This window comes from Sorex araneus, chromosome 5 (genome assembly GCF_027595985.1).
Source record: "Sorex araneus isolate mSorAra2 chromosome 5, mSorAra2.pri, whole genome shotgun sequence".
NCBI classification, from domain to species: Eukaryota; Metazoa; Chordata; class Mammalia; order Eulipotyphla; family Soricidae; genus Sorex; species Sorex araneus.
Window position 1 is genome coordinate 127,305,599 of NC_073306.1, and position 64,168 is coordinate 127,369,766.

The 64,168-nt window shown below is 53.4% G+C and overlaps 2 protein-coding genes across 3 annotated transcripts; one reads left to right on the forward strand and one right to left on the reverse strand.

Annotated features, from left to right (window-relative positions):
* Nucleotides 1-19,001: 19,001 nt before the first annotated feature.
* TTPAL (alpha tocopherol transfer protein like) lies at nt 19,002-33,720 on the forward strand. Of its 2 annotated transcripts, none has more exons than XM_004612477.2 (5): nt 19,002-19,129; nt 23,316-23,967; nt 26,309-26,502; nt 28,431-28,541; nt 30,238-33,720. In XM_004612477.2, exons 2-5 carry the CDS (start codon nt 23,523-23,525, stop codon nt 30,514-30,516), a joined length of 1,029 nt encoding a protein of 342 aa, XP_004612534.2. In that variant the 5' UTR covers nt 19,002-19,129; nt 23,316-23,522; the 3' UTR covers nt 30,517-33,720. The 2 variants fall into 2 exon arrangements, with proteins under 2 accessions (XP_004612534.2, XP_004612535.2); XM_004612478.2 differs by having other exon boundaries at nt 26,309-26,400.
* Nucleotides 33,721-38,685: 4,965 nt separating this feature from the next.
* On the reverse strand, nt 38,686-59,702 carry SERINC3 (serine incorporator 3). The gene is made up of 10 exons (XM_055140416.1): nt 59,546-59,702; nt 52,836-52,997; nt 50,538-50,728; nt 48,842-48,921; nt 47,342-47,479; nt 44,869-45,038; nt 43,887-43,977; nt 42,722-42,902; nt 40,403-40,630; nt 38,686-39,615 (listed from the first exon to the last, which is right to left on the reverse strand). Exons 1-10 carry the CDS (start codon nt 59,582-59,584, stop codon nt 39,477-39,479), a joined length of 1,419 nt encoding a protein of 472 aa, XP_054996391.1. The 5' UTR covers nt 59,585-59,702; the 3' UTR covers nt 38,686-39,476.
* Nucleotides 59,703-64,168: the final 4,466 nt, after the last annotated feature.

Consider the following 64,168-nt stretch of genomic DNA (forward strand, 5'->3'; position numbering starts at 1 on the left):
GGGGTCTCATGGGGGGGGGGGAAGAGGGTCTCCAGACCCCAAGCCAGCGTGCACCTCATCAGCCTGGCGGTGACTTTGGCTAAACACTTTTCTCTTCTCACACTCACGCCTCCCCTGGAAAGGCAGGACTGACGCTCCAAGCTGCACGGGGCCCGTCAGAACCAACCTGACGCGCCCCACCAAGCCAAATCTCCAAAGCTCGAACAGCTCTGGCGGCCAGAAGACACGCCCGGGCCTGAGCGTGTCCCCAGATGCAAGCCCCGCACCCTCTCACCGACGCAGCAGAGCGGACGGGAGCTGAGTGGTCCCAGGGCCCAGGTCAGGGGTAGGGAAGTCCACTGTGTGTGTGGACACTGGCTCTCCACCCACCCGCTGACGGCCTGGTGGCCTCTGAGCCGCATGAAATGAGACCCCGGCTCCGGCAGCCGGGAGAGGGGCCGTCCAGATTGCACACCTGGGCGCTGTCTGCTGGCCTGGCTTCCTGTTGGTACTTGGGGGTCCCCCTGGGCAGTTCTCAGGGTCCACTCCTGGTGGTGCTGGGGAACCATGTCTGGTGCTGTGGACCCCACTGGGGTCGGCTGCTGGCCAGGGAAGCTCCTTAGCCCCTGTACTTTCTCCAGCCTCTCACTTGAAAGGGCTGAGTGTGTTTGGGGGAGGGGGGAGAGGCAGGGCAGGTGGGGAGTGTTTGGGTCACGTCCTACGGTGCTCGGGGCTTACTCCTGGCTCTGTCCTCAGGGTTCACTCTCGGCAGTGCCAGGGAGACCCTACTGCAGAGCCAGGGGTAGGGCTGGATATTAGCCGCATGCAAGGCCAACACCTTACCCACCCACTCTGCTCTCTCTAGCTCCGGCCTGGGGCTCTGGTTTGTTTGTTTTAGGGGCGTGCTCAGTGCTGCTCCCTGCCTCTGCACTCAGGGCTCACCCCTGGTGGTGCTCAGGGAACCGTGTTGGGGTGCTGAGGGCCGAACCGGGGTTGGCCACATGCAAGGCAAGTGTTGACCCGCTGTCCTATCACTCTGGTCCCTGACCTGGGCTTCAAATACACTCCAGAAGATACCCCAGGCACCTCCCATATCTGTAGGCCCACGCTTACAAGAAAGGTTTGAACCACTTCCGCATCCGGGAGTCCCCTCCTCGTTCGAGGTCCAGGCCAGTGCTCCCCCGAGTGCCCACGTCACTCGGTGTTAGCCCAGACAGCTGTTTGCAGATGCCCAAGGCAACCTATAGCCTCCAGCCACCGTGGAAAGTCGGGCGCCCAGGCCACGCACACAAAGCTGGGCCTCGGGCCTCCGACACCCAGAACCCGGAGACGGAGCTAGATCTCCGGGGGGATTCCACCTTCCACTCGGGCTGAGGCATGTGGGGTCAGGTCGATGCGACTCTGAGGTCCTCCTCGCTGCTCCCTGCGGGACCAGCCCCTGCCGCCTCCAGCTGGGGTTTTCTCAGCACAAGCTGCCTGCGCATGGCCTGGTTCCTGCCCAGGGCGCTGAGAAAGATGCTTGTCAGACGAGATTCTGTGCAAGTGGCGGCAACACGGCACGCAGCGACGCACCTCCCTAAGACTCGAGCTTCCAGGGGCCAGGCGCTTGGGGCTTCGCTCATAGTGTCCCTTTGAGACCCAACTAGGCCTGGCACACAGCGATGCTGAAATAATAACTGGCCCCAAACTTGTCGGTGGCCTCATACGCTTGCGGTGTAATTCTGGTTGGGTGGTTTTCATTTTGGTGGCTGCTGCTTTGAAACAACTTCATTCATCTGTGCTCCGGGGTCTACTTCTGGTGGTGCTCCAGAATCAAGTCCCTCTCGGAGAGCCCGGAAAGCTACCGAGAGTTTCCCACCCGCACGGCAGAGCCAGGCAAGCTATCCGTGGTGTATTCGATATGTCAAACACAGTAACAACAAGTCTCACAACGGAGACGTTACTGGTGCCCACTCGAGCAAATCAATGAACAACGGGACGACAGTGCTACAGTGCTACGTGGTGTTCTGGTATCTAAAAAACAGTTCGGGGGGGGCAGAGAGACAGCCAGAGAGGTAGCTGATTTGGGGGCACTGCTGTTTCCAGGTATGGCCCTAAAATGAAATAATAACTGAGGGGCCAGAGAGGATACTCAGCAGGAGGGCATCAGCCTTGCCCCCAGCCTACCTGCACTCAATCCCTGGCATCACACAGGGTCCCCTAAGCACGGCCAGGGGTGATCCTGAGCACAGAGCCAGAAGTTAGCCCATAGCGCCGCTGGTGTGGCACCCCCTTGCCCCCCCCCAAAAAAAAACACCTGAGTGAATGACTGACTCTGATTTAGCCCACATCAATGCAATTTTTGCTCAGGAGAGACTGGGCTCATCTCTTAACACTCTGAACTTCCCCTTCCTTAACAGCCCTAAGGAACTGCTGACATTTATTGAACCCTAACTCTACTAGGCTGTCACTGTCACTGTCATCCTGTTGCTCATCGATTTGCTCGTGCGGGCACCAGTAACGTCTCCATTGTGAGACTTGTTGTTACTGTGTTTGGCATATTGAATACACCATGGGGAGCTTGCCAGGCTCTGCCGTGCGGGTGAAATACTCTTGGTAGCTTGCCAGGCTCTCCGAGAGGGGCGGAGGAATCGAACCCGGGTCTGCCGCCGTGTGCAAGGGTCTACCCGCTGTGCTATCGCTCCAGCCCCTATACTAGGCTATATTTTTAAATCATATTTTTTAAATAATTTTTTAAAAGTTCCCCCCACTGGGGCTGGAGTGATAGCACAGCGGGTAGGGTGTTTACCTTGCACTCGGCTGACCTGGGTTCGAATTCCAGCATCCCATATGGTCCCCTGAGCGCTGCCAGGGGTGATTCCTGAGCGCAGAGCCAGGAGTAACCCCTGTGCATTGCCAGGTGTGACCCAAAAAGCAAAAATAAAAAAAAGTTCCCCCCACTTTGTTTAAACTCTGTTTCACAAAGCTGTTCGTGGTGATTTGGTCCAGGCATTCACACTCCAGCCCCAGTGCCCCTGCCATGTCACCTTCCTTCCACCCTCCCAGCCACCCCTTCAAGCCTGTCTCCGTAGCAGGCCCACAATCATTTACTTTCATTGCTTGTTGCTGCTAACTAGTGAATGGAGTGGCTAGCAAATATTTCCGTAGAAGAATATTTGTGAAAGTTGTTGTATCTCAACATGAAGCTGAGGACATTAAGCCTGGGCCCTATTTTGAAGTGACTCATGGTCACAATCTCTGAGAAACCTCCCAACACCCTTTGCGGTCCTGCAGGGAATCGTCCTAAAGCGAAACTGAGCACAGGGCTAAGTTCTCTCCAGCAGAAAGAAAGCAGCGCTCGGATTCCCGTTTCCCAGGCGTCAGCAGAGATCACGTGCCCTATTCCTACTGCCGTAGGTCACCAGGGTTATTGCCCTTCCGGGCCAACAGTACAGAGAGTCAAGAGACAGGGACTTTTCCACTTGGAATAGCACATAGTAATGAAAAAGGCTGATTGGGGCTGAAGAGATAGTCCAGTGGGGAGGGCGCTTGCCTCACATGCAACTAACCTGGGTTTAATCCCGGCACCACGAATGGTCCCTTGAGCCCCACTAAGAGTGATCCCCAGATGCAAGCCAGGAGTAAGCCCTGGGTGCCACCAGGTGTGGCCCAAAACCAAAGAGGAAAGAAAGATGAAAACTAAAAGGGCGTGTCACCAGTGACCCCCATCTCATGGGTGAAGCTCAGCAGAAGGAGATGCCCAGTGGCTGGACATTTGAACATTTGGCACATTCAACTTTGGAACCACCTGTATGCCAATGCGAGGTGTGTCATTCCTTTCTTTTACTTTATGGGGCTCCTGCTTCTCCCACTCTCCCTCAGACTTTCTACAGAAAACCACCCTACTTCACTGAGAAATTCAAGAAAGCATTAAATTCCGGATAAACAAGATTTTTTTAAATGTATAAATAGGTCCAAGGGGAAAATTAACTGGTGTTCTGGATTTTTTTGCGCTAAGCCTGACAACTAAATATCAAGTATGCAGGATTCTGTATAAATTTTGAAATCAAGTAAAATGAATAAACAGTGAAGGGAGTCATTAGAAGATAGTAGTGACTTTGAAATGAGATGGATGGAGGGAAAAGAGCTAGAAAAGATTTATATCTTGGGGCTGGAAGAATAGTATAGAGGCGAGGGTACTGCCTTGCACACAGCCGACCTGGGTTCAATCCCCAGGATCCCAAATAGTCCCCCAAGCACCGCCAGGAATGATTCTTGAGTGCAGAGCCAGGAGTAAACCCCAAGCACAAAGAAATAAAGAAGGAAAGAAAGAAAGAAAGAAAGAAAGAAAGAAAGAAAGAAAGAAAGAAAGAAAGAAAGAAAGAAAGAAAGAAAGAAAGAAAGAAAGAAAGAAAGAAAGAAAGAAAGAAAGAAAGAAGGGAAGGAAGGAAGGAAGGAAGGAAGGAAGGAAGGAAGGAAGGAAGGAAGGAAGGAAGGAAGGAAGGAAGGAAGGAAGGAAGGAAGGAAGGAAGGAAGAGAGGGAGGGAGGGAGGGAGGGAGGGAGGAAGGAAGAAAAGGAGGAAAGAAGGAAGGAAAGAAGGAAGGAAGGAGGGAAAGAAGGAAGGAAGGAAGGAAGGAAGGAAGGAAGGAAGGAAGGAAGGAAGGAAGGAAGGAAGGAAGGGAGGAAGGGAGGGAGGGAGGGAGGGAGGAGGGAGGGAGGGAAGGAAGGAAGGAAGGAAGGAAGGAAGGAAGGAAGGAAGGGAGGAAGGGAGGGAGGGAGGGAGGGAGGGAGGGAGGGAGGGGAGGGGAGGGAAGGAAGGAAGAAGGAAGGAAGGAAGGAAGGAAGGATAGGAAGGAAGGGAAGGGAAGGAGAAGGAAGGAAGGAAGGAAGGAAGGAAGAGGAACGGAAGGAAGGAACGGGAAGGAAGGAAGGAAGGAAGGAAGGAAGGAAGGAAGGGTCTATATCTTGGGTTTGAAGAAATGGCTCAAGGGTGATGAGCACTTGCTTGCACGCACCAAGGAATCACGTTTGATGCCAGAGAGCACCACCCGGGTGCCCCTGCCCCCTGGCCGAGTCAGTGCCCCCTCACCAGGCCAAGCACTGAGCGCCAGGAGGCCACCTGGGCTCCTGACGACAGGTTCTGGAGCCCCACGGTTAAAAAGGAAAGGTTCGACATTTTTCTTTAAAATATTTTGTTTTATTTGGGGGGCTACACCCAGTGGTACTCATCGACTATCCCTGGCTCTGCTCTCAGGGGTCATTCCTGGGCTTGGGGGACCAGACAGGGCTCCCGGGATTGAACCCGGGTTAGCCGTGTGCTGGGCAAATGCCCTACCGGCTGCACCATCATTTGGGACTCAAATTTGACATTTTGATCTGGGTGGGAGTTACCGTGTTTACATGTCGTCACAAGTCACAGAGGCTACACACTCGGTGTCGGTACATTTCGCAAGATTTATGACTTGCTACTTTATTCCCCAAAACATGTTTTAAAATTCAAAAAACACAGCCCTCTACCTCTGACATATTTAATCATCGTATCAAATAGGTGGGGGGCTTGGAAGGATGAAATAAGATCAAAGTTTGTGAGTCTCAGCACACTTCAGGAGCACTTGGTAAGAAGTCAGCAAAAGGACAGAACTGCAACACACAACACTATCACCGCCGCGCTCTGGAAGGTTTCCCTAATGCGCCTACTGGAGCGCCCTCAGGTGTCTGTATTGTTATCCACTACGGTCCGTCCAAACCCGTTGTCCATCCACTCTTGGGGTCTCCGTCCCCGAGGACAAAGCTTGGCTTCGCTTTTGCTCTGGGAGCACATAAGAAAGTTTCAGAATTCAAATCAGAACAGTGGGCCTGAAACGCAGCGCCAGCCCTGGCCAGAGTTGTCCCCATGAGTGTCAAAGGCAGCCCCGAGGGCATGTGCAGGCATGCCTCCCTTCGACTCACTGCCCCACACAGTGACTCATGTGGTCTTGCTCCACGGCCACTCACGGGATAGCTGAAAATAGCACGAAGCAGACATTCCCGCCAATAGTCATCTTTTTTTTCCTTCTGGGTCACACCCCCGGCGACGCTCAGGGGTTACTCCTGGCTCTGCACTCAGGAATCACTCCTGGCAGTGCTCGGGGGGCCCTATGGGATGCTGGGAATCGAACCCGGGTCGGCCGCGTGCAAGGCAAACGCCCTCCCCGCTGTGCTATCGCTCCCAGCCCCCCGCCCCCAATAGTCATCTTGATGGACTCCAGTGAGCACTTCCTATGGACCAGCCTCCTCGTTCAGAAGACCTGGATCCATTTTTCCTCATTTTTATCCTTAGAACAACCCAGGAGGCACACATTGTTTTGATTCCTGCTAACCCCTCCCCAGGAGGGTTTGGGCATCTTTCCATGTCAATAATATAACCGGGGCGGTAAGTGCTTGATTCAAAGGCTGAGAAATCTAAACAGTCAACAGCCGCTGCCCAGGTGAAGATCAATAATAGTTAACATTTATTGAGTGCTTCATTACACACCAGGCCTCGTGCTAATTGTTGGATGGGGTCATCTCACCGCCAGCCTTGTAGCAGCCTCTGGGGGCTTCCACAGAGGTGGAGGAGCTGAAGGCCAGAGAGAAGCGTCAGACAGCTGGAATAGGCCAAGGAGCTGGGATCCAAACGGAGGTTGCTTTGATTCAGGGGCAGGGGGTGCCTGGAGAAGGGATAAGAGATTCTCCAGGGTCATGTCCTAAAGGAAGACAGGAGCCAGAGTGGGCCTGAGGAGGTTCTGGTAAGATCCAGTTCTCTAGGGACTCATGAGAAGGTTTCTGGACGTGGAACCCTTGTCCTCAGCCAAGAAAGAAGGGCTTGTATTTTCTTACCCACCTCCGCTGCCCCAAAGGGAAAGGAGCGTGTGCACGCACATGTGCACACACATGTGTACACACACACACACACACACACACACACACACACACACACACACTGAATGGTTCTCCTGAACGGCTTCTTGTCAGACACATGTAGGTTCACATCCTAACCATGCTTCTCTCTGGGGTTTTAAAGTGCTTTTGAGGCATGGCTCGTGTTCACCAACTCCAACTAAGAATTGAGCTTCTCTTTGATTGTGCAGTCCCACTTCTGCACTTCTGGGCCTCTCTCTCAAGGTCCCCAAACTTCCCCCAAAAAAGGAATTTGCACTCCTATGTTCATAGCGGCACTATTCATAGTAGCCAAAATCTGGGGAAAAAAAAAAAAAACCAAGTGGCCAACAACAGCTAAGTGGATAAAGAAACTATGGTATGTATACACAGCGGGCTATAAAAAAAGATGAAGTCATGCGATCTGCTTGCTGTGTGGACGGAGCTGAAGAGAATCATGCTGAGAAGCCAGCCGGAGGGAGAGGGGCAGAGACGAGCGATCTCTTTCCTACGTGGGATATAAAGGAGCATCGTAAGGGAATAAGAAATGACCCAGAGCAATGGAATCTGTGAACTGTCCACAGAAGTGAGCTTGCCGTGACAAGGAGATGGCTGGGGGAGAGGGTACGGGGTTGGGGGAGAAAGTGTAGGGAACAACCCTGAGACGATGGTGGAAGGGAATGAACACTTGGGTGGAGGGTGGCGGGCTGGAACACTGTAGGCCTGAAACCCTGATATTAACAGTATTGTAAATCACGGTGACTAAAATTTTTAAAAATTAAGGGTCCAGAGCAATAACACAATGGGCGGGGTACTTGCCTTACATGTGGCAACCCGGGGGCAAATCCTGGCACCCAGCAGGGGCCCCTGAGTCTGTCAGGAGTGATCTCCGAGTTAAGATCCCGAAGTAAACCTCCAAGCACTGCCAGGCATGGCCCCAAATAAAAAAGAAATAAATGAAAATAAACACCTAGTTTAATCGCCCAATTTGGTGAGCTTTGGCATACACACATCCGTGAGCCCATCCGTGACCATAATCATGGGATGAACTTTTCCAGCCCCGCCAAATTCTTCATGTGCTTCTCCCTAAGTCACCCCTCTGTCATCCGACCCAATTCCCGCCGTGCCTTGCCACCCCAGCTGACCTGCTTTCACGGCAGGTTCTCTTACGTTTTCTGGAATGATACAGAAATGGAATCACTCATCATGGGCCTCTTTGGTCTGGCTCGTGTCACTCATATTATCTGGAGGTTCATACATGTTGTTGCGTGTTTGCTCCTTTTTATCGCATCTGGATCACCCCTTCCCGGTGATCTAGGAGACTTACGTGACACGCGAGGTTCCCCTCATTTGGAGCTGCTAGAGCCACTCTGAGGGGCTGGAGCGATAGCACAGCAGGTAGGGCGTTTGCCTTGCACGCGCCCAACCCAGGTTCGATTCCCAGCATCCCATAGGGTTCCCCGAGCACCACCAGGGGTAATTCCTGAGTGCAGAGGCAGGAGTAACTGCTGTGTGTCGCTGGGTGTGACCCAAAAAAGCAAAAAAAAAAAAATTTTTTTCTCCGAACCGAGAAATGCTTCCATCACTCTTGGGTGGGTCATATAAGTGGATGTTTAACTTTTATGAAACTGCAGCCAAGTCTTTTCCAAAGGAATCGGACGAGCTCGTATCGCCCCAGCCTGAGTCTGAGTGTTCTCGTCACGAGAGCGAGTCAGCCGTCTCCACCATTCTGGGCGCCGACGTGCCCCAGCCTCTCCCCACCCCGCCCCCAGCCAGGGCCTCTGAGTCTTTCTGTTTCCTTTATTGCACGGAGGAGATAACCGTATCGGCTGAGAGAGGCTGGGGAACCGGCCCCTGAGCGACACAGGTACAGCAATCCGCACGCACGGTTTCATTAGAACTGAATCCCAGCTGAGCCTTAGACCGGAGAAGGCCACTTTGCCCAGCTGTCCGCCTGCAGTGGGGAGAGAGCGGCTGGCAGCCCCTGGGTGCTGCCCAAGCTGGAACCGCCCTAAGCCACCAGGGGTACAGAGGGTAGATTTTTCTTCCTTTTTGCAGATGAGAAAGCAGAGGTACCAGGGTGACACGTCAGGTAGACGACAAAGCCAGGTTTATCAGTCTGATGGGGGGTCCAGAAGCCTTGCTGATGAACTAACTACCTGCCTCAGACCCTGCAACGTGGTGCAGTCAGAAATGCACTTGGACAATGATGGGTGGAGGGATCAGTCGGGATGGGAGACGTGTGCTGGAAGCATAAAGGACCAAACGTGATGGCCTCTCAGTATCTGTGTTGCAAACCATAATGCCCAAAAGTAGAGAGAGAGTATGGGGGAAATTGTCTGCCATGGAGGCAGGGGGAGGGTTGGGAAAGGGGCGGGGGTATACTGGGGACACTGGTGGTGGAGGATGTGCACTGGCGGAGGGATTCGATCATTGTATGACTGAAACTCAAACATGAAAGCTTGTAACTGTATCTCATGGTGATTCAATAAGAAATGAATTAATTAAATAAATGCACTTTCTTGGGCCAGAGTGAGAGTACAGAGGGGAGGGCGTTTGCCTTGCACACGACCAACCTGGGTTGATTCCTGGCAGGAATATAGTCCCCTTAGCCAGGAGTAACTCCTGTGCATCGCCGGGTGTGACGGAAATAAATAAATAAATAAATAAATAAATAAATAAATAAATAAATAAAATCTTGGGGCTGAAGTGATAGCACAGCGGGCAGGGCGTTTGCCTTGCACACAGCTGACCCAGGTTCGATTCCCAGCATCCCATAGGGTCCCCTGAGCACCACTAGGAGTAATTCCTGAGTGCAGAGCCAGGAGTGACCCCTGTGCATCGCCAGGTGTGGCCCAAAAAGCAAAAATAAATAAAATAAAATAAATCTTTTCCCAAGCTGCAAGGACTGGAAAGCATGGCAGGCTGCCTGGTGGCAGGGAGATGGCCTAAGGCAGCTTCTGGTTCCCCTCAGGTGGAAGGAAGAGGCTGGATTCAGAGGGGAGGGAAGAGGAGGCCCCCACATGGTCCGCCGTTATCCTGCTTCATCTCCACAGATGCCTCCAGAGGTCCCGTCTGTCAGGGCAGGCGGCGGTGGACTCCCAGCCCTGCCACAGCTGCCTCTCTGTCAGCCCCTCTCGTCCATGACCTCGGTGGTGCGTAGCTCTTCCTGCGGCTTCTTCCTCAGGCCTCTAGCCATGGGCAGCCGCCGACTCCCCCGCGCGCCCAGAGTTGACCCCCCTCACCTGGCGGCTGCTCAGAAAACTCACAAGCCCTCAGCCCAGGGCGGCCCCTGTGGGGGTGACGTTATTCTCCCCAGTCAGTGCCCAGAGCCCCCACTCTCCCCCCTCCCAGGATTCCTCTCCTCCTCTTCCTTCTTCGGGGGTTGGAGCCAGCACATGTTGGGGCGCGGGGCGGGCAGTCAGAGCCAGCGTTGCGCAGCTGTGCGTTCTGGAAGGTTCCTTCTGCTCGAAGCACGGGCTGTGACACGGGACGTCCGACGATCTCAGCGTGTCACGGGCAGCTCTGCTCCCGCTGTCCCACGACACCTCCCTGTGGCGGGCGTCGGCGGGGGGCTGGGATCCCACAGAGATGGGACATGACCCTGGACAGCGGGGCCCTCCCTGCGCGACCCTGAACACAGTGATTTTATTAGTGAATCACGGTGAGGTGCAGTTATAGACTTACAAACTTTCGTGCTTGCATTTCATTCATACAATGGCCGAGTGCCCATCCCTCCACCAGTGACCATTCTCCACCACCAGTGGTCCCTGCATCCCTCCCACCACCCCCACCCCAACCTCCCCCCACCCCACCCCGCCTCTGTGGCAGGGCATTCCCTTTTGCTCTCTCTCTCCTTTGGGGTGTTGTAGAGGTATTAAGCGGCCATCGTGTTCGGTCTATAGTCTACTTTCAGCCTGCCTCTCCCCTCCCGAGTGGGCCCTCCTAGCGCCCTTCACTTGGTGGTCCCTTCTCTCTCTGAGCTGCCTTTCCCCCCAGCATGCGAGGCCGGCTTCCAAGCTGTGGAGTAATCCTCCTGGTATGGCCAGGTGGTTTTTGCCTTTCTGAATCTGTCTTCTCGCCTATGGGCTGGGGTCTCTGCAGGGTGGCGTGGGGAAATCCCCGCACTCAGCACCCTACATCTGATAAGGGCACAGCCCTGCAGGGTGTTTCTCATCTGTGGTCAGGGGCGGGCTTTCAGGCTGGTCACTGGGGTGGGGGAGGACCGCGGTGGAGGGTGCGTGCATGTGTGTGTGTGTGTGTGTGTGTGTGTGTGTGTGTGTGTGTGTGGTGTCCCCGCCCCTCCTTGGCCCCTACTCTTCTCAGGAATGTTTTGGAAGTGCAGCAGCCTGGCTGGGACCTCGGGCTCTGGGGACAGAGAGGACAGGCTGTGCCTCCAAGCAGCGGTGCTGACTCAGGTTAAAAAAATCAATGTGTGACCAGAACAACTCAGAGCGTCTCTCGCCTCTTCCGGGAAGCGCAGAGCCAGTCCTGGGCACAGCCCCATCCCGCGCCCCAGCGGGTGACCCGCTGTCTTCCGGCTGCCCCATGGCCGGCCCCAGAGAAACTGGCGTCTCCAACTCCCGGGGCAGCCGGCCCACGGGTCAGCAGCTTTACACGCCCCCCGGAGGGGGCTCGGGCGAGCCTGGCGCTTGCCAAGGCCCGGACTACTTCCAACCCACCTCTGGAAGCTTCTGGAGCCAAGTCAGGCTCTGGACGGCTGGTTGGGCAACCTGTGACCTCAGCCTGGGTCAGTCCCCTCAGACGAGCATCCGCTGAAGAGCATGGGACATTGTGTTCTTCAGAACCCCGAGGGCTGCACTGACCCCTTCCCCGCCGCCACTCAAGCCCCTCCCGCCAGCCCCCTTCCTCCCCGCGAGCCTCTCTGGGTATTTCTCGGGGCAAGTGCCAGGTGTTGCAGAGTCGGGTGAGAGGGCCGGGCCCCTGCCAGGGCTGCTGGACCCCTCGGGACAAGATCCAGGTTCGGGACAGGGTCCACGAGTAGGAACTGGGAAGTCGGGCTCCCGTGGGGCCAGCTGCTGCCTCTGGGTGATCAGGGATGAGCTCTGTGAGCCTCCGTTTCCTTCTCTCTTAAACGTGACTAAGAATAAAAGAGGCATGTGGAATCTGCCAGGCTAGACACTGGGAACAGTGTCTGGCATCTAAAATAACTTACACACATATCAATACTAAAACCATACAATTTAGGGTATTTGACACGATCCTCAAGGAGAGCAATGGATTTAGTGAGCACCTACTATGTATATACACGCTACTCCCAGAAGTCAGGCAAGCTTATGTGTGTGTGTGTGTGTTTGGGGTGTGTGTTTGTGTGTGTCTGTGTGTCTCTGTGTGTTTATGTGTGTTTTGTGTGTGTTTGTGTGTGTTTTGTGTTTGTATGTGTGTGTTTGTGTGTTTGTATGTGTGTATTTGTGTGTGTTTTGTATGTGTTTGTGTGTGTTTTGTGTTTGTATGTGTGTGTTTGTGTGTTTGTATGTGTGTATTTGTGTGTGTTTTGTATGTGTTTGTGTGTGTTTTGTGTTTGTATGTGTGTGTTTGTGTGTTTGTATGTGTGTATTTGTGTGTGTTTTATGTGTGTGTTTTGTGTGTTTGTATGTGTGTTTTGTGTGTGTTTGTGTGTTTGTATGTGTTTTATGTGTGTTTGCATGTGTTTTGTATGTGTGGGAGTGTATGTGTGTGTTTGTGTGTATATGTGTTTATGGGTACATATGTGTGTTTGTGTTTGTGTGTGTTTTGTATATGTGTTTGTATATATTTTGTGTGTGTGTTTTGTGTGTGTTTATGTGTGTGTGTGTGTGTGTGTGTGTGTGTGTGTGTGTGTGTGTGTGTATGGAGAGCCAAGTCTTCTGTTTTCATTTTCTAAAACCTTCACAGTGCAAACCAACCACCACAGGTTCGGGGAAGTACGTTGTGGCTTGGGGAAGTAGTTCCAGGCAAACACCCTTTCACCATGGCCTGGATCAAAAAATAAAACTTTGGCCCGGGGTGGGGGAGTGAGTGGTAGGGCACCTGCCTTGCCCGTGTGCGGCCCCGGGGTTCTGGCCCCAGCACTGCAAACATAAACAGAATTTTGTTTATCAGGAGGCCCAGGAGGCCCTCCTGATGCCCACCTCAGCTGAGGCGCCACTGAGGCACCGTGGCACAGACTTCCTGGCACTCTGTCGGATCCACTCACCAGTGTACATGTCGCTAGTCATTGTTGCTTTGTCCTTTTAAAAAGAATCAGGTACGTCCTTTTTTGGGGGGGTTGGGGGGCCACAGTCCGGTGGGGTTCAGGGCCTCCTCTAGCTCAGAGGCTGGGGCAGGGCCACTGCTGCCGGTCTCAGAGGGCCAGCCTTGTGTGGGGACGGACACGGGCCTCTGTCCTTCACATTCTCTCTCCGGCCTCTGAGGGTCTTCAGAGCGTTTTCAGCTGTAGGTTCCTCCGGTCCCACCTCCTTTGCCGTTTCTCTGTTGCTGGTGAATCCTCTTGACCCGTAGAAAACCTCAGAACAAAATACCGCAGGATCGGGACTGGAGAGGGAGTACGTGGAGGGGGGGGCGGGTGACTTGCATGTGACCGGCCCGGTTCCATCTCCAGCATCCCTTACTGTCCCCCGAGCACTGCCCGCAGTGATTTCTAAGCGCAGAGCCGGAGGAAGCCCTGAGCATCACCAGCTGGGCCCCCCGAACAAATCAAACACGAACAAGATGCTACAGGCTCATCTTACCAATTTCTTACTGCTGATTTAGACTCAGTATTTTCTCTACGAGGTCCCTTTACTTGTCTGTTTAGTGCTGGATTGAAACCCAGAGCCTCACACATGACACAAACGTGTATCACAGAGCTATCCTCAGGACTGCTAACATTGTTTTCGTTTGTTTTTTGGGTTGTGTGGCTGGTTTTATTATTTTTTATTTTATTTTATTTTATTTTATTTTTTGGCTACACCCAGCGGTGCTCAAGAGCAACCCCAGCTCTTTGCAAAGCACCCAGGGGCCAGAGTTAATCAAGCAACATCTAGCTGTGCCCTATCAGGGACCATGCACTACTGGGAATCAGACCCAGGTCTCCTGCATACAAACAAGTGCTCCGCCCATTGGGCTATCTTTCTGGCCCTCAAAGTCTTTTGTGTCATTTGATTCTATTTTTCTGAAGGGTGGGGGCTTGGTCCACACCTGACAGTGCTCAGTGGCAGGGGTTACTCCTGGCTCTGTGCTCAGGTACCACTCCTGACGAAGCTCAGAGGAACATATATGGTGCCAGGGATTCAACCAGGGTCGGCTGCAGACAAGGCCTGTAACCCCGGCACCCCCATACTCCCTCTCCAGCCTCATTTTCAATTTTTTTTTTAAATTTAAAATATATTCCTGGGGGCTGGAGCGATAGCACAGCGGGTAAGGCGTTTGCCTTGCACGCGGCCGACCCGAGTTCAAACCCCAGCATCCCATATGGTCCCCTGAGCACCGCCAGGGGTAATTCCTGAGTGCATGAGCCAGGAGTGACCCCTGTGCATTGCTGGGTGTGACCCAAAAAGCAATAAAAAAAATAAATAAATAAATAAATAAATAAAATAAGATATATTCCTTTTCTCTCTAGCACACTGCCATGGGTTGTCACCTCATTTCTGAATTTTCATAATTCTGATTCATATTGATCTTTTTATCTTATATTCTTCTTAATGAAGTTTTTTTTTTCAGCATATTATACTTTTCAAAGTCTTTCCAGAGTGCTTTTCCCACCATAGGAATGTCGGTCTGTCTGTCTGCCAGGCTGGCTGTGTTTCTAGCCTCACCGGGATCTGCACTGTTCCTCTGTCATCAAATAAAAGATGGTTTCTTCAGGTCTAGAGCGATAGCACAGCGGGTAGGGCGTTTGCCTTGCACGTGGCCGACCTGGGTTCAATCCCAGCATCCCATATGGTCCCCTGAGCACTGCCAGGAGTAATTCCTGAGTGCAGAGCCAGGAATAACCCCTGTGCATCGCCAAGTGTGACCCAAAAAGAAAAAAAAAAAAAAAAAAAAGATGGTTTCTTCTCTGACAGCTTCTGTCCTGCTCCTCAACCAGAAAACCTTTCTCTTTGCTTGGCTTTCCATTTCCTGTTTAATTCTTTTTTTTTTTTTTTAATTTTGCTTTTTGGTTCACACCCAGGGATGCTCAGGGGTTATTCCTGGCTCTTCACTCAGGAATTACACCTGCAGTGCCTGGGGTACCAAATGGGATGCCGGGGATCGAACCCAGGTCGGCCGCATGCAAGGCAAACACTCTTCCCAGTGTACTGTCACTCTGGCCCCTAATTCTCATTTTCTTCCCAGCAGTTTCTCCTCAGCCCAGAGCCTGTTCTGGAAGGAACTTGGTCCTTTCAGAATCCTCAAGTGCTGGAGAGACCCAGTGGCCAGGAACTCGGACTCTGGCACCAGGACCCGAGTTCGGTCCTTACAGAGTGACCCAGGACGGCAGCACGCTCAATTGGGGCCAGTTACGGTGCTCAGGGCACAGGTGACATTTTGTTTGTTTGTTTGTTTTGACACTGTGTGTGTGTGTGTGTGTGGGGTTCTACTGTCATCTAGTGGGTGGTGGCAGGGGATGCCAGGAGCACCCGGCCACATGCAGAACTGCCTCACCTCCCCCCACAAAGACTGGTGCAACCCTGAATGTCTTCAGTGCCGGCTGGAGAAACCGTGCCCCCCAGCGCAGTGCTCCTGAGTGAGCCTGCCTTGGCGTCAGCACCAGAGCTGGTGCTAAGCCTTCCCCGAGCTCAGCACCACGGGCCCTGAACACAGTTCCAGGGTGCCCTCCCACACAGACCCAAAGCCCAGGTTTCTCTCCTCGGAGACCGGATGGGGGATGTTTGGAATCCTCCAAAGCAGGGTAAGAGCCCCTCTTCCCCGTGCCCTTTCGGCTCCCAAGGGTGGTGTCGTACCTAGTTGGCAGATATTGCATGAAGCCGAGTACCTGGGTACTACCCAGGCCGTGTGACTAGGAATCCCCGAGGCAAGAGACACTGTCCCTCGAACACGCAAGGAAACGGGTCCTGATGAAGGTAGTTCAGAATGTGGTACTTTCTCTCTTTCTTTCTCTTCCTTCCTTCCTTCCTTCCTTCCTTCCTTCCTTCCTTCCTTCCTTCCTTCCTTCCTTCCTTTCTTTCTTTCTTTCTTTCTTTCTTTCTTTCTTTCTTTCTTTCTTTCTTTCTTTCTTTCTTTCTTTCTTTCTTTCTTTCTTCCTTTCTTTCTTTCTTTCTTCCGTCCTTTCTTCCTTTCTTTCTTTCATTGAAACACCCTGAGAGCAGTTACAAAGTAACACCAGACCCTTCGCTAAGTGCACATTTTCCAAGAATGTGGTACTTTTGTTGTTGTTGTTGTTGTTATTGAATTTTTTGTTAATGAATTTTTTAATTGAGTCACCGTGAGATACAGTTACAAAGTTGTTCATGATTGGGTTTTAGCCCTACAATGTTCCAATACCCATCCCTTTACTGCTGTATGTTTCCCACCACCACTGTCCCCAGTTACCCTCCCACTCTCATGCCTCTATATAACAGACCTTCCCCTTCTCTCTGTCTGTCTGTCTGTCTGTCTGTCTGTCTGTCTGTCTCTCTCTCTCTCTGTCTCTCTCTCTCTCTCTCTCTCGCTCAGCACTCAGTTCTTGTCCAGAGTGACCACTTCCGACAATTATCACCATAGTGGTTCCTCTATCCCAACTGCCCTTTGCCCCCCACCGACTTGTGGCAAGTTTCCAACATGGGCCAGCCCTCCAGGCTCCTGTATATCCTGTCCTTTGACGTTAGCTGAGATTACGCTTTTATATCCCCCAGGCGAGTGGTCATTCGAGGTCCGTCCCTCTCCTGACTCATGTCACTCCGCAGGATACTCTCCGCGTCCATCCACTTAGAAGTGAACCTCAGAATGCGGGACTTCGGAGCGTCCAAACAAACAAGCAGAAGAAAGAGAACTTCAAGTTCAAGTGCACCAGCGGGGGTCACTGTGTGAACAATTTCTTCTTCTCTGACCTAGTTTCCCAGCCTATAAAAACCAGGGGCAGGCCACTGAGCCCAGCGTTTCCCGGCACCACCAGGAGTGAGCCCCCAACACAGAGCTGGGAGGGAGCCTTGAGCACTGCGGAGTGCGGCCCCCCACCCGAACAAACAAAACACGAAACAAAGAGGCAGGTCTACATGACCTCTCAGGCTAAGGAAAGAGTGACAAGAGCTCAAATCCCGCACTGTCACCCACTCCCTGGAGCGGTGAATTTCCCTCCTGGACTTCCAATTCTGCACCTGTAAATGGGAACATTCTGCCTTGCACATAAGACCATACTAGGGTACTCAGAGCAATGGGATTATATATATATAATTTATATATATTATATATATAATATATATATTATATATGTTGTTTTGGCTCTATTTTCCACCTAGTGTTATGATGGTGGTTTATTTGAGACTTTTCCAATGCTAAGATAATTTAGTTCTAGGAAATTTAACATTCAGGAGGAACTTAAAAATAATGGCCCTTGATTACAGGATGGATCTGGACCTCTCTGAGTCTCCCTTGCCCCGCCCCCCAACCCACCCCTGCACTTGAACCAGGTTCTGATGTGGGGATGCAACCTGGAGTCGGGGCCCAGGGTCTGGGCTGATGACGGGGGGGGGGGGGGGGAGGCCGGGAGGGGTTACCGCAGAGCCCCCTGCAGCGTGATTCTGATGGGATCCTCTCTCTTACCATCTGCCATTCTGTCTGACACGTGGGGAACCCGTGTCAAGGGCTTCCTCTCATGAGTCCACTTCATAAGCTTTTTGTATCAGGAGAACTAGCGACTCTGGAAGTCCGACTGGCCCAACCAAGGTCTCATAGCAGGGTTTAGCGTGACCAGATTGTGGAGAGTTGAATAATGGCACTCCAAAGATGTTCCCATTCTAATCTATGGAACCTATGAATATTGTATAATATGGCAAAAGGAACTTTGCAACTGTGATTAATAATTCTGAGATAGGATTTTATTCTAGGTCCTCCAGGGATCTCACACACGCTCCATTGCAAGAAATAAGTAGCCGTTGATTCGAATTTAGGGCTCTGAGTTCAGGAATCAATCTGGGAGAATCTCAGTGGATCTGGGGAAACTGGAATTGAACCCTGTTCGACTTGGTGCAAGCCAAATGCCCTACCCGCTGTACTATCCCCTTTGTCCCTCAAACCATTGATTTTTGGTTTTGGGGGCTCACACCCGACGGTGGACCCCTGGTTCTGCACTCTGCTGGAAATAAACCAGGGTCGATCACAAGGCAAGTGCCCTCTGCACTGTACTATCCATCCGGCTCTCAAACCACCGCATTCTGAAGGGGAATTCATGGACCCCAAAGCTGGAACCACTAATTGACTCCAGGTTCTAGATCCTCAGAAAGCTCTTGATGGAAGAAGGGAGACTTGGTCTAGGCAACTCCGCTAAAGCTAGGTCAGTGTGCCCGGACCCCTGGAATCTCAGGGTGCCCTGAACCCCCAACCCCCGGAATCTCAGGGAGGAGCACCCACCCACTACACACACACATACTTGCATACAGACACATAAAGACACACACAGAGATGTGCTCCCCCTGCCCCCCAGATCTCAGGGAGAAGCACCCACACACACAAACACACAGACAGACACACACAGACACACAAAGACACACAGACACACAGATACACAGACACACAGACACATACACACATAAAGACACACAAAGACACACACAGATATGCTCCCCCTGCCCCCCAGATCTCAGGGAGAAGCACCCACACACACAGAGACACACACAGACAGACACACACAGACACAGACACACAAAGACACACAGACACACACAGACACACCACACACACACATACAGACACACAAAGACACACACAGATGTGCTCCCCCGACCCCTCAGATCTCAGGGAGAAGCACCCAAACACACAGACAGGCACACACACACACACACACACACACACACACACACACACACACACACACACACACACACACACACACACACATACACACACAGGACCCAGGAACGCGGCTGCGGCCCTGCGCGTGGAGCCCGGGCCGCCAGGTGGCGCCAGAGGCCGCTCGGAGGCGCCGGGAGCCACACATGCGCAGCCACCCGCGCGCCCCGCCCCGGGCCCGCGACGTCATTTCCGGCGCGAGGGCCCGGACCGGCCGGGCGGGGGTGCGGGTCGCTGGTGCGCGCGTTGCCGCCGAGGCTCCCGCCGCCGCCGAGTGACCCGCGCTCCGCCCCGTAGCCGGGGCCGGTGAGTGCCCGCGAGCCCGTCCGGCGGCCCGGGGCCCCGGGGGAGGGGCGGGGTGACCGGAAGCGGGAGACGTCGGGGGCTGTCGGGGCCGGGGGTCACCGCGGGCGGACGCGCGGCGCCCCCCAGGTGATGGGCTGCAGCCGGGGGCGCCCACGCCGGGCCTCGGGGCGCTGGGCCCGGGCGGCTCCGCGCGTGTGCCCGAGCCTTCCCGGGGAGGGCCGGTCCCCGCGCGTGCAGCTGGCCGGCAGCTGTGGGGCGGGCGGGGGTCGGCCCCGGCCCGCGGGGTTTCCCGTCCGCAGCCCCGCGGCCGGGGAGAGCCACCCCGGGCCCTGGGGGCGGGGGGCTTCCCCGGGAGCGTGGGGAGCAAACGGGGTCCCGGACGGCCTCAGACACGGAGGGGGCGGCTGGTCAGTGGGGGCCACTTGTCGGGGCTGGGGAGGCAGGAGGGGTGAGAGGACCCCAACACGCAACCCAGGAAGGGACCCTGAGCCCCACGCAGCGTGGCTGGGAACCGTCGCAGAGGCAGCAGCCCGGGGGGCCTGGGGCGGGGGCGATGCCATGCCTTGGGGCGACATGCCTCCCCATCCCATTCCCAGGCGGGTGCGGCTCGTCCCACAGAGAGTCCTGGCATGCCCGCAGCACGCGTGACGCCCGCTGGGTGCTGGCTCTCGGGTGATGAGTATTGGACAAGAATGCGGGCCCACGAGCGACAAGGTGGGGGAGGTGCCTGACCAGAGCCCCCCCCACCCCGGGTCCTAGAACCTGGCTGGCAGCCGCAGAGCAGACACCCCCAGGGCTGTGACCGCCGTCTGGAAGTGGTGCCTGGGTCATGCTCACCCCCTCCCCTCCCCACGCCAGCTCAGTGCCCCTTTGCAGCAGTGGAGAGGCAGCTGGGCCGTGGGGCGGGGCCCCCCTCGTGCGTGCAGGGCCCCGGGTTCCATCCCTGGCCCCGAAAGATAATTACGTAAAAAGTCACACCATGTCCTCAAAACCCTCCGTCCGTCCCGGCTTCCAAACCCAGAGCGGGATTCGGAATCCCTGCTGTGCCCATGAAACTGCATAATGTGAGACTGGGGTGTTGCGAGGGGGTGAGGGGGGTCATCTCAGAACCAGGGAGGTGGCGCGGGCGCATGTCAGCATGTGGAAGACCCAGGTTCAGTCCCCAGCACCACCTCATCCTCCAAGCCCCGTGCCAGGAAAGGCCCCTGAGCACCATTGGGTGTGCCCCCACCCCTGCCCCAAAAAGTGTGTGTGTGGGGGGAAAGGTGTATATTCACCTCCCGATAGTGTCCGCCTTAGGCATTTGCCCCAGAGCCTCCTGCAGACTCCGCCTCATACACTGCACGCCCTTCCGGCAGCTTCTCCGCCTGCGCCCTCGGCACAGCCTGACCACGGGGCCTCGCCACCCCGCTGTCGGTGCAGTGCCCAGGGCCCAGGGTCCCACGCTTATTCTCACGCCTTTAGCGGTGTTGTTGGCGTGCACACACGTGCTCTCTCTGGTCCTAGCGGAGCCCCTGGCCAGAGTGCCTGCCCGTCTTCCGCAGTGCTGCCGGGCGAGGTTGCACCCTGTATCTGTGCCCACACGCACCTACCTGGCCGCGGTCAGGCGGGAAATCGCTTATGGTGCCAGGATGGCAAGACGACGGCAGGGGCGGCGTCACAGACGGGCTGATGGGCTCGTGCCCGGCGCATGTGGTGGCACCAGGGGTTGAGCTCGAGGTCTCGCGTTGAGCAGGGGCTTTAGACCATCTCCCAGCCCCCGTGACCACCCTGTTTCAGATGTCAGCACCCGGACTGCAGGGGAGATGCTGGCTTCATGTGTGTGAGGACCGGGTGCCACAGCGCGCACATGCACGCGCACACACACGCACACACACACACACACTCTGTCATGCCCCACTCCCTGCCCGCTTTCTCCCCACCACGTTTCCCTTCCAGTAGATTCTGTGCTGTTTTGCTTTGGGTCAGTGTCGAGCCCAAACGTAGGTTCTGTGAAGCGGGAGTTCCCGGGCTCGCTCTGCAGCTCCTGTCCCGAGGGGCCTGGCACGTGGCTGGGCTCGGTATTCCTGGACTCAGTCAGGTGGCATCCAGTGACTTCTGGGTGGGGTCTGGAGGCCCGGCACGCCAGGGGAGGGGACACCCTGGGCAGGGAGGGAGGGGAGACGGGGACGGCTGGAGCAGAGGGGCAGACCCGACCCAGCTGTTTGAAGGAGAGACCCTGGGGGTCCCTGGCTCTGTGGCGCCCCCTGCCCCCAGACGGCCCCTGCTGGGCAAGGGAGGCAGAGGGGTGAGGCCAGGGGCTTGCCTTGGACCGTCCCTCCACCCTGGTCTTTTTCCTTGTGCCGGCGCATGTCAATCTTTCAGGAAGCAGATTGCCAGGCTGAGGTCAGGCGGCAGGAGGTCTGCTGGGAGGGGGGCCGGGGGTCTGCTGGGGGAAGGTGGGCAGGGGGTCTGCTGGGGAAGGGGGGGGCTTTCAGACAGGCCTGCCTGCCAGGCTTGCAGGTGCCTCCGTTCCAGAAAGGGCCAAAGGGCCACAGCCCTGTCATCTGACAGTCTGAAGGTGGAGGTGGGTGCGCTGGACTGCTCCCTCCCCCTAGCACAGGAAGAGGCCTCCTCCCTCCCCTTCCTCCCTCGCCTCCAGGTGTTTGTCACAGTCACAAAGGCTGTTTCAGAAACATAGTTGCCATTGCCTCTATGCTTGGGGGGCACCCGTTTCCTCCGCTTCCTGCTCGTCTGCCTCTTTCCTTTGAGTGACCGCCAGGCAGCCCCTTTCTCGGCTGACTTCAAGGCACGCCGCTGGCACGCGGTTAAAGTGGCACGCGGTTAAAGTGCTCCCGCTCGCCGTTCTCGCCAGTGCTTTGTAACCAGTGCTCGCTCCCGTCATCTCTGCATGTGCCAGTATATGTCTTCGAGGTGGCAAGTGGCGCCCAGGAGCACGTGGCTCTAGTTTGGGTGGACGCCGCTGACCAGCTGCCCCCAGCGGGGCTGTGGCAGGTGCCCCACCAGCACCTCCCAAGTACCCAGTTCTGCGTTTCTGCCCATCGGAATGTTTTCAGTTGGTTTTTTAAATTTTTTTACTTTTATAAAGTAGTTCACAATATTTGCTTACGTTTAATATGCAAACACCAGTCCCACCACCATGACACCTGCCCACCACCTTATTTTGGGTGTTTCCATCCTGAACCCCAATCCCTGTCCCAAAGCAGAACCGAAATGATAATAATCTTTCCCTCTGGGGTTGGTTGCCTCCTACTTCGAACCCCATCGAACGTGGCGCGGTGCTCCTGGAGTCCGGGTAGGGTGTGTCCTGTGCAATGCCTCGCGGTCGGGGGGAAGCTTGGCCCGAGCGTGTGGGAGCGGCCGTGCGCAGGGCAGCCGTTGGGTTCTGGAGGTTTTCGGCTGCCAGGGCCGGGTCCCTCGGGGCAGGGAAGGGTCTCACCTGCCCCCCTCTGGGGTGCCCCGGGTGGAGCAGCCTGGCGCTGGGTCCGGGTCAGAGCCCACTGCTGGCGCTCTGCTCAGTTATCACTCCTTGTGGTGCTCAGGGTACTCGTGGGTTACTCGGTATTGGAGCCGTGTGGGCCGTGGGCCGTGGGCCGGGCCGGCGCCGTGTCCACCGTACCGTCCCTTTGGCCCACAGCACAGCTGGCCAGCTCGCTTCCAGCTTGTTTCACGCTTCCACCCCCCACCCCTCCCTCTTGCCTTTGGTGTTCCCATGGCTGATGTTGCCGTGACGGGGTGGGGCTGGGGGGGCCCACACCACACGGCCTGGCTGAGCAGCCCCGGGGACGCAGAGCTGCACAGGGGGGCACGGGGAGCTCAGGACGGCGTGCGGGCAGGCACTCTCGGCCTCGCTGCCGTTCTGTGTTACTCCTCGCTCCCCCCCCCCAAGTTTTTATATAAACAACTGTGTATATATTGGGCCTGGGGGCCACGCCTGGCAGTGCTTGGGGGACCATACGGGGCGCTGGGCATTGCTGTCATGTCAGCCGTGTTGCGAGGCAAATACCCTGCCACTGTGCTGTCACTCTGGCCCCTTGAAGTTGTTTTTACTCACCTTTTTGGGGTGTCTTCTGGGGCTTGGGGTCCCCAGCAGTGTTGTGGGGGTGCAGGGGCAACCCACGGAGCCGGGGGTCAAAGCCCGGCCTCGTTGAGCTGTCTCTCCCGTCCCTCCTTTTTCTTTTTGCAGTGAGTGCAGAGACTCGAACTCGGGCCCTCCTGCATGCCGGCACGCGCCGCGCCACCGAGCTGCACCCCCGTCCTTGATGAGTTAGTGGCGCTCCCCGGGCCTGGGGCTGGGCTGGACCCGCGCCACTTCCGATCCGACTCGTTCCCCTGCCGCCAGCCACGGGGCGCGGGGTGACCGGCTCGGCGCCCCCAGGGCCCCCGGGAGCCCATGTCCGAGGAAAGCGACTCCCTGCGCACCAGCCCGTCGGCCGCGTCCCTCTCGGACCATGAGCTGCCGCCGCGCCCCGCGCCGCCGGGCTACGTGTGCTCGCTGAGCGAGGAGCTGGTGGCGCGGGCCCGCGAGGAGCTGCAGGAGAAGCCGGAGTGGCGGCTCCGGGACGCGCAGGCCCTGCGGGACATGGTGCGCAAGGAGCACCCGCACCTGGGCACCGCGCTGGACGACGCCTTCCTGCTGCGCTTCCTCCGCGCCCGCAAGTTCGACTACGACCGCGCGCTGCAGCTGCTGCTCAACTACCACGGCTGCCGGCGCAGCTGGCCCGAGGTCTTCACCGACCTGCGGCCCTCGGCCCTGCGCCACGTGCTGGCGTCCGGCTTCCTCACCGTGCTGCCCCGCGCCGACCCCCGCGGCTGCCCCGTGCTCTGCCTGCGCCCAGGTACGCGCGGCACCTGGCTCGGGTGTGTGGGGTGTGTGTGTGTGTGTGTGTGTCTGCCTCTGCCCAGGTATACGCGGCACCTGGCCTGGGTGTGTGGTGTGTGTGTGTGTACCTGTCCCAGGTGTGGCTCGGGTGTGTGTGTGTGTGTGTGTGTGTGTGTGTGTGTGTGTGTGTGTGTGTGTCTGCCTCTGCCCAGGTATACGCGGCACCTGGCCTGGGTGTGTGGTGTGTGTGTGTGTACCTGTCCCAGGTGTGTTTGTGTCCATGCACCCGTCCCAGGTGTGTTTGTGTCCGTGCACCCGTCCCAGGTGTGTTTGTGTGTGTGCACCTGTCCCAGGTGTGTTTGTGTGTGTGCACCTGTCTCAGGTGTGTGTGTGTGTGCACCTGTCTCAGGTGTGTGTTCGTGCACCTGTCCCAGGTGTGTTTGTGTCCGTGCACCTGTCCCATCCCGGTCGTGGCCTGTATCGCTGCTGACCCACGTTTCTCCTCTCACTTCCCTGGGGTTCATCTTGCTGCCTCGGTGCACAGGGCTAGATCTGCACCCCGTATCTTTCACTGGCCGCCTTACCCCGGCTTTACGTGGCCCCCGAGCTCAGCCTTGCCAACCCCCCGGCCCCCGCCTCGACCCCTGGATTCTGCATTTCTATCGTTGAGCGTCAGTGGGGCCGGAGCATCTGGCCAGGGCTCGAGCAGGGCTGGCAGTGTCCCCAGAGCCAGGCTCCAGGGCCGGGGAGGGCGGGCCCCACACACACCTCTCCTCCGGACACTTGCCACATCCTCTTTGGAAACTTCTGCTGGGCCTTTCCACGGCCCGGACCCCTGTGTGCGCCTCCCTGCTGTTTAGGCACTTTCCAATTTAGGGAGTTTTGTTCCATTTTATTTTGTCTCATTTATTTAGTTTGGGGCTTGGGGCCCACCCGGCAGTGCTCAGGGCTTACCCCTGGCTCCGCACTCCGGGATTGCTCCTGGCTCACATAAGGGGCCTGGGATGAAGCCCGGGGCTGCCACGTGCAAGGCAGACAGATGCCTTCCCCGCTGTGCTGTCGCTGTGGCCCCTCAGAATAAGTGACGCCGTGGAGGTGTCTGGGCCAGGAGCCCTAGAAACCGGCCAGTGGGGTTCCTGCTGCCCCCCGCCCCCCCCCCCCGCCCCCCCCCCCCCGCCCCTGGTGTGTAACTCGGAAGTATTGCAGAACGGACATGGCCACACCGATTTCTCCTCTTGGCCCGTGTGGTTTCTGCTGCTGATTGGGCTCGTTGTCCCCATCTGTTGAGCAACTCTGGCCCCCTGGCCACCAACTCATCGTGTCCCGAGAGCCAGAGTGGGGGGGTGGGTATCAGCCCTGCCCCTTGGCACGCTCTCCTGAGGCGCGGGGGCATCGGGTGCGAGGCTGGGGGTCTGCACAGCCTGCGTCCCGCGGGGGCAGCCGCAGTATTTTCTCTTTCTAAGAAAGCGGCAGGTCTCAGTGGGGTTTGAGGCTCGAGAACAGCTGAAAAGTGTCAGCCTTGAAGACGGTGAAGAAGAAGCTGTCGTCTCCCTCCCCGAGAGGAGAGGGGCCCTCGCAGTGGCGGAGGGCGCGCCGGCCGGGAGGGAGAGTTTGCTCGCACAGCCTCGGCCAGCTGTCTCCTCCTGGCCCGTGTGTGTGTGTGTGTGTGTGTGTGTGTGTGTGTGTGTGTGTGTGTGTGACAGGATTGCATCGAGCTTCCATTCCAGAAGGTGCGGCTGTGTTTATAGTTAAAAAACACCTGCGGGGCTGGAGCAGTAGCACAGCAGGGAGGGCGTTTGCCTTGCACGCGGCCGACCCAGGTTCGATTCCCAGCATCCCATATGGTCCCCTGATCACCATCAGGAGTAATTCCTGAGTGCAGAGCCAGGAGTCATCCTGTGCAACACCGGGTGTGACCCAAAAGGCAAAAAAGTAAAGAAATAAACACCCACGGCTGTGTAGGAATCCTTCTTCAAACCCACAGGTCCCCCGGCTCACATCCTTTTCCATTTTATATGACTTTGAACAAGGAGATGCTCGGCCTGTCTGATCACTTGGTTTTGCTTTTTGGGGGGCCCACAGCCGGCAGTGCTCAGGACTGAGTCCTGGCTCAGGGATGCGGGGATCGAACCCGGGTTGGCAGTGTGTACAGCAAGCTCCTTACCTGCTGTGCTATTGCTCTGGCCCCATGACTTGCTTATACCGGTTTCTTTCTACTGGGACGGGCACAGCCAGCCGTGCTCAGGGAGACCATATGTGGTACCGGGGATTGGGCCCGGGCCGGCTGCATGTGAGGCCAGCGCCCCTTTCTCCCACTGGCACTCCGCCCACTAACGTTCCGTCCCTTCTGACCTCAGACCGGTGGGTGCCCAGCAGCTACCCCATCACCGAGAACATCCGAGCCATCTACCTGACGCTGGAGAAGCTCATTCAGTCTGAAGAGACCCAGGTGAATGGGATTGTCATTCTGGCCGACTACAAAGGAGTGAGCTTGTCCAAAGCGTCTCATTTCGGCCCTTTCATAGCCAAAAGGGTGATTGGCATCCTCCAGGTATGGCCCTTGTTTCTCGTGTGCCTCTGCTGCTGGGTGGCGTAGCTTTCCCAGGCGCCCGCGTGCCCGCTGCCCCTCCTGCCCCCCAGTGGCTTCTGGGAGACGTTAGGGCTCACCTGTGACTCGCGCTTCAGGAGTTCCGGAGGAGGCTGCAGACTGGGCCAGACCAGTGGGACACCGGGGAGAAATCACACACACACACACACACACACACACACACACGGTGCTTTGCCAGGAGAGAAATCACACACACACAGACACACACACAGTGCTTTGCCAGGAGAGAAATCACACACACACACACACACACACAGTGCTTTGCCTTGTCAGTGGGACACCAGGGAGAAATCTCACACACACACACACACACACACACACGCACACGCACACGCACGGTGCTTTGCCTTGCCTGAGGTCACAGGGCCGTGCTGTGGGCTGTCTCTCTGGTCCCCGCACAGCCCCTTGGGGTTGGGGCTGGGGGCAGCTGGACAGTCCAGTCCCTTCTCCAGTCCGCCTGGGCTCACCCGCCATCAGGACCGGGAACTGCCTTCCCAGGGGCTCCCGGCCCGCACAGTGCCTCTGGGGACCTCAGTCCTCCCGGCAGTCCTCAGAGCGGACAGGGCCGAGACTGGTCTGAGGCGGGGCGGGGGGCTCGGCGACCCCCGAGGCTGGTGGGTGCTGCTCACACCTGGAGAGCCACGGGTGCTCGCTCCTGCTCGCCCCGCGTGGGGTCGGGTGCTGAATCAGGCATACTGGGGTCCCGGAGCTGCAGCGTTTCTCCCTCTCGGTTTGTTTGGGGGCCATCCCCAGGGGTGCTCAGGGCTCACTCCTGGCTCTGTGCTCAGGGAGCAAAGTCAAGAACCCCACCCACCGTGCTGTCTCTCTGGTCCCCGCTCAGCACTTCCTGTGGGATTCCAGTGTCTCGGGGCCCATGCCGGGCTGACTTCGGGGCCCCACACCTGGGGGTGTCGGCTTATTAGCTGTGCTCAGGGGTCACTCCGAGAGGGCTTAGGGGAGCCAGTGCCGGGGTCTGGACCTGGGTTGACTGTGCAAGGCGAGGGCCTTACCCACTGTACTACCCAGTCCCCTAGGACTTCCTTCTTCCACCCATTTGTTTTTGACTGGGAAGGGGCTACATACCTGGTGGTGCCCGGGGGCTGCCCCCAGCCTGGTGCTTGGTGGTCGTTCCTGGTGTTGCTCTGAGACCCTGTGACACCGGGGGTCAAACCTGGGGCCTCCTGCGTGCTCGACCTGTTGACCTGTCCCTGCCCCCAGCCGACTCTTCAAGCCTCAGTGGCCAGGGCGAGGGCGGGCAGGCACGCCTGACCCATGAGCCCGCCCACCCCCGGGACCCTCCCCCGTACAGAATCCCACCAGCGTCACTCCCAGATGCGACTGTGCTCTGAGCCAACGCGCTGGCCGTCCTGCGCTCCCTCTGCGTGTCCCCGGGAGGGAGTGGCTGGCGCGTTGGTCTCAGGAGAAGCGGCTTTGCATCGGGCTTGATCCTAGTCCTGCGAGATGGCCCAGGGGGCTGGGGGACCGTTCTGGGGTCAGACTCGGGAGTTTCCCATGAAGACTTCTGACCAGTCCTGGGGTTAAGGCCGTCCTCAGGGCCCTAGGACTCCTTCTAAGAAGCATGTGGGCGGCCCCGGGCCGGAAGGTCTGAAGTTTGCCGAGTCCCGCCCTAGGTCAGGCTGCTGTGTTGCCTCCGAGGGGTACTCCCCACTCGCTGGCCAGACTCGCCCCTACCGCAGCTCGGGGTCCCCCTCCCCGGGCTCCTCCCTGGCTTTAGCCCGTTTGGGCTGTTAGCGAGGGAGCCCACCCGAGCCGAGGGCCTCAGCGAAGCAAGCCGGGAGGAGCTGCACGGGGTGGGGCGGGGGCCCCCTACACGCTAACTGCCCCCTGACTGCCCCCTCCCCCCTCCCCAGGATGGCTTCCCTATTCGGATCAAGGCCGTCCACGTCGTGAACGAACCTCGGATCTTTAAGGGCATCTTTGCCATCATCAAACCGTTTCTGAAGGAGAAAATAGCGAGCAGAGTAAGTTACGAGCCCCTTGACTGCGGATGGCTTGAAACTTCGTCCATTTTCTCCCTTATTTTGTGACACCTGAACATTTATTGTGGCATTAGGAAACTCACTTGACAAACTGCTTTGGAAGGGTCCCTGGTGGAATAAACGGAACAGTCCTTCCTTGGAGATGAAGTTAGCAGTAGATCCTTGGGCAGGAGAGCGAGCAGAGTCAGGACGTTTGTCCTAAAGACGGCTCTGCTCCGCACCGGAGAGACGGCACTGCGGCTCAGGCAACTGCCTTGCACGCGTCTCGCCCGGATTCAGTCCCCAGGACCCCATACGGTCCCCGATCCCTGTCAGGAGTCAGCCCTGAGCACTGCAGGATGCGGCCCCCAAACAGAAAGACCCCCTCTGCTCAGGAAATCACTTGAATTTTGATCTAATTAAATCCTGACCTGAGAAGGGTGGAATTTCACTGTTTTTGTGAGGTGCTGGGGAGTGACCCCAGGACCCCAAACAAGTGAACATGTGCTCACCCACCAAGCTGCACCCTGGGCACAGAGAGGCCACGTCGGATTTTACGGGTATGAGAATACAGGAGAGGTATTTGGTGGGCAGATAGCTAAGAACTGTGGTGGTTTCCTTATTGCCGTTCCTTGCAGAGACTTAGTTTTAGTTCATCCTTTCCAGTCGCCTAATTTTTTTTTTTCTTTTTGGGTCACACCTGGTGATGCACAGGGGTTACTCCTGGCTCTTCACTCAGAAATTACCCCTGGCGGTGCTCAGGGGACCCTATGGGATGCTGGGATTAGAACCCAGGTCGGCCGCGTGCAAGGCAAACGCCCTACCCGCTGTGCTATCGCTCCAGCCCACCAGTCGCCTAATTTTTCTCTCACTGTGTAGTTTATAAAGTCACGAAAGGTTGATGAGACGCCCGGGGGCCAGGATGACGGCACAGGCTCTCAGGTGCTTCCCTGCACGCGGCCAGCCTGGGCCCGGCCCCTGGCATCCCTTATGTCCCCCCAAGCACCCCCAGGGGTCATTCCCGAGTGCAGAGCCAGGAGTAACCCCCGAGCACTGCTGGGTATGGCCCCCCAGCCCCCAGACAAATAAGATTAGTGAGATGTGTGCATTTTCATTTGATTGATGGGAAGTACTAGCGCAGTCAGACTGGCGGGGCCAGGAGGGGTGTGAAGGGGCCTGGGTGGGCGCCGGGGGCCACTCGGGAGGCCACTGTGGGAATCCGGGTGGGAAAAGGTGGTCCATTGGCAGGGGGGGGGGAGATGGGGAGGATTCGGTCACGCCTCGTGGCCCAGTGAGCTTCGTCCCAGCTCTGCTCTGGGGTCTCCGGCAGTGCCAAGGGTCACAGCAGTGCCGGCTGCATGCGAGACCAGCCCCTACCCGAGTTCTGTTTTTGTTTTTTTTTTCTTTTTGGGTCACACCCGGCGATGCACAGGGGTTACTCCTGGCTCTGCACTCAGGAATCACTCCTGGCGGTGCTCAGGGGACCCTATGGGATGCTGGGAATCGAACCTGGGTCGGCCGAGTGCAAGGCAAACGCCCTACCCGCTGTGCTACCGCTCCAGGCCCCACCCCTGAGTTCTGGAAGAGATTTTCACAGCCCAGCCCGCAGCACCCAGCGGGAAAGGCCAAGGGTTCAGGGGCAGCAGGGCGGCGGGGCGGCCATGTTCACTCCGTGCGTCTTTCCATTCCCCTCCCTTAGTTCTTCCTCCACGGGTCCGACCTGAGCTCCCTGCACGCCAGCCTGCCCCGGAGCATCCTCCCCGACGAGTACGGGGGCACGGCCGGGGAGCTCGACATCTCCTCCTGGAGCGAGGTGCTGCTGGCGGCCGAGGACGACTTCGTGCGGGAGTTCTGCCAGGCCTCGCCCGCAGAAGACAGCGTGCCGGGCCAGGCCGGGCCGCCCGAGGGGCTGGCCGCGGGGGCGCAGTGCGACGACTCCCTGCGGGCGGTGAAGGCCCAGCTGTACGCCTGCTACTAGGCGGGCCGGGCCGAGGGGTCCGGAGTCAGTCCTGCGCCTTGCAACACGGCGGGGGGCAGGGGGCGGTCTGCCCTTAGGTCCTCGAATGGCTCCGCAGGGAGCGTCCCCAGTGATTATTCCGGAACATTCCAGAACATCCCAGTTATCAGTCTGGAAACCGCCTTTGGTTCTTCATCACTTCGGAGCAAAGAACAGCGAGGACTGAAGTCTCGCCAGGGCCACAGCCCAGGGCCACCACGATCCTCAGGAACAGTCCGGCCGGGCCCTCGAGGGCCACCCGCGATACTGGGGTCTCGGCGTCTTCCGCACGAACCTTACCGCAGACGTCTGCCGCCCAGGCGCCGCCCATGTGAGGCCCGGGACTGGAGAGCGGGTGTGTGACTAGGCCCCGCACCGAGTCTGGAGCGCGCAGTAGACCCCGATGTTTCCCCGACCCAGGAGGTCTTGGCCCCGGTTCTCAGCAGACCCGCACCCCACCTCAAGGACCGGGGGTCAGGCCTGGGCTCTGGCCCTCGTGTCAAGGCCCAGAGCGGGCGTGTGGCTCCTGGCCGCCCCTTCCGGGTGAGACTGGAGGACATCGGGGCCGAGCAGGCGGGCAGTCACCGTGCGCTGGGCTCCTGCCCGCGAGGAGACTCCGGGCCTTCCCGAGAATGACGGGGACACTCCTGGGGCTGGGCAGCGCTGTCCCACCTGCCGTGGGGCATGGGGAGGCTCCAGGGTGAGAGTCCGTCCCGACGGGCCGCCCCCACGGGGCACGCTGCCCTCCGGTCCCCGCACACGCCTGCAAGGACACGCTGGTCTGGTGCCGCTGCCCGAGTCCTCTCGGCGTAGACAGGCCGGTCTGGATGCTCGCGCTGGGCCGAGTATCAGTTCTGCATCTGAGCACTTTAGACGCCAGGCAGGAGTCCCGCCCGAGCCCGGCCCGGCGAGTCGGTCACCGGGCTGGCTTTCCTCTGGCCTGTTCCCTTCCACGCCGGGGAGCCTCCGCCAAGCGTTTGTCACACGCGCCGGGCCGGGTGGACGGCGGTTCGGGAGGGCCACCGGACTCGGAAATCCAGGGGCTGCTCTGCCGTGAGCGGCTGGCCCTCCCGTGGCACTTTACCAACCGGAGAAGCCGGTGGCCCCGTGGTGCTCATTCCAGCGGGTCGCTCTCCGGGTGCTTGAGACGATGGATGTGACCGGGCAGTGCTGAGAGATCCAGATAGCACAAGGGCCACCGGCGCTCAGAACCCGGGTGGGGGTGGGGGGGGGACCCTGAGGTGCCACGAGGCTGGGACAACAGGGAGCACAGGAACTAGACAGACGGAATCGTCAGCGCCCCACTCCACTCCCCACGGGTTTGCAGACTAAACAAGGGCCTTCCTGGCTCTCCGTGCCAGGCTTAGCGTGGAGAGAGGCTGGTTGAGAGAAACGACCCCCTTCCTGTGGGGCCAGGGAGGCGGTTGCTTCCGCTCCTGACAGGTGGCGGCACCCGGCTGGCACCTCCCGGCCGGACTGGCGCTCTGCTGGGCACAGCAGATGGTTGGCACAGCTGTCAGGGCTGGACCCGCCCCGCTGTCAGCAAGGCCTCCTCGGGCGATGATCAAGGGGCTCCCAAGGCAGTTGCCCCCGCTGGGCTGAGAGGAGGGCGCGGGGGGTAGGCGGCATCCCCAGTGGGCAGCAGGTGGGGAGCCAGGGGTGGCTCTGGCCTAGTTTGCCGCCCCCCAGGGCCCTCCACCCCTCTTCCTGGCCTCTGCCTGGCAGGAGCTTCTGGAGGCTTCTTTCTTCTCCCCTGAGGGGTTGGTTAGGAAATTCAGGTTTGAATGACTTGGCCCCGTGAGCACCCAAGCCTGTCAGCTGGGGTTCCGGGGTGCCCGGCGCCCCCTCCCCACCCGCACTGCTGTGTCTCTCCCGGCCCTGTTCTCCTTCACAGGGAGGGGCTGGAGGAAACCGCGAGGACCAAGCGCGTCCCAGACCCCTGGCTGCCGGGCTTCTGCTCCCCCAGGCCTTCTGCCTTCGCGGGAGCCGCGCGCCTCAGATGCGAGGCTCCTGCTGGAAGAAATGGGGGGGTGGAAGAGGCTTGCTCCTGCCATCCTGAGAGACGGAGGACCCTCCGGAATCACCGCAAGTGGACAAGTGTGCGCCATAGCCACCAGTTCTCAGACCAGCCATGGGGACACGGTTTCATCGGGGTGGGAACATGTAAGCCACCATCGGCATTGTTACAACTCATTTTTCAGCCATTTTAGGTTTTTCCCCCTTTTCTGTTTGTTTTTGTGTTTTGGGGTCACACCCAGCAATGCTCAGGGGTTACTCCTGGCTCTGCACTCAGTAATTACTCCTGGCAGTGCTCGGGGGACCACATGGGATGATGGGGATTGAACCCGGGTCGGCCCCATGCAAGGCAAAGCGCCCTCCCCCACTCCCCACTGTACTATCTCTCCGGCCCCCTAGGTTTTTCCCCAGAAAATGATTTTTTTTTTTAATCCGGGAAGAGAAACGTTAGCCAGGGCCGTGGGGGTGCCTGAGGGGTAGACACCTGCCGGAGGGCCACGGCAGCAGTCCAGCCGAGCTGTCACTGCAGGGAGCCCCTGGTCAGCGTGTGGCAGACCTGGAGTCGGTTCCCTCCTGCTCTCTGCTTGGCCCGGGGAAGCATTTCCGCCGTGGGGCACTTGCCGTGCGGGCACGAGACCTGGGGCCTGTCCCCAGCTCCGAAACGCGTGGTTTGTTCCGAGTGCAAGTGGCCGAGCCCAGGGCCCTTCCCCAGGGAGGCCCACGGGAGCTGGCGCGAGGTGGCACTGATGGAGATCTTCCGATTGCCAGTTTGCTGCGTGGCCCTTCTGGCCCCCGGGCAGCCTCGTCTGTAGGGGACTCAGCGTGTCGGGGGTTCTTGGGGCTCGGCCCTGGCAGATGGGGTGAGAACCTGTCACAAGTGAGATTCCCGAGGTTTCCCCCTGGGGCCCAGAGCCCCTGACACCAGGCTGCAGAGGGGACAGAGGGACCCGTCTCTGGCCGGCTGGGGCACCATCTCAGCCACGGGTCACCTTCCTTCCAGCTGAAGCCCAGTTTGGCCCGGGGTGTAGGGACAAAAGGTGGTGAATTCCTCGACGTCAGTGTTTTGACCAAAAGTTTTATTTTTCTAGTGCGTTTTCTAAGTCACCGTGGTGGAGACTTGTCCCTTGAGTATGCATGACTGGGTCTGAAATAAAAACTCCTGTCAGATGACGCGTGTGGGACTCCTGTGGCAATGCCGACTTGGAGTGAGGTTCTGAGGCGTCAACGCCACCTGGTGCAAGAGGGCGTGGCGGGGCTGCGGCCCTTGGGCTGATGGGCCCTGGAGATCTGCTGCCGCGAGGGACACCACATGGAGATGGTCCCAGGTGCACATACATGTCCGGGTACAAACTTCCCGGCCTGGCCTTGAGCCTTTGCAGCGTCAGGTGCCCGCCACACTCGTGTAAGCGAGTCACATCCCTGGACTCGTTCGCTCTCCGAGCAGTGGAGGACAAGAATGGCCCCTGTGAGGAAGGGGCTCGGGAAAGGAGCAGCTTGCCCAGGGCCACCCGGTGCGTCCCGCAGGAAGACAGAGAGAGTCGCCATCGCCTCCGAGGCTGCAGGCGCGGCTGTGCAGCCTCAGGTCAGCATTAGCCCCAGCAGAACACGAGGGAAAGAAAGGAGAAACTTTGAGAGGAAAACGCTGCCCGGCCAGGGCTGGGGGCCTGGCTCCGAGGGCGGGCGGGAGCACACGCTTCGCAGCTCGGAGGCCCAGGTTTGATCGCCGGCATGCACGGCCCCCTGAGCACTGCTGAGTGGGCCCCTGCCTCCAACCATGGCAATTAAACATTTTATTCCACAAATACTCTTGGTAGCTTACTGGGCTCTCCAAGAGGGGCGGGGGAATTGAACCTGGGTCGGCCGCGTGCAAGGCGAACTCCCTACCCACTATGCAGAGCCTGGCAAGTTCCCCGTGGTATTTCATATGCCAAAACAGTTCCATATGCCAAAAACAGTTACAACAAGTCTCACGATGGAGACGTTACTGGTGCCCGCTCGAGCAAATCGATGAGTAACGGGATGATAGTGGTGACAGTGACGGTGAATCCACAAATACCCGGGAAGACCAGACTCCTGGTGGGGCCTGGCTGGGATGTGGCGTGGTCAACTCTGGCCCATGCGTGCGTAGCAATTTCTACAGGGGGAAGACAAAGGCTAACTCCCACTCAGGCGATGGGCCCGATAAGAAGCCGTCTTGGGGCTGGAGCGATAGCACAGCGGGGAGGGCGTTTGCCTTGCACGCAGCCGACCCAGGTTCGATTCCCAGCATCCCATATGGTCCCCTGAGCACAGCCAGGAGTAATTCCTGAGCACAGAGCCAGGAGTAACCCGAGCACTGCCGGGTGTGACAACCTCCCCTCCTCCAAAAAAAAAGGGAAACTGTCTTAGGCAAGAGGGCCTCATATCTGTGGCTTCGGTGAGGTGACATACCCGCACTTCAGGGCAGTCTCTGAGGAAGCTGCAGAGAAGCCCGTTCTGTTCCTCACACGAAGGAAAGGAGCTGATTGGTTCAGCCCTCTGAGCCTCAGCTTATGGGAAGGATAAGCCATGGGAATTCTTTTTCAGGTTGATTCTCCGCTGTCGTCTGTCGTAAGCCTTGGTTCCCTGCAGTCTCATTCCCCACACAGGTCTGATGTGTTCCTGTCACCAGTAATTAGGACAGCAGGCGGCCCTGTGGGAGGTACAGGTGGCTACCGGGTGGCAGGCCCAGCCAGAGGAGTGCGTCAGCAGCTCCCGTGAATAAGCACGCTTGCTGGCTGTTCATCTGCAACGACTGTGTGTCACTATGCTTCAAGCTGGTGAGCAAAAACAAAAAACTCCTGTAGGAAAATGATGTACCAAATGCTCACCCGCTTACCTGCTAAGACGCCCATCATTGGGGGCAGTCAGGTGGCTTTCTCAGCACTCTCGAGTCTATACCGTCTCCTTGCAAGACAACTTTATAACAGAACTATAAAGTTCATTGCTGGGGGCTGGAGCCATAGCACAGCGGGTAGGGCATTTGCCTTGCACACAGTCGACCCGGGTTCTATTCCCAGCATCCCATAGGGTCCTCTGAGCACTGCCAGGGGTGATTCCCGAGTGCAGAGACAGGAGTAACCCCTGTGCATCGCCGGGTGTAACCCAAAAAGCAAAAAAAAATAAAAAATAAAAAATATATATAAAGTTCATTGCTGGTACCGGGACTAGTCACAACTGCTCAAAGCCTCACTCTGGCCTGTTAAAGGAGAACCATCACTACTTTTGGTTTGGGCCGCACCAGACGGTGCTCAGGAGCTTTTCCCGGCTGCAGGCTAGGTTCACTCCTGACGGTGTTCTTGGGGGATCCTGGGTATCGGGGCTGGCCGCATGCACACCGATGAGCTCTCTCGCCTTCCGTGGGCGTCAATACTGTCTGTGGGGGCTGCTGCTACTTCCCGAGGATGCAGGTCACCCGCAGGAACAGGGACATGCCTGGTGGCTGCCTAACGGGCTCCCAGATAAGAGCATGGACACGGCGACACAGCGGGAGACACAGAGCCTGGTCTCTGCCCTCCACCTGCAGGTACAGAGAGGCCTCGAGGAGCTCGTTCTCGCTCTCTCCCCCACTCTCCTTCTGTTCCGGACTCACGCTCACAGCCTAACTCGGTGAAGAAAGACCGAGTCCTCTCCTGTCCTGTTTCCGTCGTGAAACCACTTCATTTCGTAAAAGAAAACCTCAGTTGGGGGCTGGAGCAGTAGCACAGCGGGTAGAGCGCTTGCCTCGCACGCCGCCAGCCCGGGCTCAATCCTCGGAATCCCTTATGGTCCCCTGAGCTCCACCAGGAGTAATTCTTGAGTGCAGAGCCAAGAAGAACAACCCCTGAGCATCACCAGATGTGGCCCCAAAACAAGACCAAAAAAAAAAACAAACTTCAATCAAGGGCTTGTAATGAATAAAACGTTCCTTGTTCTAATTATATCTGAGCTATGGTTTGGTTCAGAATGTACAAAACACTGGGAAAAAAAAGACTGATAGCCATTCTCTGGCTGGAATTTTGTGGAGAATTTTCTCTTCTAACCCAACATGTATCTTACAAGACCAACTCAGGAAGTGAACATTCCATCCAGCTGGGGCCTCCAAACGCGTTCTCCCACTGATTGGGCCACAGGGCCATCACGGCTACTACCTCTGATGTATTTCCAGAGCAAGCAGATGACCTCAGACACAGGGCCCTCGGTCTACAGTCCTGGGGGACACACACGCTTGTTCTTGGGAATGGAACATCAGGTGACTTCTCTGGAATGAAATGACACCCGGAGATCTGATGATTCAAATCCTCCCCTGCACTGGGGTGACGCACCCCTGCTGACAAGCTGCCACTATGTATGCGGAGTGTCATCCGGCACGTGCGAAGAAGTTCGGCTTTCAGAGCCAACAGGCCAACCATTCTTAGGGTTCAGCCCAGTGAATAATGAGCACTCGCCACCCCGCCCCCGAATTTTAAAGATATCGTTATTTAACATTCATAGCCAAATGATGTCATCATGAGAAGAAAAATAAACACTTCATTGAGCTTTTGTTCCATGGGCTTTACAGTTTAATGTCGCTTTTCTCTCGTATCACGCAGGGGAGGGGACAGTGAGTGGCACACCATGGTTTTGAAAACGAGGCTCCTTAATGGTCTTGGTCTGGAGGGTCCTGCTGGTGAGCAAGGTGGGCGCCGCCTGCCTTACATCGGGGAAATAGAGGGTGAAAGCTCCCCGTCTGCTCTCCTGACCCTTTGCGGCTCCATCTCCGTATCCTGACATCCGCCAGTAACTGTGCTGACTCAGGTCCCAACATCTGCCACCAACCCCTTTCCCTGCCGCTGCCGGTGAGACGGTCCCCTCTGTCCCATCTGCTCCCTTCGGCAGCCATCTCAGACGTCGCCTCTGCCAGATCTGACTCAACATCTCTTTCCTATAAATATTTAGCCTTATTTTAGCTCCCGAGCAGATCTCATCTGAGTGCTCCCCTCCCTCTTCCCCCCACCACCATCCCCGCCCCAGCGGTTAAACAGCAGCATCCGGGAACCCACCTCCCCCCACACCTCTCCAGTAAGGAGCCCTCGGTAGCAGGCAGCTGCCCATCTCTGCCCATCTTCACTTTTCATGCCCGAGTTCCAAGTTTTGTGTCACCTACCAGGCGCAGTGACCGAGGACCCGGCTATTTCGCCAGAACGAGCCGGTGTTGCTCCGGCAGCTCACGCAGCCGTTCCTCAGCAGCTCTGCCCTGCTCCCCACGCCAGCCCTGTTTCTCTAATAAGCCTTGAACAGTTCTGTCTACCCGTCGGCAGTGCCGTCCTGGCTGCCCGTTCCCTCCCGGCCGAGCCCCAACTTCCCTTGGCTGAGACAGGCCATTTTCAGGGAGCCTAGGACGCCCCCCCACATGCCCGTTTCTCCTGCGTTTCCTCTCGTTCTGAGGCAGCACCATACTCGTCCCACCCTCCTCTCAGCAGCAGCTCCAAGGCGGCAGGGCCAGCGTCGGTGCGTTTAAATGTACATCCCGGAACGCTGACAGGCAAAGGACAGACACTCAGTAAATCTGCTGGAAAATCGGGCTGGAGACGGGGCTCAGGGGTCAGCGCGGGCCTTGCACGCGGGAGGCCTGGCTTCAATCCCGCACAGCAAAACGGAAAGCAAAGAGAAAGGGCAGGAGAGAGAGTCCAGAGGTGCAGGAAACCGCCTGCCATGGAGTGGACCCGATTCAATCCCCCACATCACACATGGCCCCGAGCACGGCCAGGAATGACCCCCGAGCAGAGCCAGGAGTAAGTCCTGAGAACCACGGTGTGGGAACCCCTGGGTGTCCCTTTCCCTGTAAGGAAACAAACTATTCTATTTTGTTTCTTTGTAAAGAAACAAACTAGTCTATTCTCGGGGCATGTTTTCTCGTCTTTTAGAGCTTCCTGATCGTTCCTGCCGTGTTTCTCACCTAACCAAAGTGGCTTATTCAGAGGAGATATTTGGTACAATTTTTGATGAAACTTCATCCAGAGTGAGACCTTAAGCTTTATGAAAACAGCTGCATTCTGCAGAATGCTTAATAAACCCGACTGCTCAGGTACTTCTAAAAAAAAAAAAAACGAGAGCGGATGCTAACTCACAAAAACTGTTCAAGAAAAGCAAGCGTGGTCATACTTAAGTCTTTCAATTTTAATCAAATACCTTCATAGTGCAAATATAATGATTCACATGCATTTTGTGTGTACATACTTATAACAAGATAACTACACAGACCAAAGGTGCACTGCTTGCCCAAGTGAATCATTTTAACCAAACCTATAAAGCATGTATTGATATAACATTTCTGGCAAAGCCATAGACCTGAATCTAGTGGTATCGCTGCCATAGTAGAAAGATGTAAAATAGACCCTCCGGATGTACAAGCCATCAGCCATCTCTACAGCACCCTTCCACGGAAGGACCCACGCACATACTCTGTCCCCAAGTACTGACCTCAAGCACTGAAGGGATAAACAGAGTTACATCACACAGCAGAGAAAGACTTCCACAAGGAAACTGTCATAGAAATGCTTTTTCTTTTTTTTCCTTTTTTTACCTCTTAAGGATACTGCAATAGAAATATATTAATGATGGCCTCAAATATCCAACATTTTTATATCTTACATTTTTAAATCAAAGTTGTAGGAACCTATAGATCTGAATAAAGAACTCTCATCACAGCACAGCTGTAGATCACTTTAAAATGCAAAAATGTTCTCTCTGCACTAAATCCTTACAAATGAACATCATATACATATAAATGACAATGTCAGTTCCTGCATCAAGCATTACTCACTCCTGCCCTCTGATAGGAAGTTGGATACAGTCAAGTTTGCTAAGCGCTCGCTGAGTATTTTAGTTGAAGCAAACATGAAAGGGAGAAGGGCTCTCGGCAGAGGCGCCTCGGGGAAGCCTGAGGTTCAGCTGAAGTCCCGGTTGGTGAAGAGGAGGGGGGCCACCAGGGTCCAGGCGTACAAGGCGAGGCAGACCCAGCTGGAGCTGATCTTGACCCACACTGCTGGCCACTTGCTGGTCATGCTCTGGAACTGTGCGTCCGGGCTGAGGAAACAGGAGTCAGCCAACGAGCCACACAGCCAGCAGCCCCTCACGCTAAAGCCGCAGCACCTGCCACTGAAACGTGGCTGACACCAGGTCAGGTTCGAGAAGGGGCGTGAAGTAAGCGGTGAGCCGGACCCCTGCCCTCTCCAAGCAGCTAGTAACAGCAGCAAGTTAACTCCCCGCAGGCAGAACCCCGACTGCTCCGGGCCGCTTCTTTAGCAACCCCTTGCCATTTTTGGAATTGGGCAAAGTCGAGACTGACGTATCGTCCCCGAAACTTTCCTTTCCCGCCACAATCACTCCTCTGATTAGTTATTTCAAGTCAGCTCTAAACACGGGAAAAAACATCCGTGCACAAAGACACAGACTATTTCATGTCAGAATTTTCTCTCTCAGGTAACTCAAGCGTACCCCCATGGAGGCACTGCAAGAATCCCAACTCGATTTTAAACTCACGACTAGATAAACTTCTGAAGTATTTCAGGGACAAGTCAGCACTGAGGGCCGGAGCACTAGCAAAGCGGGTAGGGCGCTTGCCTTCCATGTGGCTGAGCTGGGCTCGATCCCTGGCCTCCCATACAGTCCCCCAAGCACTGTCAAGCGTGAGTCCCGAGCACAGAGCCTGGAGTAACCCCTAAGCATTGCTGAGTGTGCCCTTCCCCCACTGAAATAAAAGTCAGCACTGAACACAGCTCAGTCCCATTGCTCAGAGGAGGGGCTTGGAGGCCGGGATGAGGGACGGAGACTCTGGGGGCAGCCCCCGGAAGCCGAGCACTCTCCCACCTACCTGTACCAGTTGGTCAAGGTCAACATGATGTACAGGGAGGCCAGGCTGAGCATGAGGTGGAAGACGGAGTAGCTGTACTGCACCCCGTCCTTCTCGTTGTCCACGGCCCGCCGCGGCTGGCCCTCCTCTTCGTCCCCGGCGCCCGTGAGTGGCGTGTCGTTGAGGATGACGCTGTCGCTGCCTGACAGGGTCAGCTTGGTCACTTGGCTGTTGCTAGAATTACGGAAGCTGGAAAGAGATCCCGAAGACAACAAGTTAGAGAGGGGCCATCGGGGTGGCCTGTGCCACCAGCCATCTGGCACCAGAATGGCTCCTACTCTGGGGAGAAGGACCGCGGGATGGCCCTAGTCCTAGCTCTGAGCTAGTGCTGGTCATCGCAAGCAAAACGCTCAGCGGGGACCACCTGGTGACCTGGTAACTGCCTAGGTGCCTCTGAAACACTCCATGTTCTCAAGGCCTGTCTCCAGACGTCACACAATGGAGCATTAGACCCAAAGAGCAAGAACAGAGTACTGATACAGGCAGCAACAGGACTGGACTTCAGAAAGCTGTGCCAAATGGAAAAGGCCATTCACAAAAGGCCACAGACTACAGGCCTCCACGAACAGGAAATATTTGAGTAAACCTACAGAGACAAAAAGAAACTGTGTTCTACTGAACTGTACTCTGCATAGAAATGAATTTTAGCGTGAGTTCTACATACAAAGAAAAGGTGCAGGGCCAGGAGACAGGGCTGAGAGCTGAGAACCTCACCAAGCCAGGTTCAATCCTGGGCACCCGGAATGGTCCTCCAAGTCCCAAAGCAAAGCCAGAGGGAATCTCCCGTATTACACGGCACCTGGGCACCACCTGGAGGGCCCTGGAGGCCCCAAACATCGACGGGCACAGTCCCACAGGTTCCAGCACAGCATGGCTGGAGGTGCCCCCCAGGAACTGTTGAGGAGGGGTCCACAGAAATCTAAAATTAAGCCAGCCCAGCTGCTGTGCCGTGGAACCTTATTTTCAAAATTCGAACCCAGACCAAGGTCTAACTTGCCAGTCCCCCACACCTTTTCCAGGGGGGTGAGGCGGGGGGAGTGGAGTCACATCTGGGAGTGCTCAGGGCCGACTCCCGGCAGGCTCGAGGAAGCGTATATGGTTCCCGGGATGGAACCCAGGTCGGCGGTGAGCACACAAGCACCTACCTACTGTACTAGTGCTCCGGCCCCAACAAATTCACGTGTCAAAAAAATTTGTGGGGGCTGAGACTGGAGAGATTAGCACTGTGAGTAATCAACTATAACTGTAATTATAAAGAAGTACAAAAGTAATCACACCAAGCCAGGTTCAATCCTGGGCACCGGGAATGGTCCTCCAAGTCCCATCAAAAGATGATTCCTGAGTGGAACATCAGGAATAAGCCTGAGCACTGCTGGGTGTGGCTCAAAAACTAAAAAAAAAAAAAAAAAAAAAACTAAAGGGGCTGGAGCGATAGCACAGCGGGGAGGGCGTTTGCCTTGCACTCGGCCGACCTGGGTTCGAGTCCCAGCATCCCATATGGTTCCCTGAGCACCGCCAGGAGTGATTCCTGAGTGCAGAGCCAGGAATAACCCCTGTGCATTGCCGGGTGTGACCCAAAAAGAAAAAAAAAAACCACTAGAAACCAACAAGAAAAAAGTGTTCGTTTTTTCACTTCTCAAGGCCATACTTAGCAGTGCTCAAGTGCTACTTCTAGCAAAGTGCTCAGAAGTGACCCCCAGGAGTGCTCAGGGGACCATCTGTGGTGCTGGGTGCATGCAAGGCAAGCAACTTAACTCTAGCACTACCTCCCCAGTTCAAGAACAGGTGTATTTATAGTCCACGTTCCTAATTTTTTTTAAAAAAACAAAGTCCTTTACTTGTTCTCTAGTTTTAAGAATTATGTAATAAGGGCTGAGGAGGTAATTCCCAGGGCAAGAGAGATGCTTGCAGGTGAGACTGAGTTTGAGTCCAAGCACCGCACAGCTGCTGAGTGTCACGGGAGCGACCTCCAACTCCCGAGTCAGAGGCGGCCCCTGAGCAGTGTTGGGCGGGCGGCCCCACGCCACACCCCGCCCCACATGAGCGATTTAGTTATAAACTATGATCAAATGAAATATAATGGCATAGAAAATTCCATCTACACACAGACATCCAGGTAGGCTGAGAGTAAGCGTTCGGAAGTAGATGGGTCTAGTAACGAAGGTGAGACAGAAACCTCGAGCGCGAGCTCAGTCTCGTTCCTGCGTCCCTCCCACACCTGTGGAAGAAGCTAGCACCTGCACGGTTCTGGGAACCCTGCCTGCGTGCTTTTTAACTTACCTCGAATACAAGAGGCAGAAAACAAAGACGAACAGCCCAACAAAGCTCTCAGTGTCCAGGGAATGCCCAGTGCTGGCGGAGGGAGCGTCGGTCGGGACAGGAGTGGTGGAATTCCCGGGCGCCAGGCTTGGTGCAGTGATATGTGTGATTATGTTCAACAGGCCGGGGTTGCAGTGATGATCTGAAACGGAAAATGCTTGACTGTCCCAAGTCCTAACTCTCTTACTCAAGAGAGGATCTGAGGGCTGTGCTTCGTGGGACGGGAAGGACATGTGCTTCAAAGGACATGAAACCTAGCGGTCAGCCTCCTGCATGTGGCCGCCACGGAGAAGCCAAGGCAAAGACTACCAAGCACCCATCACACTTGAGAAACGCTGATCAGGACTTGCGTGGCTCTTGGAATTGAACTGGCAAATCCTTCTGGTAATATCGCTGTGCAAAGACTTCACTTCCAGTTTTGGGCTTTACAATTTAGTAAGTGTAAGCTGAATGAATCCTCCCTGGAGGGCCTGCGACGCTTCCCTCTCCAAGGAGTTCTGCAATATCCTACCGAGAAGTAACCCTGTGACAACCATGAGGAGAGATCTCCTCCAGCTATCTCTTTTAGAGTTGGGAAAACCAGTCAGAGTCAATGAACACAACCCCATGAGGGGACAGAGTGATACTGCCTTGTCCAGCTCTGAACTGGTTTGTCGGCGTCAAGGGAGAAGCCTGGAGCTGCTGAAGAAGCGCTCTCGGCCGCCAGGCCCCAGACACCTCCTGCTGCTCCAGGACAGGTGACCATGCCTCAGTACGTGGCCTGCCTGGGTCACATGGTGGTACCATTATAAATACTGCCGTATCAATTCTCATTATAAATCATCCCTTTGTCCCTGCCTTGGCAGTATACAGAACAGATCTCCTAGTTTCACTGGGCTGCAGGTGTACAAGGTCACACGTCACTGAGCTAAAGGACTCTGTTCTCTTGGGCTACAAGCCTCGGAGGGCTGTGGGAAGCAAAACCAGAAAGGGCAGTATCTGCCGGCATGCTGCAAACACGGCAGGGCTGAGTTTGTGTCTGAGTAGTCTGTTTCCATCTTCTCTAGTTTCTGCTCCCCCCCACCCAGGAGACACTTCCCACTTGCTCTCCATCAAGCGAAGGCGTTGCTGACACTGCCTTACTTACCAGGCTCGTTGGATATGGCCGACAACGTCAGGTACATGGTGTAGAGTGTGATGATGGAGGACTGCAGCAGACCAGAGCGCGGCTGGTGCTCCTACGGGACCAGAGGAAACCATATCACAGGAGCTGCGGGAGCTGGTTCGCTAAAGCCAGTCTATGTCCCGGGGACACACTGAGAAAGGTCCCTTTTGCTTGAGAGCTGGAAGATGACCAGCTGCTTTTCAGCCGAGTCAGCTTGCAAAAGAGCTTATGAAAGAAAGAGGTGCTCACGGCATATCAGAATCCTGAAGTTCTCCAGCCCTTGCCTGGTTTCTTTTTTTTTTTTTTGTTTTGCTTTTTGGGTCATACCCGGCGATGCACAGGGGTTCCTCCTGACTCTGCACTCAGGAATTACTCCTGGCAGTGCTCAGGGGACCATATGGGATGCTGGGAATCAAACCCAGGTCGGCTGTGTGCAAGGCAAACGCCCTACCCACTGTGCTATTACTCTAGCCCCACCTGTTTTTTTTTTTAATAGTTTCATTTAATTATGATGCAAGCACTAAATGGTGCATTTCATAGTTACTAAGTTGTAATAATAAAAACTTTGCCATAAGTAGATAAACTGAGATATAAATTCATATGCAGGATTACACAGGTTTCAACTCAGCATTAAAAAAATGTTCACATGGAGGGGCAGAGCTATAGTCCAGTGAGTAGGGCATTTGGGCATTTGCCTGTACCCGGCTGACCTGAGTTTGATCCCTGAGCACTGGTAGGTATTATCCCTGCGTACAGAGCCAGGAGTAGGCCTGAGCACTGCAGAGCGTGGGTCAAAATTTTAAAAACAAATATATAAATAAAATGTACAGGGCTGGAAAGATAGTACCATGAGTAAGGCACTTGCCTTGCATGTGACTGACCTGGGTTCTATCTGTGGCAAAAAGTTTTTTAAATTCTATATCCCCTTCTTTTCACTGAAGGAAAAAGAAAAAACCCACCATACCTGGATTTTGGGAAGGATTGATAGAACAGAAACCACAACGCAGAGGATCAGATTGATGCTAATGAAGAACTTATTTTCCGTGCAACCATCCGGCTTGGTGTACATCGTGTAGAGCACTGAGACCAAGGCGATCGACAGGATGTAAAACAAGCTCGTGAAAGACAGTAAGGCTAGGACAAAGGAGACAAGTATGAATGCTCGCACCCCGACAGACACCTGACTCTTCTCACTTCAGAGACATCACTGTACTTGAACTGTGCTCCACCATTTAAAAATTCCTTGGTTTTTGGCCAACACAGAGCAATAATGAAGGGCTACTCCCGACACATGCTCCGAGGACCATGCAGGGCACCCGTGTATGCTCAGCCCTCGGAGTCACCTCCCCAGAGCTGCACTCTAAGCTTGCTTAGAAACTGCACTCATAGACTTCTGGGTCCTAAAGTGGCTTCGCTCACTCTAAGCTAAATGTCATGGCCAGGGGCTGGAGCGATAGCAAAGTGGGTAGGGTTCGATTCCCAGCATCCCATATGCTCCCCTGAGCACCGCCAGGAGTAATTCCTGAGTGCAGAGCCAGGAATAACCCCTGTGCATCATCGCCAGGTGTGACCCAAAAAGCAAAAAAAACCAAATAAATGTCATGGCCAGTATTTAGTGGGAAATACCTTTGTAATGGCACTTTTTAATTCTGTAGCTGCTGGCTACAAAGCCCCATTTGAGGCTGCTGAAATCTCAGGGCTGGAGGAATAGAGACATTATTGGTGCCCACTCGAGTAAATCGACGAACAACGGGATAACAGTGATACAGTGATAGAGTTTTGGGGAACACACCAAGCAGTGCTCAGGGGCTACTCCTGGCTCAGGAATAATCCCTGGCAGCACTCAGGGTGAATAATCCCTGGTGTACTCAGACAGTACACAGGATCTGATTGTGGGTTGGCCACATGCAAGGTAAACAAACACCTTAAGCCCTGCACTATCTCTCTGGTCCCTCACAAGTTATTTTTAATATTTTTATCAAAATAATGGAGTGCAATCATTATATAAAGTTCTTTCTCTGGTGCTGGTTTGTTTTGTTTTTTAACTGAAAAATGCATGGCTCTAATTATACAGTGAAATACGGTTAAGAGGCATCTTTAAATGTGGCAGGGAGATAGCTCCAAGGGTGAGAGCAGAGGCTTTGCACGCAGAAGCCCCAGATCACTGCCTGGACAAACCCCAGCAGAAGCTGGGTGCGGCCCCATACACCAAACAAATCCAACACAAAGATAGCACACATTTCTTCTACGCAGAGAAGACACATATGTTCTTTTATTTAGAAAACAGACAGGGAAGACTATCTATCAATATGTTCTCACTGAGTGGTAATTACGGAGGAGAGTTCAGTTACAGAGGGATTTATTTTCTTTTGTGATTTTTGGTTTTTGAATTTCTTGACCCAGAGCAGGTACTACTCTTATAACAGAGAAAGAGGGTAGAGCAAGAAGCTTCAGTAGCTGGGACTTCTTAAATTAGGTATCACTGGGTCATTGACACAGAATTTCAAAGTAAACACGGATTTTTAAAGTCCCTTTCTATCACTACAGGTTTTAAGTTTTAGTCTCAGTCTGGAAAACTCAATTCATTTCCCATCAGGAAACTTTTGCAGCGCCGGGGTCACAGTGTGAACAGTGCAGTCAGGACAGGCTGTTCACCCCCGGGGTGCATGGACAGACGTTCCATCAGCAGAACCCATCTGTCCACAGAAATAAGGTTAGCAGAGCCAGAACGGAGTCACGAAGCAGAAAGGTTTTCCTCGATCTAAACACATGTAATTACGTGTCAAACCTCAAAATAAATCAACTGGAAGAATCCCAATGATTCAAAGTATCTGTGATACTCCCAGCAATGCATGTAATTTGGGACTAACTGGGAAATTATATTTTATAAAACCAGCTCTACTACATAATTCAGGATAAACTAGGAAATTATATTTTGTAAAACCAGTTCCACTCTTGAAGAGTTTAATTATATCATTTTTTTTGTTTTTTATTTTAGGCCCCACCAGGTGCTCAGGGCTTACTCCTGGCTCTGCCTTCAGGGGTCACTCTTGGTGAGGCTCAGGGGCAGAGGGGGTCTGGGGATTAAACCTGCGCAGCCACGTGCAAGGCAAATGCCCTACCCACTAAACTAGTGCTCTAACCCCAAGAGTTTAAATATTTTAAATGATGGGTATTTTTACTGGACACCTTGTTGTTTGTGCGTTGTTTTATTTTGGGGCCACACCTGGAGGTATTCAGGGATTGCCCCCAGACTCAGGGTTGAGGGGTTATCCCTGGTGGTGCTTGGGGACCATATGCAGTGCCAGGGATGGAATCTTGTGTTGGCAGCATGCAAGGAGAGTGACTTAACCCCAGTACTGTCTCTCCAGCGCTGCACAGCCTATTTGATGTAGCTTGATGTACTAAGAGCCACCATGGTGAGTTTAGATACCTACCGGCATACCAACATCTGTGGTTTCCTTCTTCCATTCGATTTACCCACGATTCATTCCAAGAGTGAGCAAAGTCTATCAACAGTATCAGCTGGATGAGAATGAAGAAGAAGGCCCCGATTATACCAATAACAAACCAGGCTACAAACCGGGAAAAAAAAAAAAGTTTGTTTACTATAGGAATAGCATTTCACAACGTTACTGTCCAATAATCTAAAAACAACTGAATTCAAAGAAGAGAGCTGGTAAAGACATTAATGTCTCCACAGTAATAGAGCAAGTTTACAGTTACAAATGCAAATGCACGCACTAAGAAGTGTCATTTTCAAACTCGTTCTAGCTTGTTCCCAGGGCAGCTCAGGGCCTGACATTCCCAAAGATACAATAAACCTTCGCTTCTGTGTGAGGAAAATCACGGTGTGTAGGATAACATTGGGTGTGTCCCTTTAGCCTTGCCGCAGGGAACTTAGTTTACTGTAAAGCAATGGCCTTTTTGTATGGACACAGGAAGACAATTAATATTATGCTTTGTAACTTGGGAGCTGATTGACTCCAATAATATTTACTCCTGGGCATCTGCTTTCTCAACTCAGTTGCCCTTAGTTCCTAGCACCCCAAAATCAGGGTCCCAACGAGGGATGGGATGGACCCAGGGCAAGCTGTTCACTACCCTGCCATCGATATGGGCCAGGCCAAACAAAGCTTCACAATTCTCAACTATAAGTTGAGAGCATGGTCATAGACAAATGCTGTCATGATCCAAAAGTAACGACAAGATTAGGACCCTGCTGGGGAGTGAGGAAGACTAACCTGGCCTGAACATACAGTGTGATGTCCTCAGAAAGAACCAAACTTTAAGTTCGATATATCTATTCCTGTGTCCACACTGAAAGGACATTGCTTTAAGGTAAACTTAAGTTCCCTGCGGCAAGGCTAAGAGGACGAACCCAATGTTATCCTACAACGGTACAAAGTCACCAATCTCACTTGGTGCCGTAACAGGGAAAGAGGTTAATGACAAGACAGTGAAGTACATGGGTTCCAGGGCTTTTCATGGCCAAGTTCGCCAATTAGTATTGCCAAGTGAGAAAGTCAACTATTGATTAATGGGGCCAGAGGGATAGTACAGGGGGTAGGGCGTTTGCCTTGCACCTGGCCAACCCAGGTTTAATCCCCAGAATCCTATATGTCACCCAAGCATCACCAGGAGTAATTCTTACTGTAGAGCCAGGAGAAACTCCTGACCATCACTGGGCGTGACCACCCCCCCCCTGAAAAAGTCAAAAAATAAAAAATTAACTTGATTAACGCGGTTCCAAAATATTTGAAAGGGGCACTGAATGCCTCCTGGCTTTAATCAATCAGAATCTTAATGTTAGGACCAAGTGATATCACTGAATACATTTCATTTAATTATCAGTTCTGCAAAAATCAGTTATAAAAATGTAACTTTATGATTTGTAATATTTGTATATAATGAATTTTCTCAAGAATTAGTCATACCTGTGGTAAAATGACCCCCAGGAATGTAGAAAGAACCAACCATGATACCAATGATAGCAGCAATTTTGAAGAACCAAAACCTATTAAAATTAAAAAGTACATTTATTAAATTCTCATTTTTACCCTTACATTAAGAAAAAGAAATCTATGGTAATTCAGTGGCAAAATACATGCTTTTCATGTATGAGGTCCTAGGTTTATTGCCAGCACATGCATACATGTACCACACACACAAAGGGAAAAATGGAAAATAAGTTCCTAAAGCCAGAAACAAAGCCTTAATGTTATTTCCAAAATGATTGTCTGGGTTTAAATTTTTCATTTGCCCCAAACCTGTTTCACTCAATATTTCACACAATTTGGGCTGGAGCAATAGCACAGCAGGTAAGGCGCTTGCCTTGCACGCGGCTGACCTGGGAGCCATCCTGGGCATCCCATATGGTCTCCGGAGCCACACCAGGAGTGATCCCCGAGTGTAGAGCCAGGAGGAAGCATTAAGCATTGCTGGGTGTGGCCCCCCAAAAACCAAAATATTCCATGCAATTTAAGGACAAACAAGACAAATAGTAACAGAGAACAACTAATTCACATTCAACATAAGAGAACTATGTAACTATAATTTCTTTACTACTAGCATTACAGATAGGAACTGTCTAGAATCCTGAAGAGCTTTAAACTAACTGAGTTAGCTAACTACAGAATAATTACGCATTAAAATCTGGGGATAAAATTATCACCTAATTCTTTTACAACACAGCACAGAAGTGCCTGCCCTACAATCACGAAATTCATCACTGGTGAAGTATGGCTCAAACCTGTGTCTTGATTTTGAGTCTCCCAAGTGTGCCCCGGAAGCTATGTAGAGGGGGCCCTTTCTGGGATTCTTGCCCATCCAGGTCCAAGGTTCAACACTTGGGCCCAGGGATGCTACTGAACCCTGTGTTGCTGGGGAGGATACAGCCGTCCCAGCAGAGCCTAGAGGCCTGGAGAGCCCCACGCCTGGCAATGCTCAGTGCCCCTCTGGGCCTGACTTCTAAAGGACGGCTGAAAAACAAAACAAAAAACATGACAAAAAAGAAACAGGCTTTGGAAGTGGACAGAAGCGACTTCAATCTTGGCTCCAACCCTTACAACTGAGAAGGCAGTTTAATAACCTCTCAGACTCAGGTACTACATCTATAATAAGGAGATAAAAGCACATTAATCTTCAAAAACTCAAATTTTTTTTTAATTTTCATTTGCAAAATATTCGGTTTTCAATGAAAATTCAAAATACAAGTAAAAGGGAAGCTGAAGGATAAAGAATAAAGTAAGACTCCTCTACCCTCTCCATTTCCTCCATGACACAGGGCTCAACTGAAAAAAAAAAAAAAAAATACACCGAAAACCAACTTCCCATAGACCTTTGAGCCACTAATTACACATTTCCTTACTTACTTCAAAAATGGCAACAGGGGACTGGAGTGATAGCACAGCGGGTACGGCATCTGTCTGCCTTGCACGCGGCAAACCCCGGTTCGATTCTCAGCATCCCATATGGTCCCCTGAGTACCGTCAGGAGTAATTCCTGAGTGCAGAGCCAGAAGCAACCCCTGAGCATCCCCAGGTGTGAGCCCCGCAAAAAAAAAAGAATGGCAACAGTACCTGCTAAAGGGTCCCTCACTATAATGGGTAATAATAAATAAATATGACATACCCATTGTGTATTGCTGCTCTGGGATCTTTACTCGTTTTTACTTTTAACATAAGCAAAAAAAACACAAAGAAAAAAATGGCCAAAGCAAAGTTGATCCTATAGACAGCTTTATAATCCACCAGCACATCACAGCTTTCTTTTTTTGGTACGGACGTCGTGATTTGAAATCCCCCTTCACAGAATCCAGGAATCTGAAAAAAAGTAAGTTCAATGTCATGGCGATATCCACATTTATTTATTTATTTATTTATTTATTTAGATTTTGGGGTCATACCCGCTGATGCTCAGGGGTTACTCCTGGCTCTACACATAGGAATTACTCCTGGTGGTACTCAGGGAGCTATATGGGATGCTAGAGATGTATCCTGGGTCGGCCAATTACAAGGCAAAAACCCCTACCCACTGTCCTATATATTCTTATTTATAGGACAGCCCTTAATATTCTCATTTAAACAGAGATTCTATGTCCCTAGAAGAAAACCAGGACTTCTAATATTGACTACTTCAACAGCTCCAACACTATCCAAGGGGCTTTTTCTCTTTCCCTTCCAATTCATTTAAAATCTTGCCATCGTAATGAGAATTAAGAAACTGCATGTGGGGGCTGGAGCAATAGCACAGCGGGGAGGGCGTTTGCCTTGCACGCGGCCGACCCGGGTTCGAATCCCAGCATCCCATATGGTCCCCTGAGCACCGCCAGGGGTAATTCCTGAGTGCATGAGCCAGGAATGACCCCTGTGCATTGCCGGGTGTGACCCAAAAAGCCAAAAAAAAAAAAAAAAAAAGAAACTACATGTTACGAGAACTAAGAAAATGTAATGAGAACTGAGAAACTGAAACGGACTCCTAGGTTAACAAGAGAAGGAAGGAAAAGGCTTTCCTTCTTACACACCAGGCTGACGGCAGGGTACGGGAGGCAGCACCCAAAGGCCGTCCCAAATGGCCAGGATATACCGACACTGATTGTTTTTCTTGTGGGCTCATGGAGGACACACCACATGGGCAAAATGCACTGACTGTTTTTCTTTTGCCTATTACCTCAGTATCCCTGCTTCACTGATACCTTAGAGAATAAAAAAAGAGATCCTTTCAGCGAACAGGCTCCAAGTCTCTTTCACCTTCGAATTGGGGGTCCTGAGTGCTGAGCTTCTAATAAACTACCTTATCCAGAGCGCATGCTCTCCCCGAGCACTCTCCCCTCTCCCCTCCTCCCTCTGCCGTCCCTTCCCCCTCTGGCTCCCTCTGTCTCTCTCTCTCCCCTCCCCATCTCTGTTTTTCTCTCTCTCCCCCCCCCTCCCTCTCCCTCCCCATTTGGCAGCTAGCACCAGCACAACCACCATCAAATAGGATAAATAATTTTCAATTTGAGCACAAAAGTGCAGTGCTCTTTGTGCTGTTCTCATCTTACCAGGAAATCACTCCAATCAAAGGTCAAAGGCCAGTGTCTTTGTTTAGGAACTAAACACGTAAACATACTTGAAAAGAAAATGCTTTAGGACCACCCTTTTAAAATCTGTTTTCTGAAGTCTGAAGGTAGAGTCTGAAGGTAAGATTCTATCTCTAGAAAACAGCTAGAAATATCTTGGGTTTTTTTGTTTGTTTTCATATTTTTGGAAGGCCATAACAGCAGGGATCTGGGTTTATTCTGGGCTCTGCCCTCAGGAATCACTCCTGGCAGGGCTCAGGAGACCATGTGGGGTACCAGGGTTAGAAATCAGACTAGCCATGTGCAAGGACTTACCCCACTGTACTATAGCTCTGGCACCAGGACTAGAAATACCTTGGTATTCTGTGTCTTGGCTATACCCAGAAGTAATTTTAAAAACCAACAACTAAAGCCAGTGCAGCAGGTAGAACGTTTGCTGACCTGGTTTGATCCCTCGTATGCCATCTGGTCTTCCAAGCACTGCCAGGAGTGATTCCTGAGCATCACTGGGTGTGGCCCCCAAACAAAACAAACACCCCCCCAAAAAAAAACAATTCCGATGAATTTAAAAGAGCATTCTAGGGGCTGGAGCGATAGCACAGCGGGTAGGGCATTTGCCTTGCACGCAGCCAACCCAGGTTCAAATCCCAGCATCCCATATGGTCCCCTGAGCACGGCAAGGGGTAATTCCTGAATGCAGAGCCAGGAGTAACCCCTGTGCATCGCCGGGTGTGACCCAAAAAGCAAAAAATAAATAAAATAAAAGAGCATTCTATTTCTTCACCATTAGAATGCCCAAATGAACAATTACGAACTTTTTGCAAAACATAAGTACCAATTAAAAAAATACCCAGTCCGTTCCCTTTGATTACCTTTTTCAGCTGAGCATCCAGCGTTCCAAAGCGCAGGATACAGCAGATGGCGGTGCCCAGGAGGAGGATGAACGCATAGATGAAGCGAGTCACTGTGGAATTTTTTGTGTTGGGGCAGCAGCTGCACAGCAAACATGATGCACCACTGCACAGGCACGGGACCTGTAAGAAGCAGAGCACAGCCAGGTGACGCCTCCGAAGGACTCCTCCACGGCACCCGTGTCCCCGAGCAGGAGGCAAAGGGCAACCAGGCTCACCCCAGCAAGTACAGCGGGAAGGGGATCACTTATGCCCTTCCACCACAAGTTTCCCTGTCTCAGCCCGTTTCTCCATCTCTCAAAAAGACTCCGCCACCCTTCTCCCCACCTGTGAAGAGAATCCTCCTCCCTCGGACTGTGGATCAAGCGAGCGCTCAGCACTGCGTCGGCGATGATACTAAGAAACGGAGAAGACCAACACACTCGCCCCTTTCAGAACAGACTTGAGTGTTTCTTTTTTGTTTTTGTTTGCTTTTTGAGTCACACCTGGTGATGCACAGGGGTTACTCCTGGCCCTACACTCAGGAATTACTCCCAGCAGTGCTCAGGGGACCATATGGGATGCTGGGAATCGAACCCCAGGTCAGCCACATACAAGGCAAACGTCCTACCCACTGTGCTATTGCTACAGCCCGTTTCTTATAAAAGTGCTTTGTGTTCTGAGTTAAGTCACAATCCCTCATTCTGTACCCAACTCAAATCAACATCATATAATGTTATAGTTTACTTTACTTTTAGGCCACACCAGAAGCGCTCAGGATTTACTCCTGGCGGGGCTCAGGGGTCCATATAGAGTGCCAGGGATAGAACCTGGGTCAGCAACCCCACCAACTATATTACTGCCCCGGCCCCAATGTCAGACTATATATATATATATACATACATATATATATATATATATATATATATATAATATGTTGGGGACACTGTACTGCAGACAGGAATATTTTCCCCTTTTCAGCTGCCTTCTAGAAATAATTTCAGAGGCAGTTTCCCTTTTGTCACAGAAGCATAGCTGGTCTTTGACATGCAGATCTTAGGTGCTAGCCAGGCCTGACTTGACATTGTAGATTCCAGGCTCTGGCCCAGCCTAGTCTTTGGGATGTAAATCTGAGTGCTTTCAGCCCAAGGAAGGTTTCTGTTTTGGTTTTTTATCTTCTTTCCAGAGGCCTAGATTACTGGCCTGCAGATACAAGAAAATAATGTTGCCTCAATGTTCTTCCTATAACATCTTTTGGTGCCTTTGGTGACATCAATGTATTGTGCCCTTTGGAAGTGCCATGATCAATAAAAGGAGATCCACGAGGCCCTCTGCCTTTGCCAAGAGCCAGAGCGAGCCTGGTCCTCCATGAGACACATTTCTTCTGCGTTCCTTATCTCAGCGCCTCCAACCGCACGAACGCATGAACGTTCACTCACGCAACAATTATATAGTCTCATAAATTCACCAACTTGTGCTTCTGTTGTTTGTGTCTCAATTTCATTCAAAATCCAAGTGTATTATTATGGATCTCAGACCTACTATGTAATTTCTTACTTTGCCCTGAATGCATGAGTCAAGAAAAATCATTGAGCAAAGGTCAGCATTACCATTCCTGATAAAGGGTTTTGAACGGACAAGTATAGCATAAAATTAAGTAGAAGGCTGATGCACACTTTCAGAGTTGATACAGTTATTAAAATAAATTAACTATTTATTTTAATAATAAAGGGATGAAGGGATGGAGCTCAAGGATCAAGCCTCAAAAACTAAAAAATAAAAATGTATTAAATTCAGATACATTATATGTCACAGAGAGAATATTTTATTTTAAAACATCCTGGGCTGGGGATATAGCTCAGCAGCAGAACACCTTTCAATGTTTCATTTTTGTTTGTTTGTTTTTGGAGGTCACACCTAAGTGACGGGGCTACTCCTGACTCTGTGCTCTGGGGACCAGGTGGTGCCAAGGATCAATGCCAGATATCAAATCTCTGGCTCCCATGTGCAAAGCATGTACCCCGGTCCTCGGAGCCTCCCCAGCCCAGCAACAGAACATTTGCTTTGCACTGAGAGAGCCTGGCGTCACCCCTCAGCACTGCAAAACAAACCCCAAGCCACTTCTCTTAAACCTAAGAATCAGAGAATCCTAATCATAGCACTTGCTGTTTTCTGAGAATCCTCATTACCCAATCTGTGAGCGCAGCATCCAGCAACATTCCATGGTAACCCTTGTAAGGAGAGAGCTGGAGCCAGTTAGCTACCCTCAAGAATAATCTGGCAATGCCTTCACATGACACATAAGTTCTACTCAAATGTATACCCAAGAGAGCAGAGATAGGTATGCAAACACACATTTGTACATCAATGTTTAAAGTAGCATGATTTATAATCACCAAAAGGCAATTTACAATGCAAATTCTAACTCCTGATGAATGAATAAATATATGACCAGACTCTCCATTATATACTCAGTCCAAAATAGAAGCATTGATAAGTGGCACGACATGAACCAACCTTGCAAACAGCATGCAAAATAATGAAGCCAGGGGGCCGGAGCGATAGCACAGCGGGTAGGGCGTTCGCCTTGCACGTGGCCGACCTGGGTTCGATCCCCGGCATCCCACATGGTCCCCCAAGCACCGCCAGGAGTAATTCCTGAGTGCAAAGCCAGGAGTAACCCCTGAGCATCTCTGGGTGTGACCCAAAAAGCAAAAAAAAAAAAGAAAAAAAATAATGAAGCCAGACATGAAAAGTCACACAGAGTATGAGTTCACTTGCGTCAACTCTGTATACAGGGTATACACTTGGGAAGAGAGAGCAGATCCACGGTTTCCCAAGATCGAAAGAATGAGGCTTGGGGTGCTGGAGAGAAGAGTGCAGTGGGTAAGGTGTTTGTTTGCCTTGCACGGGGCTAGCCCTGGCTTGACCCCAGCATCCCATATGGTTCACCAAGCACCACCAGAATTCCTGAGTGCAGAGCTAGGAAGGAGTAATCCGAGCATCACAGGGTGTGGCTCATAAAAACAAAAACGAACAAACAAAAAGAACTGCCTACTATTGTTGTGAGTTGTCCCTTCACCCCAAAATCCTATGTTGAAGTTCTATGTCCAGTCTCCAAATGAGACCTTTGGAACTAGGCAACTGCAGATGCAATCAGCTAAAACGATGAGTTAGTGGGCACCAAAACCAATTATGACTTATGCCAGGGAAGAAATGTGGACATAGCTAGATGACACAGGGTGAGAGCACAGAGAGAAGATGAAGCAGCGATCTCTCTGGAAGCCAAGGGACACCAAAGATCCCACCCCGAGTGAGGGAAATGGCACACATGTCCCCACACCCTCTCATGCCTTGCCCTCATTCTAAACCTCCAGAATGATCAGTCAATTCGTCAAGCCTCCCAGCTTGCAAGATTTTGTAATCCAACCCAGCAAATAAACTCGTGGACTGATTTGTTTCTGTCCTGGGCACCTAAGTATCGAAAGGAGAGACCACGTGGTGTTTTGTCTCTTATACTGTGACACCTGGCACAGGTATTAGTGCCTGTGGAACACACCTGCCGTACTATGCTGTCACTACCCTAGCTCAGTCTTCCTCTCCTCTTCCTGTCCTCAAGCCAAAATTCCTTTCTCTAGGAGTCATCTTTAAAGCCTCTGTCCAAAGCCCAAATCTGTTTGTTTGCTTGTTTGTTTGTTTTGCTTCACACCTGGTGATGCACAGGGGTTACCTCCTAGCTTTGAACTCAGGAATTACTCCTGGCGGTGCTCAGGAGACCATATGGGATGCTGAGAATCGAACCCGGGTCGGCTGCATGCAAGGCAAACACCCTACCCTCTGTGCTATTGCTCCAGCCCCCAAAAGCCCAAATCTGACAGCACCCCAGCTCTGTCTGAAACGACATCCAGAATCGCAGTTATTCTCTCAGCTCCTTAGCTTGGCCCTGGGTCCCAGCCAACTGCTACTGTGGTAGGGCTTGATGTTCCGACTGATAGGTACTGAAAGGCTCTGGTCAGGCGTTCTTCAGCACTCCTCCTTCCTGCACTTCCCAAATTATTTGTTTCCCTTACAGGAACTCTCAGGAAAACAGTCCCTACTGGGTGCCATCCCTTGGTTTCAAACAACTGTAGCGTCCCTTCCTTCAGTCTCCCCAGGGTGTCCCTAATTTCCCATCCCGTTCCTCCTGGGTCCATTTGTCTCTGGCTTTTAACTCTGCACTTCAGAAAAAAACATTCCAGCCCGTAAGCGGGGCTAATGGAGTACAAAGTCTCTGCTCTGTCTGCTCAGGGCCCAGTCCTGGGGGCAGCAGGTTAGCTGGATCTGCCAGTGAAAACAAATCTTGCTTATAAAGCTTTGAGTAAATGCCTGGTTCTTCCCCGTCTAATCAGGCTGCGATCCATAAGTCCTACCGCTTCTCCGAAGGAAATGCATGGCTCCAGGCTCACTGCTAACGAGCCCTGCAGAGCCCAAAGCTGGTATAAAGGTTAAGATGAAGCCATTTGAAATTCAACCGAAACAGGAGAAAGAAGAGCCTTCTGGGGGCTTTCGCCATAGCCTCGATGCAACAACTTCTGGATAAGAGGCTGTCATATAAATTCTCTTCTCCAGAGGTTTTACGGCCAGTAAGATGAGACCTCTGGACCTACAAAATCAAGTATCATAAACTTTCTTCTCTTTGCTCTCCTAAGAAGCCATTTATCTTTCCTAGAGAAACCTGTTTATTTTTCCCAAAGAAATCCTTTAATCCCCAGTGGCTCACCTGTGAAGCCTTCAATTGTAAACCGACCCCCCCCCCCCAGAAACACCTTATCCACACAATTCTCTTGCCAATCTATTCTTTTTCATTCAGACACCCCCCACCCCCACCCCCAAACACACAGCATTTCTGTTAAAACACAGAGATCACATCATTCCCCTGTTCTGTGAAGGATGTCAAAGTCTCCACACTGGCCTCCAATGCCACATAAGGTACTGTAGGGTACACGTAAGGTATATAAGGGAACGAAGGCATTTAGTTCCCCTGCTACTTTTCTGACTTCATCTAATATCCTTCCTCTCACTATTCCCATTCTCTGGCACACAAAATTCCCTGCTGTGCCACTCACTGAAAAAAAGCAAAAGGATTAATAGAACACAAAAGTGACAGAGAGTAATACTTCAGTTACCTTGATTCCTATCACAGGTTTACACCAACCCAGAAAGTGCTCCAAGGTTATTAGGGTGGGAAAGGCATTTTTTTTATTTTTTAATTTCAAGTTACCAAGTTACTCCTGAATGACCTTGGCTATGTTTTCTCTAAAGTCAGTTAAAAAAAAAAAGTAGTTTGTCCCACTCCTGGATTGTATTGGTTGACTAGAAATTTTTTAATGTGATGGGGGGGAAAGCTGCATTGTAGACGTGACTTCGTGAAGCCACTACCACTGTATCACTGTCATCCAGCTGTTCATTGATTTACTCAAGCGGGCACCAGTAACATCTCCATTTGTCCCAGTCCTGAGATTTTAGCAGCCTCTCCTTACTCCTCTTCCCCAACGATTGGAGGCTTCTTTCAGGGTCAGGGGAATGAGACCTGTTATTGTTACTGTTTTTGGCATATCCAAGACGCCATGGGGAGCTTGCCAGGCCCTGCCGTGCGTGTAAAAAATGATATGAAACAAAATTAATTTGTATTATATATTATAATTATAATGCGATATGTGTTCATTATAGAACTTTTAAATGAAAGACCTAGGAAAACTAATACATACAATTATCAGTGAAACTTATTTATCTTGGGGTCAAGAAAAAAAAATCACTGCTGGAAAACAATTTGCATAGTGCCAAAGGCCCTTTAGGAGAGAAAAGGCCTTTAAGTCTCAAAGTAGTGGGAGAGGCTGGGACGGGCCGGGGTCGCCCCGAGGAGTTGCGGGGTGAGAAGTCTGAGAACCCGTGCGTCTGCTCCGTGCAGACTGCGTGACCTCGCAGTCTCCCTCACCGACCCTGCATTTTCCCTCCGTGCAAACACAGAGCGTTGCCAAGGGAATCGCCCCACTGCAGGACTTGACCCGCCCCGCGGCGCCCAAGGTAGGCAGGCATGCCGGGATGACTCTGCCCATCTTCCGGGCGCCGGAGCGATGACATCAGGGCATCGCCCCCATGCCCAACAGCGCCGATCATCTCAATCGGATTATGTCATCGAATCATTAAAAATAAATTCAAAAAAAAATCTCTGTATTTTGCAATACGCATCTGCGATCTTCTTTCCCCGGGAACAGAAGAACACACAGGCCTCCGTAAAAAAAAAATAATAATAATAAAATTAAAACCCCTCGGGAGCCCCGGACAATGGCAGGCTGCGGGCTACGAAGGGGACACACGCCCCGCGCCCACCTCCAGGACGGCGCGGGCGCCGGGCCGGAACGCGAGAGGCGCCGCCTCGTCCGCTCCCGCCCGGGCCCGGGCCGCGAGCGCCGCCGCACCCGGACGCGCCCGGACGGCCCCGAACGCCGGACGGCCCGGGGGGCGGGGCCCGGGACTGTAAACAACAGCGGCCGCCGGGCCTGGGGCCGCCCGCGCCCGCCCGCCTGGGCCCCCCCCGCCGCCGCCGCCGCCGCCCGCCCCCGCCCGGGCCCGGCTCACGCGCGCCGAGGGGAAGCGCCCCCCCTCTCCCGCGGCGCGCGCCGGCCCGGCGAGGCCTCAAAGTCCGAACTCACCCAGCTGGCGAGGGAGAAGACGCCCAGGACGGCCCCCATGTTGACCGGGCCGAGGGGAGCGCACGGCTCCCGACGCTGCTGACCGCGGCGGCGCTCGCTGCTCAGGCGTCTCACCGACGCGACGGTTCCCCAGACCGGAAGCCCGCCGTCGCGTCACGGCCTGGCACCGCCCATCGCCCTGGGCCGGGCCGCCCACTGGGCCGCCCCCGACATTGACAGGCGAGAAGGCGGGGCTGAGGCAGCCCCTGGGCGGGGCTTGGTCAGACCCTGGTCCTGGTCGGAGCCTTGCCAGCCCCTGGGCGGAGCCTAGGCAGCTTCTGGGCGGTGATTAGCCAGCCCCTGGGCGGAGCCTAGGCAGCTTCTGGGAGGTGATTAGCCAGCCCCTGGGCGGAGCCTAGCCAGCCCCTGGGCGGAACTTAGCCAGCCCCTGGGCGGAGCTTGGCCAGCCTCTGGGCGGAGCCTCAGTTGGGTGGACTTTACTCAGTTCTTGGGCGGAGCCTCGCCAGCCCCTAGCCGGAGTTTAGTCAGCTCCTGGGTGGAGCTTAGGCAGCCTCTGGCCGGAGTTGTCAGCTCCTGGGAGGAGCTTAGACCGCCCCTGGGCGGAGCTTTTTTCAGACCCCAGGGTGGAGCTTAGCCAGACCCTGGGCGGAGCCTATTCGGCCCCTAGGCGGAGCTTAGCCCGGCGCGGGAGGAGGCGGGGCTAAGCCCTGCCGGAGGCGGGGCGACGGGCAAGGCTCATACTCAGGGGCTGCCTGAGCAGAGACTTGATTTCCTTCATTTCATGTGTGTTCATAGTGAGCCCATTATGTGTCAAGATCTGGGGTACGGAAGTGCACAGCAATTGGTGACCTAGTTACAAATGCGAGAACTGCTAATGAACATAAATGCCCCCCCCTCCCCGCATAGTGTGATGAATAGTGTAGAAGTATTATAAAAGGGAACATTCTTTCAGTGGAAATGAGTGTGGAGGCCAGGGAGCTAGCTGGAAGGGCTTATCTGGCAAGCACAGGGCCTGGGGTTCCACCCCCCTGTGGCTTCCCTAGCACCGCGGGGTGTAGCCCTGGTGGCCCCCTAGCATCCCTGGAGAGCCCCCAAACAAAAGCTATTTAATAAAGCTTATTCTGAGAGCGGAGGGTAGTCCCAGAGGCTTTTCAGAGGAAGTTATATTAATTTGAGAGCAGAAAGAATGAGTTAAAGTCAGCTGGGGCAAGAAGGGCATTGTTCCCTAATATGTGGGATATATATATATATCCTTCAAGGGAAATGAAAGCATCTAAGCCCACAAGAACAGAACATTAAGTAACTTGGAAGGCCGAGTGTGGACGTCCTGTTTCACGTTCCTTTGAGACTAGCACATGTTCAACTTTTTCTAGTAATTGCCTGTCTCCCTTTTTAACAGAGCAAAGACTTCATTTTCCAAATCTCTCCCAGCCGCAAATATATGGTTAGCATTGCTTTGTTTTAGGGGTGTGTGTGCTTGAAAAAAATTATTTTGTTCAATTTTTACAATTTTTGCTTGTACCTGGCTCACTGCTGGAAGGCGTCCATACTGGCCTGGGGGCTCCTGCAGGCAAAGCATTTGCTTCAGCCCATTGAGCTCTCTTCCCAGCCCTGACTGCAGATTATCTTCTCCTTGGTTGGTTGGTTGGTTTAAAAATTTTCTTTGCTTCCCGTGCTCGGCTCCGGCCGGCCGGGTTTTCGGCCCGGGCGCCCATGCCCCTGCAGAGCCGGTGGATGTGGAACAAGCGGGAACCAGAGACAGCTTTAGGAATTGGTTTCTGGCAGAATTTTCCCAGGACTTTATACAGAAATCCAAAACCGCGCAGACTTAACATTTATAATTGTCATCAATGTGAAAGGGTTCCATTTGAACAGGTCAGACTTGGGGGGGAAACTCCAAATAATAACAGTAAGTTTTTGTTGAAATATTGAAGGTTCTTAATGTAACAGCCACCTCTGGATTATGAGCTAAGCAAAAGCCCCACGCTGGCCAACGTGGTGTGGAGTACACCATACTATGAGGCACAGGAAGGGGGATGAGGGGGAAAAATTAAAAAAAAAAAATGGAAAAGGAAAAAGAGAAAAAAAGAGAGAGAGAGTTATGTCAACTATAGTGAGTTTTGTGTTGAATTATGGAATGTAATCAAGGTAAAGAAAAAATGAAGTGAAATTCATTAGTTATACAGTAGGGGGTAGGGGGTGGGGGCGGGGGGTAAACTGGGGTTTCTGGTGGTGGAATTTGGGCACTGGTGAAGGGATGGGTGTTTGAATATTGTATAACTGACATATAAACCTGAGAACTTTGTAACTTTCCACATGGTGATTTAATAAAAATTAAAAAAAAAAATTTTCTTTGCTTTTATTAAACATTTCTATTGTGATAAAGTTGCTAGAAATCTTATATCTGGTCAGAGAAACAATAGTTAAAGCCCTACTGCTGGGTAACAACTCTGATCATATTGATAACTGCAAGAACGTTTTTTTATTTTATTTTATTATTTTTTTTTTTTTGCTTTTTGAGTCACACCCAGCAATGCACAGGGGTCACTCTTGGCTCATGCACTCAGGAATCACCCCTGGCAGTGCTCAGGGGACCATATGGGATGCTGGGATTTGAACCTGGGTCAGCTGCATGCAAAGCAAACACCCTACCCGCTGTGCTATCACTCCAGCCCCTGCAAGAATGTTTTTAACACAAAGGGACCGTGAAAAGTATAAGGAACATACCACCCTGAATTCCAATTGCTTCTCTGCTTCTTTTGCCTGAAATCATCTTTTAAGTTCTGTGTGGATGGCTGAAAAAGCTATGCTTGCTATATTTGGGGTTTTGGTTTGTCCTGTCTTGGATAACCAGGGCTTCAGTGCTATAAGGGGAAGAGAACTGAATTATTATCTTATGCATTTCTACTGAAATGATGTTGGTTTATAAGAGCATGTATGCCGAGGACACAGATTGTACAGCAGATAAGGCATCTGCCTTGCACACAGCTGACCTAGGCTTTCTCTCTGGCACCCTTGAGGAGCCTCTGAGCCAGCAGTGAATTCATAAAGTGACCCCTGAGTGCAGAGTCAGGAATAAGCCCTTGGGAGTGGAATGGTAGTACAGCAGATAGAGCATTTGCCTTGTCCATGACCAACCTGGGTTTGATTCCCGGCATTCCACATGATTCCCCGAGCACCACCAGGAATAATTTCTGAGTGCAGAGCCGGAATAACCCTTGAGCATTGCCGGGTGTAAACCCCCTCCCTCAAAAAAAAAAGACAAACAAACAAGGAATAAGCCCTCATCACTGCCATGGTCCTTGAGTGCAGAGCCAGGAGTAACCTGGAGCACTGCCATATGCACTCCTTTGGGGACATACCCAGTGGTGCTCAAGGATCACTCCTGGCAGAACTCAAGGGACCTTATGGGGTGCCAGATACCAAACCCGGGTCCGCTGCGTTTAAAACAGGATCCTGCCCACGGCACTATCTCTCTGGCTCAGAAATTCTTCCATTTATTTCCAGCAATGTTCATTTTCCATTGAAGCAGTGATGTAAATTTTTCATGAGATTTTAAGTGAAAATCTAAAGAAAAAGAAAATTATTTATACATATAGAGATGGTTTGAAAAAATGGAAGAAATTATGAGAATGTTGCAGAAAAGACTAATGTAAGGGAATATAAGAACTTGTAGAGGGGCTGGAGCGATAGCACAGCGGGGAGGGCGTTTGCCTTGTGTGTGCCCGACCCGGGTTTGATCCCCAGCATCCCATATGGTCCCTTAAGCACAGCCAGGAGTAATTCCTGAGTATAGAGCCAGGAATAACCCCTGAGCATTGCTGGATGTAACTCAAAAAAAAAAAGAAAAAAAAAGAACTTGTAGAGTTTAGAAGACTTGAGCTGGAAGAGTAATTAGAACTCTATTCCAGTATCTTTTCTTTTTTTCCAATAGTTTCATGGGGAAAAATTCAAAGTGAAACCATTTGTCTAAGATCACAGAAAAGATTGGTAAGGAAAGAAAACTCACTCAAGGGGCCAGAGAGATAGTACAGTGGGTAGGGTGCTGCCCTTACATGTGCTTGCTGACCCAGGTTTGATCCCCAGCACCCCATACGGTCCCCTGAGACCTCCAGGACTGATCCCTGACCACAGATCCACGAATAAGCTTTGAGCTCTGAGAGGTGTGGTGAAAAAGGAGAAAAAGAAGAATCATTCAAGCTTTCCTAATCTTTGCCCTTCTGAGTCTTAGTCAGCTCACACTGCCGACGTCAGCTCTCTTCAGGACCCTGGAAGCTCCTAGGTAGCTCTTCAAAAAATGTCTTTCCTCTGAGTAATGCTGAATTTGGAGAAAGAAAACTTGTTCAGCAAGCTATTGTGCAATATCTTGATAAGAGGGAAGAGGTTAGTCCCTGATATGGGTCTGTTTGGGGCCCTTGCATGGGGAGGGATGTAGGAGTACAGAACAGCATCTAACTGCGTGCCCTCACGAAGTTAGGGTAGGGCTGGAGAGAGAGTACAGCGGGTAGCACACTTGCCTTGCACACGGCAGGCCTGGGTGTGATCCCCGGCATCCCATATGTCCCCCAAGCACTACCAGGAGTATTTCCTGAGTGCAGAGCCAGGAGAAGCTCCTGGACATCA

Coding starts and splice junctions, on each gene's coding strand:
- SERINC3 (XM_055140416.1), bottom strand. CDS start 59,584: ATGGGGGCCGTCCTGGGCGTCTTCTCCCTCGCCAGCTGG. Junction 52,998..59,545: donor TCTTCTCCCTCGCCAGCTGG/GTGAGTTCGGAC, acceptor TGCTTCTTACAG/GTCCCGTGCCTGTGCAGTGG. Junction 45,039..47,341: donor CCACAGATGTTGGTATGCCG/GTAGGTATCTAA, acceptor CCTTTGTCCTAG/CCTTACTGTCTTTCACGAGC.
- TTPAL (XM_004612477.2), top strand. CDS start 23,523: ATGTCCGAGGAAAGCGACTCCCTGCGCACCAGCCCGTCGGCCGCGTCC. Junction 26,503..28,430: donor GGGTGATTGGCATCCTCCAG/GTATGGCCCTTG, acceptor CCCCCTCCCCAG/GATGGCTTCCCTATTCGGAT. Junction 28,542..30,237: donor AGGAGAAAATAGCGAGCAGA/GTAAGTTACGAG, acceptor CCCCTCCCTTAG/TTCTTCCTCCACGGGTCCGA.